The sequence below is a fragment of the Bidens hawaiensis genome, unplaced genomic scaffold (assembly GCF_021521415.1).
Source record: "Bidens hawaiensis isolate Kalapana, Puna unplaced genomic scaffold, B.hawaiensis_p1.1 tig00041905_1, whole genome shotgun sequence".
Lineage (NCBI taxonomy): Eukaryota > Viridiplantae > Streptophyta > Magnoliopsida > Asterales > Asteraceae > Bidens > Bidens hawaiensis.
Window position 1 is genome coordinate 27,044 of NW_027497434.1, and position 72,089 is coordinate 99,132.

Genomic DNA, 72,089 nt, shown 5'->3' on the forward strand with positions numbered 1-72,089 from the left:
TAAAAATCATATTAAATCATTTCCTTAGTTTTGCAATATATTATATTATTAATATCAATAAGGCTCTATAATATATCCATGTACTAAAACAATTTCTAGCACACATGTTTAAAAAAACATGTTATAACACGCACATTACAAAACTTAACATTTTCCAATAATAGAGTTAATAAAATAAACCATTTCTAATTGTTTCTAACGCACACGCTAGAAAATTCAATGTCAACAAAAACATTTCCAGTCAGTATAGTTTATAAAAGAGTTAAGTGCCATTTTAGTACCTATGGTTTGTCCAACTACGCAACTTTAGTACCGTTTTTAAATTTATTGCAAATGACTACCTCACTTTTCTAAAACTTGCAATTTTAGTATTTTTTTTATAACCACGTCTATTTTGTCCGTTAAGTCAGGGCCAAATTAATAATTTCGATTATTTTATTTATTTTCTCTTTTGAGTTAAATGTCATTTTCATACCTGTAGTTTGCTCAATTATGCAACTTTAGTTCCTTTTTTTTTAATTTATTGCAACTGGATACTTTGATTAGTTTCTGATAGATAGACAAACCAAAAGAGACATTACATATTACGTATTACAATTAAAAGGTAATTAAAATACATGATAGAATATGAAAAACAACCATGAAATGTATAACATATGTTTTAGCCTTTTGTTCTTGATTGTCAATTTACTTCTAGTAGCTCAAGATCCGAGTTTATCTTAGCCATTTTTCTTGCATATTTTTATGTGCATTGATTTTTTTTTTGAAAGTTCAGGCATGATAATAGTAGCTCTTTAACACATTGGATAATCAAGCCAAATAACAATAACACAACTTCGCACCTCTTTATATAACATCAATTGAACTTGTGGATGAACGACGGTTGACGAATCACATCGGCAAAAAACCATATCGTAATTCATTGAACTTGAAGATGAACAACGGTTAAGGTTTGAAGAATCAATGAGCGTGGCCACGGGGGGGGGGGGGGGGGGGGGGGGCTATTTTGTTCATTTAGGGTTAGAGATGATTTATTAATTGTAATATGTAATATCTCTTTTGGTTTGTCTATATATCCAAAACTAATCAAAGTATCCAGTTGCAAAATTTTCAAAAAAAAAGGTACCAAAGTTGCATAATTGAACAAACCACAAGTACGAAAATGGCACTTAGCTCATAAGAGAAAACAAATAAAATAATCGAAATTACTAATTTGCCCCTGACTTAACGGACAAAATAGATGGGGTTAGAAAAAAGTACTAAAATTGCAAGTTTTAGAAAAGTGAGATAATCATTTGCAATAAATTCAAAAATGATACTAAAGCTGCGTAATTGGACAAACCACGGGTACTAAAATGGCACTTAACTCCTTATAAAATAAACAATTTCTAACAAACTGTTATAACTTAAATGATTTTAACGCACATGGTAGACGAAAGACAATACATACACGAAACATTAAACGTTAAGGCAAAACCTTTTAAATTGTTGGTTTTTCTAGTGTGCATCCCAAAAGTCGCGCCATTAACACCGAGTTAATGCTTGAATTATTAGTAACTTAATGGGAGGAATATGAATATACACATGTGGAATCTTTTGTGCACTATTTCACCAAAATACACATGTACGTCTCACTACACGATTTTCTAACACGCCCCTTAGAAAATTAACGTTTACACAAAACGTTTTAAACACACATGTTTATATATATAATAAATCATATCTTACACATATGTATACCAATAGACCCGGTCTAACTCACAAGTTAGAAAAATAACCGATTACAAAATTGGTTTTAAACGGATGTTTTCTTTTTATTTTATTTTTTTATGCACTGTTTCTAACATGATATTTAGAAAACAAACGATTACAAAAATCATTTTAAAATGAATGGTTTACTAATAACCATTTCTAACACAGTTGCTAGACATAAAACCTCAACGGTTATCCAAAACTGTTTTTAACACTATTGTTAGAATACTAACGATTACAAAAATTGTTTCTAAACCGAACGGTCGAATCAAATATTTCGTTATGTAACACAATATTTTTTAGATATAATGTCACTCCCCGGCCTAGGGCCTAGGCGTATGACCAATAGTTGGTACTTGTTTTGCAAATATATCAGAGTTAAGTTCTTTTAGCGGAAGTCATAAAATATTATTATAATGAAATCTCGGGAATTTAATACCCATTTTGATATTTCAAATACCTGTCATTTTAAAATATGATTCTTCACAATATTTTAATTAAAACATATGAGCCATTAGATCACCTCTAATGACTATGTCCTCAATCTTCTAATCTGGCTTGCTTGTCTGTTCTACCTTTACTGTTTCCCTGAAATGTGGGGGGAAAAACGTCAGCTATGTGCTGGTGAATAACGCTGACTCAATAAAAAGATTTTCATAATTCATCATAATATAATCATATACAAAATCACCTTCGTTATGATACAACACCAATAGTGTTCAACGACTCAGTGGGCCTCATCCCATCTCATCGGAACTAAAAAATTCCAATAGACCACATAATCGGACTTCACTCGCCCTAGAGACAATCACTTGCCTCATGGTCAGTATGTTTGTAGTGGCCCACTACAAATCATATATGAATGGATCCAGACACATGTATTTTAGCCTGAGTGTTTAGTACTACCTTGTATCAAAACGTTTTTAGAGGATTTGAACCAACCCTCATGCAAATACTTTCATAACTCTTTACATATGGATAACAGTCCATAGTTTATAAGAGTAAACATTTCATAAACATAGAGGATTTGTACCAATCCTCATATAAAATCTTTTCTAACTCTTTATCTATGGATAACCCTCCATAGTAAATAAATATCTTTAAAACAGTACATAGACGTATTTACGTCATAAAACATTCACAAAAGGTTGGACGTATTCACCTTATAATCAATGTGTCTCACTGATAATTGCCTGATCTTTATCTCGGACCTATAGTACGAGAAAAATATTTCATAAATAACTAGATCTACAAATCTAGCTTTAGACCTTTAGTCTATTTACATAACATTTACCTTGATTTTCTTTTCTTTTAAAAAACACATATGTATACTACGTTTCTTCATCGTGAAGAAACGTATATATATATATATATATATATATATATATATATCTAATTTCTTCTTTCATAAGAAATATATTTACACAATAATAAAGAATAATATTTTATCCATAATCTTATCTTATGAAAGCTTATTACGATTACTTATCTGATCAAGGTATAGACTATATTCCTGACTAAGGTCTAAGCCATATAAAATAATAACTTAAGCAGAACCCCTATTTTATGCGGGTATTTTATTTGCCTAAGCTTTGCGCGGGCAGCACTTCTATTTCCTTATCACGTACTGAAGCTTAAACCGTCAGAACCTTGTTTCGAACTCGCTTAACACATCTACGGGTCGTTAAAACTTCAGTTCTTGCACGAATTACAAGAAATCGGAACCACGGAACCTCACACGAGTCGGGCACGTCTCCCAAGGCTGTGTGTATGAAAGTGAGTGTGAAATGGGATGAGAATGCTTCAAACCCGTAGCCCCCTTTTATAGGCAAAGGTTTGACCACCATCGCGTAGCGCGATGGGGTTTTCCCCCGGCCATCGTGTAGCGCGACGCCGCAATCTACCAGAGGTTGCCACGTGGTTGATCTGGTTACTTAACCGGGTTATCGCGTAGCGCGATACCCCCTTCCTTCTGGACCATCGCGTAGCGCGACGCCCCTTTTACTAAACTCATGGGAAACTGCATCGCGTAGCGCGATGATCTAATCTGTATACCCATCGCTATCATATCACTTCTTGGTCTATCTTCCAAAGTTCAAAAATACTAAAGCGGCCCTTATGCGAGCGTGCGAAGTGCGCCATCAAAGCGCCACATTGCGCCCATCGCCCGAGCCCGTGACGTCGGGTGCTTCGCACCCTCCACTAGGACTAGTGAGAGTGGTTAACCACATAAGAACATTACCATGGAAAACTCCTTCCTTATAAAGTGCTTTCATTTTTTTCCTACTTTCCACGTGGGATGGAGTTTTCATACTTATTATCCTTAACATAAACATGCATTCATTTCTTTACTTTATTTTTCCCATTACTTATCTTATGAATATTTTTGGTCCTTCACTTTTAAATTTTGTCAAATTTGGACAAAAATTTTGTGGGTTACATATAAGATTGTACTTCAATCTTTTAAAATATATCTAAAAACGATGTTGTACTATAAATGATACTTTCCAAATTATTTCTAAAAGTTTCATGAAAAAAAATCAAAAACCTTTTATATCAATATTTTCGTGAACCAAAATCCTTATAAATAAGGTTTTAAGATTGTAGCAACAATCTCACGAATTCTGTTTTAAGATTGTAGGACCTGGGTCACCATATTAGTAAAAATATAATAAAATAAAATAAATATAACGATACTCTCATTATACAAGAGAAATACCATAGTACAATATCGTTTACAAAACTGAATAAAATGTATATAAATACAAACTTTTATATTCAAAACTGATATGATCCAAAGGCTTTAACGGGTGGTTTAACAAGTCTTCTTGTCACAACTTGTCTTGTGTCGTCATCACATTTGGTGTTCGACTAAGCACCTTGACTACAAAAAAAAAGAATAAAAACACACAAAATATTGACGGTTGTAGCTGAGGATTCGTGTTAAACACGGGTCCCTTAAAACAGATTTCGGGTCTCTACCAAAGAGTCCGTCTGTCTCCCAGGGTACAACAGCCGAAGCAATATGTACCGCCAGAAAAGGCCACGCGCCCGAGGTTACATCGGGTAGATTAGTGTATTAGAACTTGGAAAGATGAATATGAAGTTTAAAGAGAACTCCACCCTAATTATTCATGGAAGAAAGAAACATGTTATGTGTCTTTGGTTGGTGGAATTAGTAGTAAAGCTTATTTTTTTCTACTTTATAAAATGAACCTTTATGTTCATTATATATGAACCTTTATGTTCATTATATAAGAACGCAAACCATAAATTCTATGTCCATTAATCATGCCATAAACAAGAGTTAATTTGCCATATTAAATTGTAATAAAAATGACTCTTGAGCTCTTATGAAACGTTTTTAATAGGTCATGTGAACCATCAATTTGAAGACAAGATAGTATTGGTCATGACATGATTAGTGACATAGCATTATTTACACCAACCACTCATTCGATATCTCATTCAATATTATATTAGTAAAAACACATTTTACTAAATTTTTCAACATTATGTGTGTTGACCGCAATGTTTCATTATGCCATATAGGTGGTCACCGAAGAAGAATCAGAATCTAGAATGGGCTATCTTGATTTGAAGCCTGCACCATCATCAGTATCTGCTTATATTGCTAAACTTAAAAGTGATCAAAAACAAGATTTAAAGTTGCTAGATATTGCTCGAAAGGTAGATGACTTTATTTGTCATTTTTATGAAAAATGTTCTTTCTTTTTCCAGTCTGCATGATATTTATTTGTTGACATGCTTATGCGGTTTCATTACAGCCTTCATTGGTGGTCACTGAAGTAGAAAAAGAATCTGGAATGGGAATACCGGTGCGTTTTCGTTATTCCATACAGCCTTCTTGGGTGGTCACTGAACAAGAAGAATCCGGATTGGGCTACCTTGATTTGAAGCCTGCATCTTCATCAATAGCTTCAGAATCCGCTTCTGTTACTCCACCAACCGAGGCTGCAAACGCTTCACTTCAAGATCATGATTCGAAGACATCAACAACGAAACCTTTAGATTCTTCCTTATTATATGGATCATCCCAAACTGAAAGGCAGATCGATTATTTTGAGAATCCCACAAAAGCTGTGAAAAGATCCGCCCATGTTACAACAAAACCAAAACAAGATCTTGTAAAACCCGAAGCTAAACCAAAAAAATATTTTGTAAGAATTCTCATTATTAATATTATTAATGTTAAAATTAGCATTATCCTTTTTGTTTGTTTAATCTCATGTTTCTTATGTTCTCTTTTAGGTTGCTAAACTTACAAGCGATAAAAGAGAAGATGTAAAGCTGGTGGCTACTGCTCGAAAGATGACAATGACTTTATTCATATTTTTTATAAATGTTTTTTCTTTCTCAAATTATATATCTGCATGATATATGTTAACATACTAATGTGGTTTCATTATGCCATACAGCCTTCATGGGTGGTCACTAGATCATCCCGAACTCAAAAGCAAATCGATGATTCTAAGAATCCCACAAAAGGTGTGAAAAGATTTGGTCCTACTGCATCTGTGACAAAGCAACCAAAACAAGGCTCTGAAAAAACTGAAAGTAAACCCAAAAAACATTGTGTAAGAATTCTCGTTAATAGTACTAATGCTCTGTTTTGTTTTGTAATGTCGTATAATAATTAGCACATCCTGTTGTTGTTTGTTTAATCTCTTATTTGTTATTTTCTATTCTCTGTTTTAGGTTGCTAAACTTAAAGTACTGTGGAAGTTTTGATGCTTCATATTTCTTGTCGCACCACCTGCTAATGTGTGTGGGGGGATTATGCTCAGGTATTCTTACACTTTTCAACATTTCTTTTTAGTACCCTTGTGTTTTATGAGTAGAGTGATTGAATCATTGCGTACCTTGTTTTTTGTTGCATACAAAATGTTGGTTCTTGTGATTATTGGAGAGCTGAGGTTGATTTCAATTTAAAAGATGGTGAGGGGATATCGGAGAAACTGCTGAGGCTTGCTGACACCAAAGGGTATGCTATAAGATTCCTAAAAAGTTAAGTAACGAGGCATGTTTTGTATGTTAGTTGTCGTAATAGCTTACTGCATAAAGAAGTTCATTTATGTATTTTATTTTGGATTTGTAGATGGGAAAAGTAAGAGAGTGAGGAAGAAGTGTCGCAGAGAAAAAGGTATGCTTCAGAACCAACAGACATTAAAAAATCAGGTAAATTTAAGATCATTTAACATTTTTCTTTTACATGTTCTTTTCTTAGGATTAGGTTTTTGCTCACGTTTGTGTGGGCTTCTCGATACACGAAATTTACATATACATATGACATTCATTGTGGCCTCAGCTGACTTGTGCATTTGAGTGTCTACGGGTTTCAAGCCCGTGGACCCTCTTAACGGGTTTCTGTGATTGTAGTTCTAACTTTGGTGTGGAAGAGATGAAACAAGGCTACACCACCACCATGACACACCCGAACCAGAGGAGTCTTCCTACATTGTAAGTCATCGGCTATAGCTGCTCTAAAATTTTTCTCAACAAATGCAAATTTGTTGATTTTGTATGAGAATCAGCAATTTTAAGTAATATGAACAAACTTCATAAGTACAAATATAAGTAATTTTAAAATCTGAAATTTATACTTTTTTTATAATTTAGATGCAACATTACTTTCCCCTGCGTGATAAAATTTTGCAGTAGTATACAATAGATGTTTTTTTTCCTTATATGTGTATTATGGTTCCAACAATATGTGTGAGGAAGATTGAAGAAGCAGCTCTCGGTCGTGGGAAAAGCCATTTCAATTAAGAAAACATATTGTCACGGAGTTATATTTTGAACTCTCGTGCGGTGCTCCACAACCTACTGAAGCATTAAATCAGGTAACTTTAGGTTAATGATTATTTATTTATATATTTGTTTTGGCATACGGATCTGTTTGTGCTCAAGTTAATCATAGAATCTTACTGCATTGTGCATCAGAATGGTATACCGGAGCTGGAGCCTGTGCGTGAGTTTAAAGCTGCAGTAAAACTCTAAAAATTAAGTTGTGAGTTTTGCATTTACTTAAAATCATCTGTCTTTTAAAATTTTAGCAATGCCTTTTTTTCTTTGTGATCATAATGTTTTGTCATAAACTTCAGAACAAAGTAATAAAGATGCAATATGTCATGATAAGGTGCTACCAAATAAATAAATTGACCAAAAAAGACGTTTTTGCATTGTATTCTTATAAATTGTACAGTAGGACTAATGAACTCAGGATAACACAACTATCTTGCATTGTCTTTATTATTTAATCGTATGAATAGCAAACTACAAGATGCTTGTTTTACAGGTGTAACAAGTACCCATCAATGGCTATTCCAGCATCTAGTAAATCAGCTAAAAAGGGAGTGGGATTTCTGATACCAGTTTTCTAAGTCTTCTTTCTTCATATCTTGGCCAAATAATAATTTTCTTTGTTATTTTTGCATGTGGTATAGTGACGGATTATGGTGATAAGGAAAGTTCGGGGCTTAAAGTCATTTCGATGATAAAAGCCGAGAAAATGTTAAGGCGAGGGTGCGGTGGCTACCTGGCGTATGTTGTCGACGCTTCGGCGGAGGCAAAGTTAAGTGAAAGATGTTCCTGTAGTGTGCGACTATCCCGAAGTGTTCCCTGAGGACCTTCCGGGGTTGCCACCGGAACGAGAGGTAGAGTTTTAGATTGAGTTAGTACCAGCAGCACAGCCCGTCACGAAAGCACCTTACCGACTGACGCCGTCAAAGATGAAAGAACTGATGTCCCAAATGCAAGAACTCAACAAAGGTTTCATACGGTCGAGTGTTTCCCCGTGAGGCGCGCTGGTGTTGTTCATGAAGAAGAAAGGCGGAAGCATGAGAATGTGTATCGATTATTGTGAGCTGAATAAGCTTACAGTGAAGAACAGATATCCGTTGCCACGGATTGACGACTTGTTCGATCAATTACCAAGTGCTGGCTGGTTCTCACGGATAGACCTTCGATCAGGCTATCATCAATTGAAAGCGAAAGAGGCAGACATTCCTAAGACAGCGTTTCGAACGCAGTATGGACACTACGAGTTTCTCGTAATGTCGTTCGGTCTAACAAATGCTCACGCGGCATTTATGGACATGATGAATAGGTTATGTTGGCCGATGTTAGACAAGTCGGTTATCGTTTTCATTGACGATATACTGATTTATTCGAAAAGCGAGTCTGACCACACTAAGCATTTGAGAGAAGTGTTGGAAGTTTTGAAAGACGAGAAACTGTACGCCAAGTTCTCGAAATGCGCGTTTTGGCTGCGAGAGGTACAGTTCTTAGGTCACATAATCAGTTCCGGGGGGGTTACTGTAGAACCAGCAAATATCGAGGCGATAAAGAATTGGAAGACGCCGCAAAACCCAACTGAGATACGCAGTTTCTTAGGGTTGTCTGGCTATTATAGGAGATTCATCCAAGGTTTCTCCAAGATAGCCGCATCGTTGACTGGTATGACCCGAAAGACTGTGGTGTTCAATTGGGGTAAGTTCCAGGAAGATGTGTTTGAAGAATTGAAGAAGAGGCTCACGCAGGCTCCATTCTTGTTTTACCTGACGATAACAAGGATTTAGTAGTCTGTGCTGACGCTTCGCATCAAGGGTTAGGTTGCGTGTTAATGCAACGAGGGAAGGTTATATCATACGCGTCTAGACAGTTGAAGACTCATGAAAGTACGTACCCGACGCATGATCTAGAGTTAGCAGCTGCAGTACATGCTCTTAAGATTTGGAGACATTACTTGTATTGTAACAACTCGGATTTTTCGATTATAAAATATACCCATATTTCCCAACCCATTTTCGTTTTCAGGAAATTTAATCAATAAAATTATTACATTAATAACATTATAGTTTTTCTTTTTCTTTATTTATTATTTTATATTTGGATTTTATATAAAGATAACCCTTAACCCAAACCCAATAATAAAATCCGTAACCCGTATCCATTTACCGTAACCGTGACCCGTTTAGCTTACTTGAGCCACAATTATCGATCTAAACTAGGAATCGAATCATGGTTGTGATTATTCTTACCATTTAAGGCCTAACTGTCCTTGTTAATTAGGAAACAATATCAAATATAACGCGTATTGATTCATTAGCTAAACCGTCTGAACTAGAACCAATTATATAAGTTAGGATTGATCATAATGCAATTGCTCGTGTTTGCACCCCCTTTATAACCCGACGATCAAAACGCCTAAACTTAATTTGATCGATTTTGGCCGTAACCCCTCTGTTCGATTCCTACTCTTGCCGTCGCAAAGGGGTAGTCGTTCTCTGTGGTTTCTTCATCATTTAAGGTAATTGAAACATGTATCATGCTCGTCTATCATCAATAAACGGAAACCCTAAATCAATTTAAACAAACATTAGACAGATTGAGGGATTGATGATTTAGGGTTCTTATTCCAAATTGGGTTTTAACAAGTATTGTATAATTAAGATGGTTTTCATTCTATAAACAACTGACACACCAGCGCGAATGGCTGTGTGTGTGTGTTAAACCTTTGAGCCGACCATCTGCCCGAGTTCGAGCCCTACAGAGCTAGTTTTGGTTTTTTTTTATATTATTGCTATTTAATTCTTTTAAATGATTTACAAAGTATTATAATTAATATTAAATATCTAACATCGTTTATTTAAACCGACATCATTGCATCATCGTTTCTAGTCAATTAACCTCATCACAAGTTTTCATATATATACATATATATATGTATTATTCTTTTTATACAAAACCATAATAAATGTATTAAACGTGTTAGACGTATTAATTATATATTGTTTTCTTTTCCATTAGGTTTCGTTAAAGATTCAAACATATAAATTTCATGATTGTTATATAGTTAAACGTTTAAACTAGTTGTTTTTCCGAATACTCGTTAAAAACCATATATGAATATATATTGAGTATAAAAAATTGGTTTTAATAAGGTTTTTAATCTAAAATATATATTGGTTATAATCTCTTTAATTATCATATTAAAAAATTGTTTTAAGTATTTTTTTTAAAAGATTTTATTGTATATGAATATTATTGTTTATTAATTATCCATTATTTATTTAAAAAGAAATTTCTTCTAAATGGTAAAGGTATATATAAATACATTAAATGTATTTTTGGTTTTAAAATAATTATTTAAAACAAACCTTTCTATCTAATCAATTAAAAATTATGAATACTTAGCTATTTTGTTTATAATTATAAATTTATTAAAGGTAAGCTATTTATTATAAAATTAATAAATAAAATTGATAATAAGTCCTAGTAATACTTAACTTTCTTAACTTTCGAAAGAATACACTCGATCATAAATTCTCGAGTCTTTATCTAGTTTTAAGCTCGTTGTTGAATTCACATTTATTTTCATAATTATTTGTAGTTAGGATTATTGTTGGAAATTCCCAAAGAGAGTGATTATTGCTTTTTTGTTGTATGCATTCCCATTTGGCTTATACGATCAGGTGAGTTTGATCATTCCCCTTTTTATATATTGTTTTCAAACGTTTTGGGGACATATACGTACTTTCATATTTTCTATCCTATATATATCTCAAACAATCGCAAATATGATCATTGTGTGTTGTATCAATTAAATGTTATTTGCTAATTGCTATTTGTTTAAGTGTGTTTGTATCTATCAAGTCTTGGATTCTCATTAGTATGATCATACGAACGTCTTAGTAACCGGAGCCCGATTCTCTTGGCGAAGATAAACCGACAATTTTAGTCATTGTAATAAATGCCCGATTCGCTTGGCAACGATTCATTGGCACACTAGCACGATTTGGTTATATACATGTTATGATATGATTGATTACTATCACATGGTTGGTTTACGCATTTATCACTTATCATTTATCAATTATCTAACATATATATATTTTATTATTTGTTGTGTCAAAATTGGTGATCATCTCACTCAACATTTGTTGTTGGCAAACTCCATTTTCTACGCATATGCAGGTTGCTTATATTGAAGTATGAATATTTAGTCAAGACTATAGGTTATAATGAAGACGATCGTTACATCATGTTTATAATCATTTATTTGAATTGTTTTGTAACGTTTGTAAACGTGTGTGTGTATGTTTGAATTAAAATAATTAATTAGATATTGTCATTTATATTATTATAGTATCTTCGAGCTGTGAGCAATCGGATCACGCCCCGGCATTTCCGCCTTAGGTTGGGGTATGACATGTATGGTACTAAGTGTACTATCTATACGGATCACAAGAGTTTGAAATACGTCTTCGAGCAGAAAGAGTTGAATATGAGGCAGAGAAGATGGATAGAGTTGATTAAAGACTATGACTGTGATCAAGTATTACCCGAGAAAGGCTAATGTGGTTGCTGACGCCTTAAGCCAGAAGAACGAAGAAGTGATAACGAAGAAGGCTAATGTGATCAAGTATTACCGCGAGCGATTGCGTTTGAGATTTGTGAATGCGACAAAGACCGGTGATTATTATTCGATCGTGAATCAAGAATTAGGAGGATTATGAATGAATGAATGATAAAACAAACCCTAATAACCCACCCTTATATACATTTCGTTTCAGGATGGATTCCCTTCCTTATTATTATTAGAGTTAATGTAATTTTAGTACTCGTGTTTTGTCCGGTTACGCAACTTTGGTACCGGTTTTCACTTTTCTAAAACTTGCAATTTTAGTACTTTTTTCTAACCCCGTCTATTTTGTCCGTTAAGTCAGGGGCAAATTAGTAATTTCGATTATTTTATTTATTTTCTCTTTTAGCTAAGTGTCATTTTCATACATGTGGTTTGTTCAATTACACAATTTTAGTATTTTTTTTGAATTTATTGCAACTGGATACTTTGATTAGTTTTGGATAGACAGGCAAACCAAAAGAGTCTTTACATATTATAATTAAAAGATCATCTTTAACCCTCAATAAACAGATCAACCCCCTTTCCCACGCTCATTGATCCTTCAAACCCTAACCATTGTTCATTTTCAAGTTCAATGAATTACGATATATTGTTTTGTCCATTTGATTCGTCAACCATCATTCATCTATAAGTTCAATTGATGTTATACTAAGAGATGCGAAGTTGTGTGATTGTTATTTGACTTGATCCTCCGATGTGTTAAAGAGCTACTGCTATCATACCCGAACTTTTGAAAAAAATCAATGCACAAAAAAATGCAAGAAAAATGGCTAAGATGAACTCATGTCTTGAGCTACTAGAAGCAAATTGGCAATCAAGAACAAAAGGCTACAAAATATCTTATAAATTACATGGTTGTTTTTCATCTCCTATCATGTATTTAGTTACCTTTTAATTGTAATATACTAATATGTAATATGTAATGTCTCTTTTGGTTTGTTTATTAATTCAAAACTAATCAAGTATCCAATTGCAATAAATTTTTTTAAAAAAAATTTACCAAAGTTGCATAATTGAACAAACTTACAGGTATGAAAATGACATTTAGCTCAAAAGATAAAATAATCGAAATTACTAACTTACCCCTGACTTAACTGAAAAATAGACGGGGTTAGAAAAAAAGTACTAAAATTGCAAGTATTAAAAAAGTGAGATAGCCATTTACAATAAATTCAAAAACAGTACTAAAGTTGCGTAATTGGATAATTCATAGGTACTAAAATATCAGTTAACTCCATAATTAAATAAACAATGCATAAAACATGTGAACATGGAGCACGGAAATGCAACTTGGGAATGGAGGTCTGATGTGGATATGGAGACCGGAATGTGGGCACGTATCAAAACCAAACCATTCATTAACGTATTGAAACCGACTTGCTGAAAATTCAGAAAAGCCAGCTGCAAAACCGAACTGATTATGGGATTTGAAAGTTTCATGCTTCTACACAAACACTCATATCTCAAAATACTTTTTACAAAAATAATAATAATAATTAACTACAATGACGACGGTGGTAGCTCCGGTGACAAAAACGGTGTTGGCGGTGGCGATGGTGGTGGTCAAGCTACAGGGGTGGCGGTGGTAGCATTGCCGCATTGGTAGTGATGGCAATGGTGGTGGTCAAGAAAAGACAGTTGTGGTGGCGGTGATGGTCAGGCAGCGACAGTGACAATGGTTACGGTGGTTACGGCGACGTTGTTGGCAACGACGGTGGCGGTGGTAACGCTGGTGGTAAGGCGGTGGCAGCGGAGTAGGTGGTGGTGCCGATGGTGTTGTTGAGAATGTATGGTGAAGGAGGAATGGAATGGAAAAAAAAAAGAAGGGGGGGGGGGTGTGAAGGAATGGTTTTGATGAAATATGTTCATTCTCACGTAATGAATCATTCCATTCCCCCAGTCATTACTGCATACCAAACGCTACCCCCAAGTGTTGTAAAAATGCAATATCCGAACAAGTAATGGTAACATAGTTGAACACATTCAAATATTGGTTCTGTAATTCAGTTGTGAACATGAATTGTTTTTACTGTCTTTAGAGTTTAGATTTGCATCACACAAATAATAAACAAACATCAAAATAAATAATGCTACATCATAACTACAATACTGCTAAAGCATCATCAAGACAGTTACAACAAGTTCTTACATAAAACTTTGAAGGACTAGATATCTGGAAGTTGGAGGTCACTTTTGGTTTGACCTGAGAAGAGAAGAATAATAATGTGATTCCATTTCCTTGAGACTAGCAGCAGCATCTTCACCAATCCTAGCCAGCATCTTATCAGTCTTCTCAGCCTGCTGGTTTAGCTCAGTAGTTCTCTTATCTACATGGTCGTTCAATGACGCGAATCCAGAAAATATAGCCGTTTGCTTTAGCTCTGATACTAGTTTTAACAAAGAATCCGCTGCTTGTACCTGTTGTTTATCAACTTGTATATTATTTTCCACCAATTGGCGCTTTTCATACCATAAAAGTTCAATTCTGGTTATGGGCCATGAGTGTAAACAAACCGAGCCGTCAGCTCGTTTAACTTACTAGATCTAGAGCTCAGCTCATGGATAGTTTTACAAGATTGCCCTTATAATATTTATTAACATATATACAGTTATAATTAAATTTATATTTTTATTAGTTATAACTCTTGTATATAAAACAAATAAATTATTTACTTATTTCTAACCTAGTTTAATTCAGTTATCGCATAATACTTACCTAAATATATCAAATAAATTTTATATGAATAATAGGTTCATTTAGGCTCGCGAGCCAACTCAAGCTTGATAAGTAAAGCTCGGGCAAGGGATCGTGCAATAAACAGACTTATTTTCAAGATCGGGCTCCTATTCGAGCCGAACTCAAGTAGCTCACAAGCGGTTAGGCTCGTTTACAACCCTATATTGGGCTAATCATGTAATATGGGAAGAAAAGGATTACAAGTAAAAAAAGTCTCTTAAAGCGTATTATGATGCCTACAAGTTATAACATGTTACATCGTTTCATTTTTTAGAATTAAAAGTGTGTATATAATTATATCTCAACCCAACCCAAACCATTTTAACTAGTATTTAGAGCTTACATGCTTCGAGTCAAACGATCAAACCCATTTTGACCGATAACCACAGCACCAAAGAGTTTTTAAAATCAGTATTCAGGATACCAGATAAAGTGTGCCAAAAAAGGGGGATGATGCTTACCATTTTTGCGGCCCGCACCTCCATCATGAAGGCTTCTTGTGAGTTTCTGACAGGAGGGTCATTAACCTATGTCATATGTATGCGGTCAGGTGGTTTTAAACATGACATCAAGCATGTGAAATTTGATATTACACATTTTATCCATAATTTGAACTTTAAATGCAAAAGTACAGTGTAAATACTTAAATATAATTACTAAAATTATTTGAAATAATATTTTATTTTGCCTAAGTAAAAGGTTTTAAAACCCGTTATTTATTTGACATGTTCTTTTTAGCTTTTTTTAGTAATTTACCCGTTTAACCAGTTAGAGATAAAAACATAACACTAATGAACCCATTCATAAGTAAATGGGTCAACAGTGCCCCGTAGCTGAACTATAAACTACCTCTTAAGCCTGACTAAAGTCATATATATCCTTCCATTAGCCATCAAACTTATATTTTTAGTATGAATAAGCTCAGACAGTTGAAAAAATACAAACAATACCGAATATGGCCAGTTAGCCGTAAACCAGGCCTAATAATAAAAAACCCTATATTGGTTTGTATTTTCTTTCCTCACAACAATTAAACTGATTTTTGTTTCTTATTGTCTCTGTTGGGACTTATATTTTAGACCGACGCATCGAATTATTATTGTTATGGGTGAAAATTATATTATTGGTCTTATCCAAGAGGCGGATGGAGTGAAGACCAAGGCACAAGACCACTATAAATAGACGATTAGCTCATGTGCTTCATTGTGTGTGATTTTTTATGTATTGAGAGTTTGCCCCCGGGGAAGAGCTCTCCCAGGGTGGCCGAGCATTTGTGATTATGTATGTATGTATGTATGAGTGTTCTTTGTGACAATCTTTTGATTAACAAAATCATACTACTACATCTATCTATTTGTGTTTCGATTACAATTGTTCATCCTTTTATTGATTTTTAATCGAATCGAACTCTCCACACCCGTCCATAGATCTTTCAAGAGTGAATACATGTTGATTAGATCCTAGCTCAGATCCTCCGTTTATACCGACTATTCACGCTTCCGCACCGAGGCTCGGTTCTCACAGTTGGTATCAGAGCGGGTTACCGAATCATTCAGACTAACCGCTGAATTTGATTAAATTTGCTCTTGAATCCGCCATGGACGTTAAAGATTGAAGTTTGTTGAAGTTTTTGTGGGTTTTTGCATGGATTTGAATGAAGTTTGATGATTCGAAGATGATTCATGTGAGTTGATGTTTGAGTTGATGATTAGTTCGGAGATTCAACATCGATTTCACGTTTATTTGTTCAGTTTCGTCCAGATCTACAGTTTTCGGTTCGCTTTAGGTCAAACTTGTTTATATTTGATGTCCTAGATTTGATCGTGTGATGAAATTGTTGATAGATTGGTGATATAATGATGATTTTAAGACGGTTTGATGAACTTTAAACGGTCCATTTGTGTATCAAAGGTTTAATTTCGGATATAAGATTTTAGGGTTCATATGTTCAAATTGGGGAAAACGAGTTACATGTGTTCAAGATGATTGTTGTATTCACGATTACTTGGTGCTTACCCACGAACATTTTGCCTTAATTCATATTCATGACTAGAAGGGGCTGTAGCCGCGAGTGTCATGGCAGTTTATTGGGGTTCGAGTTGATATTAGCTGCTGATATGATTGTTATATGTTCGAGCATACTACTGATATTTAAACTGTTGCTAAGCTGAACTGTAGTGATATTTCTGTCAATTCATATCCAGTACAAAGTGATATGCAGCTGGTAAAGTTTGCAGATTCATGTCTCAAACGATTGATGCTGTTTTGGTTCTCTGATTCACGAACATTAGCTGCAGATTGCTGATGCGATGATTATAAATGAGCAGTTAATTTAGTTTCTGGTGCAGGGGCAGAATGGCAATTAACATGGGCTGCATGTGTACTATAGCAATTTTGCTGCTAAAGCTGTTAGTTGCATAATGTTGTGTTCAAGTACTCATTTACCGGCTGAATTTATATGTCACAGACAGTTAAGAGCAGAATAGATAATCAGCTGCTGACATGAATTTAAGTGATCAAGTTGTTGCTGCTGCAAAAGTGCAGCAGGGGCAATTAAGTAGTTAAGTTGCTGATATGAACTTCGAAAAGGTACAAGCATTGTTGCTGATATGATAATGCTTTAAACAGTTGCTGTAGCTGAATTATTTGCACGAGTTGGTTTTGATATGATAATGCTTTAAACAGTTGCTGTAGCTGAATTATTTGCACGAGTTGGTTTTGTGTGGCTGCAACTTAAATTCTGATGAATTATTCCCGAACAATTATGTTAGTTTACTGTTGTTGCTGCACTATTTAGACAAGGGCTGTTTGGTAAATTTGCAACTAATTTCAAGGGTATTTTGGTACATTTCGCTGTAGATTCATACTGAGTTTAAACAGGTGCAGCTGCTGATATGAATGTGGCAGGGGTAAAATGGTCAGGTTGTAGCTGCTGCACTATTTAACGAACAATTAAAATGAGTTTTATACTGGGGTATTTTGGGCTGTTGCTGATATAATCTGATTTAAATGAACAATTGTTGCTGAAATTTGCTGTTAACGGGCCATTATTGCTGATTAAAACGTGTCGTTAATGAGCAGATTATTTGCTGGAAAAACGTGCTGAATTTGCTGTTAAAACATGCCAAAATTGCTGTTAAAAGTGCTGTTAACAGGCCAAAATTGCTGATTAAAATATGCTGTTAACGAGCTGATTGTTTGCTGATTTTAGTGCTGAAATGCTGATTTTAGTGTTGATGTTGCTGATTTTGGTGCTGAAAATGCTTACCTTAGTGCTGAAATTGATGATTTTGAAGCTGAAACGAGTAGTATGCGTGCAGAAAAAGTTAAGTTTTTACCCCAAGCATATAATCCTTTCTCGGGTACATCTTGTTTTTATTCGAGCATATGCCTTCTCGAGCACACTTTTGTTTTGTCATGAACAATTAGAATTTAATATTCTAAGCATACATGCTCGAAAGGAGTAATCTTAAGTTTGTGTCTCGAGCACACCTTGCTCAAGAGAGAAAACATTAATGATCACTCACTAAGCATATCTTTTTACCCTCGGCACACCTTTACTCAAGAGCATATCTTTATTTGGGCATGCTCGAGAAGGGAGGAAATATGTGTGCTCGTGAACAAAAGTTTGTGTATGTGAAATATTTCAAGTGTTGGAAGATTTTTGGGACATGACTGATGCAGTTGACTTTCTAAAGTCAAACGGACCAAGATGGAGAAAAGACTAATATTGGTTTACCCGTTGACTTTTTGACCATGTGCTCTTAACGAAAAATGTTTGCCCAAGTATGAGTGACCATTTGGAAGTAATTTTCTGGTCAACTCGGCAGTTGACCGTGTCGGGTCAACGAAGGGCATTTTGATCATTTTTAAAGACTTTTTGAGCAAAAATTGGGCAAAATTCACCAAAACTTCACGACTACAACAAGATGCTTACAAGATCAACATGGTTGATTTTTCCGAATCATTTCATGAGTTGACCAAGTCAAATGTCAACTATCAACCACAAAGGTATCATTTTATTTCATTTATTTTGAATTTCATCAACAATTCTTGATAGGGATGGTCAAGATTGTTGGAATTGAAGAGTTTTATGTTTTCACCCGCACTTGATTTGAAGACACGTTCATTAAAGACAATTGCAACGAAATTGGGGGAGTAAAAATTCTTGAATTTCATTGCAAATTGCTTGCTTCAAATCAAGTGAAAAGACTCAAGTTAAGGAAAAGTTGATCAAGATCAATAACCCAAGATTCTTTAAAGATGTTTGTTGTTTGAGCATCGATATGTTTACCCGAAAGGTATCCTATCTGTTGCACGAGCACAATGGACAAGTCTTTCATGAAGTATTACGAGCACAAGGAAATGTTTATGTTGTTTGAGCATCGATATGTTTACCCGAAAGGTATCTTATCTATTGCACGAGCACAATAGAAAAGTCCTAAACTTTAATGAAGTCCTTCGAGCACAACGGAAGGACTGCTGTTCGAGCATCGATATGTTTACCCGAAAGGTATCCTATCTATTGCTCGAGCATGAGTCTTCAGATTTCCTAGTACAGTTTGAAGATGATTTAAATGGGAAGAAACAGATTTGAAGAATGGAAGATTATTTGATGATCACATTGACTTTATTTCTTTTTGTGATGACCTTGTTACTTGAAGTTGATCTTTGAAGCTCAAAGCCTCGTTCATATGCCCATACAACTATATCCAAAAGTGATATAAGAGTGATAATTCGAAATGAACAATGGGAGAAGCTTAACGTGAGGGGGAGAATTTCAACAAAAGACAATGGTTTTTAAGGTGATCATGAAAGAAATTCGATGGCATCGGTCTAAGGGGGAGATTGTTGAGACTTATATTTTAGACCGACGCGTCGAATTATTATTGTTATGGGTGAAAAATATATTTATATTATTGGTCTTATCCAAGAGGCGGATGGAGCGAAGACCAAGGCACAAGACCACTATAAATAGACGATTAGGTCATGTGTTTCATTGTGTGTGTGTTTGTATTGAGAGTTTCCACCCGGGGAAGAGCTCTCCCCGGGTGGCGAGCGTTTATGATTATGTATGTATGTATGTATGAGTGTTCTTTGTAACAATCTTTTGGTTAATGAAATCATACTACATCTATCTATTTGTGTTTCGATTACAATTGTTCATCCTATTATTGATTGTTAATCAAATCGAACTCTCCACACCCGTCCAATATTATCGTTCAAGAGTGAATACATGTTGTTGATTCGATCCTAGCTCAGATCCGAGCTCCTCCGTTAATACCGACTATTCACGCTTCCGCACCGGGGCTCGGTTCTCACAGTCTCGCTTTCTCATTCTTTGCACAAAACTACAAAAGATTGGTCTCAACTCTCAAGCATGATATTTTCTTCGAATTGAAGTGCTGCAAGTTAATTACATATTTTTTTCAACCTATTCTAGATAACAAGATAATATTGATGTTCTCCAACACTTAAAATTAACTTTGATGATATTTGCATCTGATTTATGATTGAATGCAACTTCTCTTAATGCATTATGTTAGTTTAGGATGAACAAGACTGTGCAACTAAACAAATCAGGAATTCTATGAGTGGTATTTAAAATTTATGATCTTCGGTTCGTTTCGGTTAATTCGGTTATGACACCCACCACCATAACCATAACCGACCAACATAACTTAGTTAATCGGTTATGGCTTAGCCAAACCATTTGTTAATTGTCCACCTCTACTGTCAAGTGAGGCAAGTATGATAATAGTCGTGCCCTTTTGTAATCTGCCCATATATATGTTAAGGGATACATTTATACACCACTAAAGTTACTGTAGACACCACCGTTCATGTTATGCAATACTGGTGCACTGTGAAGTTTTCGTAAATGGTGATGTAAATAGTAATATTAGCAGTGCATAAATCATTTCCCATTAGTAAATCTCTACATGTTTCTAGAAATATGAGATGTCTAAAATCATATGGAAAGAACATGTAGTTTATTATGCTAAAAATAATAAACTTTTACAGCAAGTAACATAAACTACTAACACATAAAAGTGCATACCCGGGCAACATTGACAACAATGCCGAAAGTGTCAACGATGCTTCCAATGTCATCATCGACTCTCTTCTGCAATGATTTCTGCTTTTGCGCAGCCGCAGCGGCTGCCGCCGCTGTGGGACCAACTGCCCCACTTGTGCCTCCACCTGCCCCACCCTTATTCATTGCAAAATTCAGTTTGCTGCTTTTCACAAAAAAGACGGGTCAGATAAACAAAATTCCCAAAAGGCACCAACTATATCTAACTAGTTGTGATACAGAAATGCAAAAAAATAAAAAAAAATAAAAAAAACTTTTTCGAAGCTGCAAAACATGCACACATACAAAATGACAATTCACAATTGAAATCAGAACCAAATCCTACTGGGTCAACAGTTTCTTCTCAGTATATTGGTTTCGCAATTCAAGTAATGTACAGTTGCAAAACAATAACCTGACTTTGTAGATAAAAACACAAATAATCACAAGTGCCCATATCTTGTAACACAAAAAAAAAAAAAAAAAAAAAAACTAACAAGAAAGTAAACACACAATGGTAAGACACGAGTATATCACTATCGCCATTCATTTCTGTTGTTAACTTTTAAATGAAATCTTATTTAACAGGGGTATTTTGGTCAATTTATGTATAATTTAACAGCAGAATTGGACGACGTTAGTGAACTATAATGAAATGACAAGTTTTTGGGAACCACATTGTCTTTAGAAAATTTTCCAAAAACTGATCAAAACAGCAAATCTGACCAACCCCCGTGGACCAAAACAACAGTTTACTCTTATTATTAAGAACAAAGACCACCCATGATACATAAACCTTAACCATCTATTTATACTAAAACAATAACTTGTACTCTAAGCTAATTCAACTCGTATATGAAAGAAAGCAAATCTCATAAATTATCTCTATATATCCAGCCGATCTTTCTTTTCTTTTGTGCTTATCTTAACACCAACTTTCTCATGTGGCCATTTTCACGCCTTGACTTTTTGGTTCACCCGTGATTAACCCTTTCATGTGTAAACATTAAGATTGCATCCTACAAAGAATTCGATATGCATTATCTCAGTTAAATTGCAGATTTTTTTTTTTGCCCTAAGAGCCCCCTGTAGACGACTAGATGTTACTGACTACAGGTAAACTAAGCATCCTGTTGTGACTCAAAATCCCAACATCATTAATAGTTAGGTATTCTAAATGCAAGTTTTTTTTCCCTTTTAGCTAGCAATTTGGAACTATGAAGATGAGAGAAGGTGCGCACTGTGTTAGATACTACCGTCTACAGAAAATTATTGTGATTCATGTATGAATCTAAAAGCATCCGCGCATACAAAATCATTTTTTTAAAGTGGATTACACAAAATGTTCGATAAACTGTTGAAAACATGGCAAACAGAAAAATAACTAACAACAAATCTCTCAATTTTGCAGAGACGTAATTGACCTTTTTCTGATTAGCTTTTGACAGAAAAATATGAGAACATTAATCAAATACTAGCTGGGGGTGTAAACAAGCCGATCCCCTCGTGAGATACTCAAGATTGGCTCGGTGAAAAATGAAATCGAGCCAATCAGAAAAAGCATATGATATAAAAGCTACGCAATTTTATATTAATATAAAATTTATATAATAACTATTATTATATAAAAGCATATGATAAATAGAAACAAATAATATATTATACACTATGTATAAAAGCGAGCCTGAGGTTGGAAAACTACTCAGGAGGCGAGCTTGAGCTTTAGAAACAAGCCGAGCTCGAGCCTAAACAAACTCAGCTGGTTTATACCTCCCCTAATTTTAGAAAATAAGTGAAAAAATATTAGTTTCAGTTATGATAGCAGTCACTAAGACACAATTGCAGATACACGAAAAGAATAATTAAGAGTTGGTCCAAAATAAGGTGATACTAGGAGCAGAGATTGAAACAATTCCTATCAGATAGCATGTTTGGTTCTAGGTTTTCAATAATTAGTGTCCTAATCGAAACGTAAAGCTCAAGAAGAAATATACTTTTCAATATGATTAATAATAGGATCAAGTGTAAGAGTTACCTGCCTATTCACGACGAAGCGATATACGAGACACGGAGACGGCGACTCGGCCAACGATAATCCACAGATTGTCTGACGCTTAATTGGGGGAAGAGGAATACCAGGTAAAAATAAAAACAAAAGCAATTGGAAAGGAAAAATTACATTTTATTTAGTGTTCCTAGTTTAATGGAATGTTACTGAGTTTAATGAAAAGAAAAGGAATTTAACCATTATTATATAATATATTGTTTCCCTTATTTGTAACTGTAATTTTAGATGATCATAGCCCTTTAAAGTCACTATCTCTTAATCTACACTGTTGAAACCCATGTAATTTCTTCTAGAAGCAGCTGTTAAGGGGAGGTTTACACTCTCTCCTATCGCCTCTTCCACCCATGTCTATCTCACAACTCCTACGCTCTGTTTTCGAGTTTCATTTAATGAGAGAAAATAAATGAAAGGGAATTGGGAGAGAAAAGAAACTAAATGAAAGGATAGATGTGAAATTTTTTGTGTTCCCAAGTTTAATGAAAATCAAAAGAAAAGAATGAAATTAAGCATTCTTATATGTTCCCAAGTCAGGAGGAAAAAAAAAGAAAGCTATAATTTTACTATCATGTCCTTTAAATTAAATTAAAAGAAAAAATATGCATGTGATAACATTCCAACATCAAAATCACTGTAGCCACATACTAAATTACTTTTGATCGACTGACAGAGCATGAACACACAAGAACAATGTTGACCCAGAAAAAGTCAAACATAATAAGAGAGTCAATTTTGAGCAGCAGCTTGAGCTCATATTTTATTTTAAAATCCATGTTCTTTAAGATGAACACAAAGAAAACATTTATCTCCAGGTTGGTGAGACGGGTCAAGGGTGTCTTGTGTTTACTCATTACTCACGTACCCCGATCCGATGAACAGCCGACACCGGGAAACTCGAGGTTTCATGATCACTCGCGTCAAAATCGTGTTCGACAAATTGTTGGAATGAAGCAATCTTACTAATATCTTTCTTTGAATCTTGTTGTTAATGTTAAAAACTGAATGTGTGATCTTCACCAATGCAGTTGGAGGTACATTAGCAAAATGATCATAATCAAGAAGGTAAGCCGCTACCTCGCGGTAACCCGTCTCACCAACCCGGACTGATCGTTTCAGCCCGGGTTGACCGAGAGCTTTACCGAACAACCCTTTCGGGTTATTCGGTGCAAACAGTTCTTTATCGGTTGGCTTCACTATCACCACATGATGCTGCATAAATTTCCTAAGATTATAAATCAAAACCAAAATTATTGCTATAATCAACCATTAAAGTTAAAACATTGGTCAAAATCAAACCAACACCCAAAAAATGTTCATCCATATACTAGTTTCATAACTCAAAAATCAAAATTTCATGCCTGATATATGTGTGCAGGTGAAGGGAATTTGTTGACTGCCCTTTTAAATAAAATGGCATTTAGTTACTGAATGAATATAACTAAGTAGTAAAACTATTGCATCTGGTCTAGAAAAGTTCATCTTTGAGTTCGTCTTCAAAAAAAATCAGTGCGTTCTTGAACAAACATACCAGGAATAATTAAAATAACATGAAAATATATTGACCATGAGAAAGTCAACTGTTTTTGTATTTCTTTTTACAAACCTTAATCTTCAAATGTGCAATTGACCCATAATGAAACAAAACAGTTAAAAGAGCTTCAAGTATGACCAAACTACCCTTGAACCAAAAACCATTACAAATTTTGGGTAATTCTAATGTCAGGGGCCTTATAATTTTTTTTTAAAATATACATCAATTGTTTAATATAGGACAATTATCACTATCAATCTCAAAACAATTTAATCTCACAGCACATTCAAAAGTCAAACAATTTAATCTCACATCGCTCAAAATATGCGTTAGAATATTAGTTAAATGATGTATATTTTAACTATCAATCTCACATTTAATCTCAAAACCACATCGCTTCAAAAGCAAATCAAATTGTTTTGGGTAATTCTACGGCAGAGACCTCATAAGAAACAAAGTTAATCACATGTAAAAAAACCACATGACAAAAAGATGCCGGTTAAACACACATAAAAAGGTCATAAACGATGCAATCGTGATGGATGTTTTATATAAAAGTAAACAAATATGTTACCTGTGGAAGCAGTGAATGGCAGGTTCAAACAATGGGTGAATGGTAGGGAAGGAGTTGAGAGAACTGAGATATATGATATATAGGAGAGATCATGGAAAAAAAAAAGGCGGGTTGTGGGAGTCAATCCCCGTCACTTTGTTGAAAGGGATAAAAATGGAATTCAAATATTAACCTAATCTTAATACGTTTCTTTCTCTTTAAATCTTTCCAATTTGAAAAGAAAGAGTTATACACTAAAAACCCCTCCCCTCCTCTTCCTTTCTCTTGATAAAAAAAAAACTCAGTAACACAAAATTATTCCAAATCATTTCTTTTCTATCATTTAATAAAACTCTGAACATAGCGCTAATTTCCATTGAAAACCAATCCAACCCATTATAAATAATATAATATAAACTCCCCACCACCCTGAGGCTCTCCCTAAATCAATTGTTTTTCTAATCCATGGATTTCTTCAGAAGCTAGCAATAAGTCGCTCTCATCTGCGATTGAAAGAAAACGAAAGGAAGGGAAGAATTGGGTGAAACTGATTACACTCGCAGAGACAGCAAATTGAAGTTGAGGTAACTCTAAACCTGCTAATTTCATAAGAATTCAATCCATTTGCTGGTGCACTTCTATTGCTCTATTGTGCATAACAGAATCATCCACCATGAAGGCGAATTTCTGACCTTGCTCAAAGTATAATTATTAGGGGCATGCATAGGGTTTAATTTACTTTATGATTCTCTGCTAATATTGGACTTACTCACTTAACCAAACATTTGTCAAAGAATGTATGTTTATTTTCTCTCAGTTTACTTGTGCAATTCATTTCATTTGGTCCAATATTCATATTTAAACTAAAAAAATCCTATAAAAGTTACATGACATTAAGGCATGTTTTTTTTCTTGATAAACTATTAAAGGTTTTCTGTTTTCCAGATTTTATGATACTGAGGTTTATCAACGTATTCATTTTGATGAAAATGGGAGATCTATTGAGTTCATGAAGATTTTAAGAGGTAACATGTGAATCTTTTCTTTGAATCATAATGATTATTATTATTATTATTATTATTAGCATCATCATCATTATTATTATTATTATATATGTGGGTTATTCGTTATATCTAACTGTTGTGTAATTTCATTAACTTGGTGAGTTTTGAATATTTATTATCTAAGCTTGGATTTTAGGAAATGTATTGCTTCCTGGTCTAACTTAGATATAGGGTAGACCGGTTATACTTGAAAGTGTGATTCTTATTCTTTTTCCAATTTTTTTATATTGGTTTGATATAGGTACAAGAAGCAATAATTGTCATAGATGAACCAAGGTGAGTGTTTGCAACATAGCTTAAATTAAAAAAAAAAAAAATCATAAAGGCACCATTTTATCTCCTGCCTTGCTTCTGAAAACTTGAATTATGGTCATTTTCACCCAATGGCCCGAACATTTTAAAGTGATCACTGTGTTTTAAGTTTAAACACAAATTGAACACTCCTATAACAAAAACGTTTTCATCGAACCCTTTTTGTTTGTTCTAATTATATGAAATGCAAATGAATGCAGATTGAATGGAATTTGTGAGGAGGCTTTTTAAGAAACATTGAATCTGCTAGAATATCAATTCCTGGTAACGTGAAGTATGATGATTCATAGCAACGGTAAGTTTAAGAATATATATATTTCTGTAAAAATTTTATCTTATTTTATAAATTTGTTGTAGTTTGATATTTATTTAATAATTCGATTTAAGTTTCGTCAACTGTTAAGCATACTGAGTCTGCACATTAGGTATCTTAAACCACGAGTATAAATCCATGATTGTCATGCATCATACACTGATATCATATGAATACATAGGGAGCTTGACAAAGGTTGGTGTGGTAGAACAGGAGCCTGTTGCCCTCAATATCATGGCTGGTAATCTTAGTACAAAACTTAAATTAACACTCTCAATGTAGCATCCCTCTTGGTGAACAATGCCAAAAAAATCCATCATATGGGCAATGTCCTTCCAAGTCACGAATTTATGCATAGATAGTTCCAAACCTAAGGATAACACCTCTCTGTTTGATTTTTGTAACGTTCTTTTCCTTTTTGTTGTTTATTCTTGCACTTTATGACTTTAGTTAGTAACTTCTTTTATAAACTTACTGATATCCTAACATGTTATAATTTTGATGAGTTCTATAATTGGCAGGGTGATTTTGGTTTGTTTCAACCACAAATACCTACTCAAGTCCCAATATGGTTGGTTGTGACTTTGGAATAGAGAGGGAAATGCACATGCACTATTCTTCTTCCAGATTGGATGTATGTTGTTAAGTTTTGACTCTGTATGAAATATTGGATTTGTATACACTGTTTTTGATAATGATATGAAATTGAAAAAACGATGTAGATAAAGCTCGGATCTTTTTGTTTTATTAATGTTTAGGCAGTGTATACCCTGTAAATATAGTATTTTTCTAATGATTTGTCATATTCTTTTGATTACGAGCTTTAATTATCGCCCAAGTTACTCATATGATGTTTGTGTTTTTTAACTATATATATACTGGCTAGCATTCTATTAATATTTACCATGGAGTTCAGGTTGGCACTTATGCAGCCACTGTGAGATCCATTGCAAGTGCAAAGTTAAGATTTTGAAGGCTCCCAAGTTTGACATTGGGAAATCGATGGAGGTAAATTGCTCAATTTATGTTTATCGCATTTAGTTTTTGACATTGATACTTGTGTTATCTGATTGTGCCAAAGATGATTTTGTTGAACTGGCATGATCATTGTTTCTTAGTTTTAAGGGAATTACCTTGAAGATGGTAGGGCATGCTAATGAGTCGGCTCAAGCAATACTATTGTGAATGTTATAATCATTTACATACAACTTAGTAAATCAAGAAATAAAACTTAAAAGTATATATAATCAATTGGGCTGGGCTTACCTGGTGAGAAGAATGGAGTTGCAGATTGCCCTGCCGTGTTGGTGATGGACGGCAATTTGGTGGGTTGGTTTACAGTTCTAAATTTTACACAACCCTAACGAGGAGGAGGACGACTCTTCTCCTTTCTTTTCAATGTTTGGGATCGAGTCACTCAATTCTCAACCCAAGGTTAAAAAAACAAGTAACAAGCCGGGCTTGAGCTTTAGGTCGAAACCAGCCTAACTCAAGACCAGTTGAACTCGGCTCGCCTACACCCCTAGTTTTGATGGGTTAAATGAAAGATTTACTCTTAATTAATAGGTTATTTATTTAATTAAAATGAGTTAAAAGAAATAAATAAAAAAGATTTTTTTTGGTTTTAAGATATGCTAGGATGATCGTCAAATTAAAAGTATAATAACGAGACCATAAAATTTCCATTTAATTGGTGTTTTTTGCTTGGCATTGTGTCTTTTTGACGTTTTTTTAACGAGAATGACTGGGGGAAACATTTTAGGATTTTAAATTTTTTCGTTTTTTATTTATATTTTGGGTTATGATTTTTTTATTATTTTATTTGAATATATTTTTAAAACAAATTCTTATTACGCTTCTCCCATTTTTACTTTTCCCTTGCTTAATAGGTAAGACTTCTAAAACAATACTTGGCTTGGCTAGTTTCCTTAACAATCTTAACAACGCCAAATTGACTCTTTTAACCTTATATCATACGGTAAGGAATAAGGATAGAATTGTAATTACACAAGTGGGAACATAGTTGGGAACAAATTGTCAAACTGTAACTACTAGTACAGTCCAAAGCAGCGCACAACTCTTCCAACACAATGTACAAGTCAGTATCCTGTTATTCCCCTATGTAAACTAACCAGTAACCACCACAGTTTGCGTGTTTAACACATTTTTAAAATGGACCCACACAACCACCATCACTACCACCACCACCACCGTCACGGCGAACCACTCTACTCACCACCACCACACGGCGAACCACCGTACCCACCACCACCGCACGGCGAACCACTCTACCCTCCTCCTGTCATCATCCACCACCATCAACCACCATACCCACCTCCACCACACGTTGAGCTCTATCCTCCACCACCACCGCACCACTACACCCCACATATCCCTCCGGTTATCATTCACCACCATACTGATCACCAAAAAGAACCCGAAAAATATACAGATAATAAACCAACAGTTAGGGTTTACTGCAAGGCGAAACCCGATTACGCTCTGACGATTCGTGACGGGAAAGTGATTCTTGCGCCGTCTAATCCGTCCGATCCTCATCAGGTAATTAAATAATATTATAATTTCATATGTTGGGTTGGTTTTAATTAATTTGTTGAAATTATTATTAATGTTTGGTTTTGAAACAAGCAGCATTGGATTAGAGATGAGAAGTTTAGCACACGTGTGAAGGATGAACAGGGTTATCCCTCTTTTGCTTTGGTCAACAAGGCCACTGGTCAAGCCATCAAACACTCCATTGGTGCAACTTATCCTGTATGTCACTCATTCTATCAAGGTGTTCATCGGTCGGTTTGCGCTTTATTTATTGGTTTCGGCTGAATAACCAAACAACTTATTTATTTATTTATTTCATTTCCTTTGTACTTTTATAATGATATTGGGTTGGGCTAAAGATGTAATTCGATAAATGATAAAAGCTTAATAACGATATTCGGCTTATATGGTTAATTCAGACTTCTAATCGAAAACCAAATTCAGTTTGCGGTTTGGTAATAAAATATGATCAGGTATTGGTAATTGAATATGATCAGGGTGTTCTTCGCCTCATTGGTTCGGTTTGCTGTTTATTCAGTTTAGTTATTGGTTTCGACGGAATAAGCCAAAAAATATAATTAAAAAAATTATGGCGTTATAATGATATTGGTTTCGGCAATTGGATAAATGACAAAACTTGAATAACGATATTGTGTTCTGTTTTTGGTTAGCTCGGTTCGAACCGAATTCAGATTTCTGAAACCAAAATCGGAATCCCAATTCTGTTTTGACCGAAAACTATCTATGTAATTTGATTCTGTTTTAAACTCTTTGGTTTGCTGTGGTTTGGTTCGGTTCGGTTAAGAGTTTAATCGGTTTAAAACCGAAAAACGAACACCCCTTCTTAGCCATAAATTTAAGGGATTTGAAGTTTAATTATAATCAAATGTAGTAATTTGACTTTTAAGGGTCAACACAACTACTGTTTGACAAATTGATAAAACTTTTATTTCACTTTCAATGGAAAAGTGTTGTATTAAGCACCTTGCAACATCATATAACCTTCAGTTGCTTATTTTTTGTGTTAGTGAAGTTGTAATTTCTTTCTTCAGGTTCAGTTGACCGAATACAACCCTGATAAGCTTGATGAATCAGTTCTTTGGACCGAGAGCAAGGACTTAGGGGACGGTTATCGGGCGGTAAGAATGGTCAATAATATCCGACTCAATGTTGATGCGTTTAATGGTGACAAAAACCATGGTGGCGTGCGTGATGGTACAAAAATTGTTTTGTGGGAATGGAAGAAAGATGGTAATCAAAGGTGGAGCATGGTTCCTTACTGTATGTACTCAACTCAAGCTTTACTTGACAATATTCTATAATAATAATTTGCATTTGAGGTTTGACCTTCTGTTAAATAACATTCTTCATTTTGTTCTCATCAATCTGTCAAATGATATGTGCAGGATATCATGTATTGTGGGATTTTAATGTCCGAGTATAGCATTCTCGTCATGCGGTGGTTATCTGTATCCGTGAACGATCATGTGTTTGAATAAGTTGACTGTTGAGAAACTACGGGCTTAGCTATGTGTTATGTGGTCACCGGTCAGTGTATTTATGTATAGCATTGCTTCTTATACATGATGATATATTGATGTATGGTGATTGAATAAAAGTTAAATATTCGTTAAAAGCATGTGAAATTTAGGGTTGGCAGGTTGTTGGATTGAAGTTGATGAACCCAAACATGATATCAAGATTCAAGAGTGGCACATTTAAACTATGTATGTAACTTGGACATGACCAATGTCTCAAAATTATAGATTCTTGTTTACTTAGATTAAAACCAACATGATCTAAAGACCCAAAATTTTTGAAAGATTTTTGAACTCCAAAGTTCCAAACCATCCCCTTAACCTTAAGTTTTTACTAATCACAACTCAGACCTGGAACTCAAACTAACACAACACAATGGGTATGTTTGGCAAAACTAGCTGAAGGCTGTTAGTTGGAAGCTGGAAGCTGTAGCTTTTTAGATATATTTAGGTTTTTGACAGAGCAGCTGGAGCTTTTAATAAAATTAACTGGGTGCCAGCGCAGTGTGGCGGAGTGCGCGCAACCTGACATCAACCGCATAATTAGTGTCGGTAGGTGATTCACTTGATAATAGTGCACACATAACTCGAATGCAGACGTGCAATTCGTGCAAAGGCAATAAACGTGTAACCGGTGGCGAAAATCAAGAAACAAAGCTCAAATATACAGTAATTTCAAATAGATAATTTTTAAACCAACCTTTTTTGATCTGAACCCCTTTTCTGACCCGACACCGTTTTAATCTGAAACATGTTCTGATCTGGCACCCTTTCGACTCAAAATTATGCCGACACGAACCGAACTAAATTAACCCTTTTTGGATCGACTCGTTCAGACACTAATTTGGTCTTACACATGACCCGAGCTCGTCTGACTCCACTTGTTGCCAATCATAACCGGTAATCACGTAGTATACTAATTTTTTAAAGTTAAAGAAGTATAACAATATCATACACAAATTAAAGAGAATAAAATGCTCTTTATTATGATGTAATTTGTTTAAAAAAAATATTAACATGTGAAAAAGTTATGGTCTTTTAAAGAGTCATGGGGTAGTTAGTTTTGAATAAGGGTAAAATATGTAATTGTTATTATATAAATTTACAAAACTTGATGAAAGTTCAAGTACTAAACTTGTAAATTCAAATGTAAAAGCTTCTGGCTTTTCCTCAAAAATGGAGCTTTTCCGAACTTTAAAAGCTTGAAGTTTGTTCAACCAAACAAAGATTTTTATTAAGGGTATATTTGACAAAACTAGCAGGTGGTTGGTAGCTGGAAGCTGGTGACTGGTGGCTGGAAGCTGGTAGCTGGAAGCTGCAGCTTTTAGATATATTTAGGTATTTGGCAGAGTAGCGGGAGCTTTTAATAAAATGTATAAAATGACCAAAATATGCATAACTAAAAAACAATAATATTAAATATACTTATTTTGAAAGGTTATTTAAGTAATTAAAATATTAAAAGCTTGTAGCTCTTTCTAAACGTTACTAGTGTGGCTGGAAGCTGCAGCTTTTAGATATATTTAGGTATTTGACAGAGTAGCTGGAACTTTTAATAAAATGTATAAAATGACCAAAATATGCATAACTAAAAAACAATAATATTAAATATACTTATTTTGGAAGGTTATTTAAGTAATTAAAATACTAAAAGCTTGTAGCTCTTTCTAAACGTTACTAGTTGGAGCTTTAAGCTTTAAACTTTTTCTCATGACCTAAAAGCTTCAAGCTCCATCAACCAAACAAGGCTTTTAATTGAGTATGAGTTTTTTCTTAAAAGCTTGAAGCTTGAAGCCCCTAAAAGCTTCTAAAAACTCATTGCCAAACATACCCTAAGAATGAGTTTTTTCTTAAAAGCTTGAAGCTCTTAAAAGCTCATAAAAGCTTTTTGCCAAACATACCCAATATTTGCTTAAGATGCTTAAGAATTGCTTGTTGTTAACATTTTGCATCTCTAAATGGTTAAATGAGTCAAAACAAATATTTCTTTTCTAAAATAAGGTATGCTAGACAAAAACAGACTCAGTTTTGATTAAACAATGTCTCCTTACAAAGCTGATTGCCAATTTTGATAAAAACTACAACATTAAAGGGCGGTTCGATTGATCTCAAAAAGATGGTTTGAAGGAGATCTAAAAGCTCAAGAGTTAAAATGAAACATAATAACTTGAGGGTTAAGTTTGGTTAATTAGTTTTATTTTATTGTTGGCAGAAATACAAATTTTGTCCTTTAAACATACATGATTTACAGATCAATTCCTTAAAAAAGTTTCATTACAGGCGGTGTCTATTTATTTGATTTTCGTCCTTTAAGTTAACTGCATCCAATTCCTCCGTTAAGTTTATGCACGTGAGTAACACGTGAGGGTTTTTTTGTCTTTTAACAAGTCTCTCATCCCTCCTCACTCTCTCTCTTAAACCACGATAAACACCAGAAACCCTTTCATCCTATTTCTTTCACCTTTCATATCATACATCCAAAATTTGCCAATCTGAACCCTAAAGTCCTAACCAAGCACCTTTAGATGAACGATTGAAAGAATCATAGAGCCTCGATTCTACATCCGTGAAGCACTCCATCTACCAGAAGTTGAAGGATTCTATGGTAATTTCAACTTTCTAGGGTTTACAATATCAATGTTCCAGTCCTATTTAGCTTAAATTATGGTAGTTACTGACTTATTATTGTTAATGTTGTGGAGATGATAACACTGGATATGATAATAATGGAGATGATAGCATGAATTTGATAACTGTTATGGGGGAGATGAGTCGGGTGGGGATGATGAGGAAGATTCTCATGATGAGGGGGGTGATGGTACTGATGAGGAAGATAGTGATTTCAGGTTAGAAGATGGTGACATAACAAATGATGTGGAAGTAGATATGTGGGATTTTAGATTGCATACTGATATTGATGTTGATCACCAAGGTACCATTGGTGGTTTAGACAGTTTGGAAATGGAAATGGGAGAAGTAATGCTGGATAATGATAAATTTTATGGAGAAGAAGCGAATGAGAGAGACATAGATTCCCTTTTCTATAAGGGTTAAGTGTTTGGTACAAAAGAAGAGGTGAAGAAAATTATTAGATCACATGCTGTTGAAACAAGAAGACAAATTAGGATTCGAAAAGATGATCTTATAAGGGTTCGGGCAGTGTGTGAAGGTGATATGGAAGATGGGTCCCATTTGAAAAAAAATTGGGGGTTGGATCTAGTCTTTGTGAGAAAGATAAAGGATCAACAGAGAAACATGTTGGGGGTAGGGGAAAAAGGAAAGACCCACTTGTGAATAAATGCCCTTGGGTTCTGTTGCTTTCTTACCATAACAAAACAAGATCTTGGAAAATAACCAAGTTGGTGACGGACCATAAATGCCTTCAAATAAGGCAGATTTATGCTTGCACAGCTAGCTTCCTATCTCATCACTTAATTGAGGAACTACAAAATAACCCCAAGATGCCAATTAAAGCTATCAAAGAAAAGTTCCAGAAGAAGTATGAGGTTGATGTTTCTGACATGAAAGCATATAGCGCAAAGACTATGGCCAAGGAATAGATCAACGAAAATTTTAGATCTCAATATGGGCTGCTTAGGGATTACATTGAAGAGTTGAAGAATACTAAACCGAGTACAACAGTTGACCTTGAAGTAGAAACGTGCATCGACCCCACATCTGAGACAAGAACTTTTAAAAGAATCTATGTATGCTTGAGGTCTTTGAAAAAAGGTTTTAAAGCTATTGGGAGAGATCTTTTGGGTCTGGATGGGGCCTTCCTCAAAACTGGATGGCTTGGTCAATTGCTCACTATAGTTGGTCTAGATCCAAACAATGGATATTACCCCTTAGCATATGCGGTTGTAGAAGCTGAAACAATGCTCTCTTGACAATGGTTTTTGCAATGCCTTGGTGATGACTTGGACATGGATAGCAGATCTAAATTTACCTTTATGAGTGATAGGCAAAAGGTTAGTGTGCATTCCTTTTCATTCAACAATTTGATATTTATCTTATCATGTCATATCAAAGATGTAATTGTTCCATGAATGTACAAGGCCTTATCCAAGCAGTGGAAAGGGTGTTTCCTTGTGCAGAGCATAGATATTGTGTTAGACACAGTACTGAAAATGTGAAACAAATATTCAAAGGCAAGATTTATAGGGATGCCATCTGGAAACTAGCCACATGTACAACTGCTGCTCATTATGAAAGAGAAATGCATGTATTAAAAAGGTTAAACAAAAGGGCACATCTTTGGGTGTCTAAAATCCCACCCGAGCATTGGTCAAGATCACACTTTACTGGTAATATTTTTTTACCTTTCTTAGATGTTAGCTTGAGTGTTCGTTTAAAGTTTATAATACTATTAGTTATTTTGTTATAATAGGAAGAGCACTCTTAGATGTCTTGATCAATAACATGTGTGAAGTCTTCCATTCAAAGCTAGTAGATGGAAGGGACAAACCAATAATCACGTTGTTGGAATACATAAGGGAGTATCTTATGAGGAAAATAGTGAATGTTTTGAAGGTAATTGATAAGTCATCATGCTTGCTAACACCATATGCTACTAGCATTATGGAGTCAGTGAAGAAGGAAGCTAATAGGTTAGTTCTAGTCCTTTCACGTGTCTTTTAAACAAAATTGGAATATACATTGTTTTAACACATTCAAATGATAGGTACACTGTGCATTGGAATGGTAAGGAGCATTATCAGGTGACTGGACCAAATGGTGATCAATGTGTAGTGAACATGAGAACAAATACTTGTGCATGTAGGAGATGGGAAGTCACTGGGATACCATGCAGACATGTTGTGGCAAGTATTTGGGTGAAGGCTGCTCATGACCCTAATGTTGGCAAACCAGAATCATTTGTCAATCCAATATACACAATGGAGAGGTGGAAGGATGTATACAGTTACAAAGTTTATCCTATTAATGGAATGTCTATGTGGCCCAAGTCACATGTGCCAACACCAATCACAGCACCAAAGTATCATAAGCCTATTGGGAGGCCAAAGAAATCTAGGAAAAAGTCACATGTGGAAAAGGAAGAAGCTACTACAGGTAAGAAGGGGAAGAAGGCAACGGGAAAATCTGTGGAAGTTGAAGTACAAGGTCCTTCTACAAAAGCAAAAACAGTTAGGAAGGCCAGGCCACCAGGATCCAATGCTTGTGGGGGATGCCGCCAAAAATGTCACAACATATGATCATGCCCTTCTGCAGTGTAAAATTAATGTTTTGGGATGTAATGTTTTTCGGGTTTTGACTGTTCATTCCATGGAACAATATTTTGGGTTGTCTTTTGGTTTGTAATATGTATTGACTGTTTTTAGGTTGTCCATGGAACAATTATAATTTGTTTAATATTAATGAATGGCTGATGTTTATTTTGTCAATATTTGGTTCTTGAAATTGTTGGTTGTTAATATATTTGAATACATTTAGTAAATTATTGGTTGTTGATATGTTGGGCTACCAAGGGTATTTTTGTCATTTGGACAACCATTTAATTTATGATGCAGCTGGTCAATCGGAGCATTTGGATTATAGCTGACTTTTTATCAGCTTTGACTTTTTTGGTCAGCGTTGACTTTTTTGGTCCGGTGGTGGTACTGCTTGGTTAGAACTGAAGTTAGCTGCACTGTTAATCAGAGCATTTGGAATGAAGTTAGTTGCACTGTTATTATTTCTTTATGTTTGTTTGGATTGATAGCTGCACTCTCTTTTCGTACACCTTTTGTCACTGTTTTGTACCCCTTTGGGTCGATTTTGGGCCAAAACTGAAACTTCGGTTTTCGATTTTTAAAAACCGTTCGGTTTTGGTTTTTTCGGGTTCTTGTCTTTGGTTTTCCCATCTGAGCCAAAAAACTATAGCACTGGACCGAAAAAAAATTGGCCCAAAATAATTATTAAAATAAAATTTGAACCAATAAATTTGGTTCAGATTGGCTTTTCCAGTAATTATTACATGCAAAACCAAGACCGAATCGTAAGTTTGTTTTCACATAAACGTAAACCAAACTGCCAGGTTTTTATTTCGGTTCTATTTTTTTTAACCTTTCTAGGTTTCAGGTCGGCATTTACTAAGGCCTGGCATTAAACAGATAAGATTGATAATATGCATACCTGAGCAGATGCTAGTGCATTATTTTGCTGTGGTCTCATCTAACCCACCTGATTCAACCTCTGTTGGTTAAAAGCAAGGGACCCATTTGCCATGATTCAACCTATGTTGGTTAAAAGTTGTGGCTGCATGTTAATGTCATTTTAAGATGAAACAAAATTAATTGTCATATAAATGTAGTTCAATTATGTGGCTGTAGTTCCACAAGGTTCATAAATAATTATATTTGAAATTAACAAATCACAAAAATACAACAAATATACAAAAGTTCCTTTGAATCACTAAATGTTAAAAAGAGTGAAATTATTCACTCTCTTTGTAAACCCCTCTCGAATTATCTTTTATCGAGCCATGAGAATTTATCATCCGGTGCAGCCCTTTGTTTAAAAGCACTTGTGGAATCAGATAACTAGCGGTTTTGTTCGGGTCAAATGGTCAACTAGGTTTGTCAAAGGGTGGCTGCAGCTTTGGAAAAGCCTATGCAGGGTAACTCGCATATCGGTTAGTTATGGCTTTAGCTAAACATAACGGGCCGGACGTTGAAGGCTATGCACGGCTGCTGATTCGGGCTGGTGTCGGGATTTTAAACATGGGTGTAACCGAGAAGAACTCGCAGAAACGGTTGTCGGCTATTCAAATGGTTAACTATTTAATGAGGTGTTTGGATTACAAGTGTGTAGTGGCAGAATTACCCTTTGTGATTGAAGAGTTTCAAAAGTGTCAAACTGATCAAGTGTGTAGTGACATGTCGTTCTCATGTGGGACCATCTCCGGGATCCAATGTTCGTTCTCGAGAAACGAAGATCCCGAAAACTGTGGGTATCCCGGGTTCCAACTCGGCCGCAACAACAATAACTCGCCTACTATTAACATGAACAACGTGACTTAAAATGTTTTAAGCGTTGATCATTCGCCTCGAATATTGAAGATCATTAGAGAAGATGTAACCGAGTCGATATGTTCACGCGACTTCACCAACACGACTATTAGTCATAACATGTTTGCATACTTTCCAGAATAATCAACCACGAACCCAAACCGACGACGGGTGAGTTGGGTCGGGATGGCAGCGTATTGAGTCAATATGGGTTCGGGTCAAAACGGGTTGTTTTGAAACCGGTTTGCAAAATAACCAGATTATTTTTTAACATCAAATGAATATGGTGTTTCACCATTCAAAAGTCAAAGCTAACATTTAAAAAACTTCCAAACTAACAACCAAAAATACATTCCATTGTGATGATTATAGTCAACAGTACAACATTACATGAACATTCAATATTAAAACCTAAGAAGATCAGCCAAACTACATTCTAAACATTCAATATTACAACCTAACAAGATCATCCAAACTACATTCTAAACAGCATGACCCTATATCATTTTCATTGCAATTACATTTGCACTGAAAAGGACCTAACTCATGACCAAACATTTCTTCATTTTTCTTGCTTCTGCTTTACTTTTCTATACACTTTCTTCAGCTTTGTTTTTAGACTTCAACAAACTAGGGATAATCTCCACTGCCCTTTCACACATTGGAGGATCACGCCATCCAAGAAACGGACAATCTGATGACTGGAAAATAGGAGGAAGATGAAAATTACATTAATCAAAGAAATCTGAAAAAATTTAAGGTGTTACCATGTCCGGACAAGAAAAGAATCTCCGACTAGGATTTCTATCGGTCCATGACGTTCGAACAACAGCTTGCTTACCACAAGCACAATACATCATCCTTGATTGAGCCCTAATTTTTGATCTTTACATTGAGCCCAGATTTTGGATGTATGAATTGAGCCCTAATTTTGGATGTATGATATGAAAGGTGAAAGGGTTTCTGGTGTTTATCGTGGTTTAAGAGAGAGAGATGAGGGAAAAGAAACTTGTTAAAAGACCAAAAAACCCTCACGTGTTACTCACGTGCATAAACTTAACGGAGGAATTGGATGCAGTTAACTTAAAGGACGAAAATCAAATAAACATAGCATAGCATGTAAAGGACACCGCCTGTAATGAAACTTTTTGAAGGACTTGATCCGTAAATCATGTATGTTTAAAGGACAAAGTTTGTATTTCTGTCTTTATTGTTTTAAAAATAAAGATAAGTTTGAAGTTTAAATTGAGTCGGTCGCTATGTTGCAATAGAATTAGGACTAGGGTATTATATAAGCCCATTTATGTGTTTTTGTTTGGCGTGTCATTGGTTCTTGATATTCACTCGCTAATTTTACAAGTGGTATCAGAGCCTTGTCGATCAAAACTTTATTCGCGTAGTATACCCATCTCGTTCGCAGGTTCATACCGATCGAAGGCATAAGTTTAACGATCGCAAAAGATAACCGAACAAGATGGTAGAATTGAAGTTGAGTGGCGGAATGAAGAAATTGAACGATCAAAACTATAATGTTTGGTCAAATTGTATGATGTCCTATTTGCAAGAACAAGATTTGTTGGAGGTAACGAACGAGGCTGAAGTTAACGAGCCGAGGATTGACACGAACAGTTCAATCCACAAGTGGCGGACTGGCGGGTTAAGGTCGGTCGAGCCATGTACCTTCTTAAGACAACGATTGAAGAGAATCTGGTCGATCATATCTGTTACCTAGCAACCCCGAAACAAGCTTGGGATACCCTCGCGTCATTGTTCTCCAAAAGAAACAACACAAAGCTCCAGTTGCTAGAAAACGAGCTTTTATCGGTAAGCTAGAAAGAACTTGGTATACCACAATCTTTTCATAAGGTGAAAACTTTGTGCAAAGAAATAGGAGAGTTAGATCAGCAGGCCTGAATCGGTGATGCGAGAATGAAATGAATAAGCGTTCATGGGTTGAGATAGGAATTTCAAAGTTTTGTAGCAGCTATTAAAGGATGGCCAACCCCGCCATGGTTAACCGAACTCGATAATCTTCTTGCAGGTCAAGAAGCTTTGTCCACACAGTTTTGTAAAGTTAGATCAAAGCCAAAGAAGAAAAAGCGTTGTATGCCGGAAAATCCAAGAAGTGGCGGTATATTAAAGGAGTGTTCAAGAATCAAGAAAAGCCATGGAAACAAGATTACAAGAAGAATCAAGATAACCGAGATAATTGAGATAATCGAGATAACCGCGATAACCGAGATAATCGAAATAACCCAAAAGATGAGGCGTCGAGTAGCAAGAAGGGAAAATTTAACAACCGGCTCCCATACCCCTATTATAATTGTGGTCAAAAGGGTCAGATAACCAAGTATTGCCGCCAACCGACAGAAGATAGAAACCCGGCTGAGGCAAGGGAAGAAGAGCCTTGGGATGTTGAGGCTCATGTCGTGTTGGTCTAAGAAGTACGCCTTAGCAGCCACCACTGAAACTAAAGCAAATTCGCTCGGTGAATGGGTCGTTGACTCCGGGTGCTCGAACCATATGACCGGAGACAAGAATCGAATCATAAACTCGGAAAAATACAAGGGTAGTCAAGTGGTGGTAATCGTCGATGATTTGAGGCATTATATAGCACACGTGGGAGATGTAAAACTTCTACGGGCACCGAATGAGAGGGAGTTTGTTATGGAAGACGTTTTTCATGTTCCCGGAATGAGAAAGAACCTTTTCTCAGTTTCGCAAATTATGGTCTCGGGAAGTACATTCTGTTTGGTCCGAATGACCTCCGAATTTTTGATGAATATGAAACCAAGTCAGCCCAGTTTTACAAGGTAAAAGAAACGACACCGTGTATGTTTTTTCTGCGGAAACTGCTCATGTGGAGCGAACCAAACAAACCCAGAATGTTGATCTTTGGCACAACCGGCTAGGCCATGTTGGGTACGACAAGCTCGAGCTAATGATGAAAAGGAAGCTAGCTGTTGGGCTACCACAATTAGAAGTGAACAAAGAAGTCATTCATGCAGGATGCCAATATGTAAAGGCAAAATAGCAACCGTTTGAGGACTCAAATTTTCAAGCCTCATACCCATTGGAACTAGTCCACTCTGATGTCTCTGGCCCGTTAAGCATCGATCAAACTCAGGTACGCAGTTTATGATAACATTTATCGATGATTATCCATGTTATGTTTGGATTGATGTCATGAAAGAGAAATCTCAAGCTTTTGAGAAGTTAAAAATGTTCAAAAGTGAAGCAGAGACGGTAGCGGGCCAAACCATTAGGTGCCTTCGGTCAGACAATGGAGGCAAATACCTAGTTGCTGATTTTTGTCAGTATCTGAGGGATCACAAGATCAAGAGACAGCTCACCTGCTCCAATACACCCGAACAGAACGGTGTATCGGGAAAGAAGGAAGCGACACCTAGCCGAGACGTGCAGAAGTATCATGCATGATAAAAACGTGCCTGAGCGTTTTTGGGCTGAATCCATGAAGACGGCGGCCTATGTGAGTAATAAGTTACCACTGCAAAATCAAGAGTATGTTTCACCCTATGAGAAGTTGTTTAAAATTAAACCGAACATAAGTTAGTTAAAGGTGTTCGGGTGTGTTTGTTACGTGTTCATACCGAACCAACTTAGAACGAAGATGGGGAAGAAAGATACAAGATTTATTTTTGTAGGGTATGATCAAGAGAAAAAGAGGTGGCACTGTTGTTATTCGAACACCGAAAAATGCTACGTGTCGAGACACATCGTGTTTGATGAAAATTCATCATGGTGGTCGAGTGAAAAAGAATCCCTACCAAAGTCTTAAAACATAACCGACAAACTAGAAACGTCTAATGTATTCCTCAATTTTAATGAAGAGGAATCCCGAACCGAGGAAGCCGAAGTACATCCGGAACAGAACCAAAGCCCATAGCGAACCGGGGTTCATCATCACCAAAGAGAGAACCAAACCGGTGACCCGGAACAAGAACCGATCAGTGGCGGAGCCACATTGATTCAACCGGGTTCGACCAAACTCCCTTTTTTTCGGTTTTATATATAACCTATGGTATCGAATTAACAACCAATGTGCTAACCCAGTATCATTTTAAAAAAACATTCGAACCCACTGATTATGAAAATTTTTGTTAAAACTTTTTTTTGGAATAAATATTCTTTTATAGAATATAAAAAGCTTAAAAAAACTATAAAAATTACTAAAAACATTATAAATGGGCCAATAATAATCCATATATATAATTTAAAAAACCCAAAATAATTAATGGATTTGTTCAATAAACCCAACCCAATTAATATTTTTTAAACTACCAATTAACATTTTTAAACATAACACCTAAATAAAAATTAAATAAAAAACGAAAATAGTGATCGGTCATTTTCTGTTTCTATCGACCCAATGAGTACGTCCTTCATCTCATCGCCTTCGCTAGTTCGCCTCAAGGCTTCAGCCATTGCCTCACGACCTCAGCAATCACCTGTTAGACTTCAACCTGACAACAGCGGTCGACCAACTCTTTCTTTTTTACTTAATATGACTTTGTGGTTTTTTGAATGTTAACGATGTACTTTTGTCATGATATTGATATTGCGTTTTATTTATCTGACCGAATTACCGACCCGACCCATCTACGCTCGAAAACTTGGACGCCGAAAAGAATCGAGCACCAAAATCCTGAATCCATAGGAAAAATTTTCTGGCTCCGCCACTAGAACCGATCATCATCACCAAGCCCATAACAAGTTCATAGGTTTAATATTTATCATGAAATCTATTACTTATATGAAGAACTGATCAACATGTACCAGAAGATAATTGGTATTTTAATTTATATTACACTAACAAGACTGGATTTAGCATTTGCCGTAGGCGTCTTAAGCCGATATATGCAGAAGCTGCAAAAACCGTATTTGGAAGCTGCAAGACAAGTTCTGAGGTATATTAAGTCCACTCTAAATTATGGTATTAAAATCAAGAAGCACTCGAAACTCAAGCTTGTTGGTTATAGCGATGCGGACTATGTCGGGGATTTAGATACGCGTAGGTCCATGATTGGCTACCTGTTTATGTTGGGCGGTAGTGCTATTGTTTGGTGTAGCAAAAGACAACCGATCGTGTCATTGTCTACTACCGAGGCGGAACGGTGGCTATGGCTACTCAAGAATTGGTGTGGCTAAGATCTAACCAAAAGTTGGAAAATGATGGGGTAACTTTGTTTTGTGACAATATGTCATCAATTAAGCTTGCTGAGAATCCAACCTTTCACGCAAGAATGAGAGGTTCATTACCATTTTATGAGAGAGAAAGTGTTGCAAAAAGAAGTGAGCCTAGAGTATGTTAATACTCAAGATCAAGTTGGGGACATGTTTACTAAAAGTTTGCCAGAACCCAAGTTAATCAAGTTATGCAGGAAAGTGAAGATGAAAGTTGATGTTGAGAGGGAGTGAAAAAATTACAACATCAAAGGGCGGTTCGGTTTATCTCGAAGGGGTGGTTTGGAGAAGATCTAAAAGCTCAAGGGTTAAAATGAAACATAATAACTTAAGGGTTAAGTTTGGTTAATTATAGTTTTATTTTATTGTTTTAAAAATAAAGATAAGTTTGAAGTTTAAATAGAATTAGGATTAGGACTAGGGTATTATACAAACCCATTTATGTGTTTTTGTTTTGTATCTTCTTTAAACAAAGAGTCGAACGGTTCGTTCAAGATTGGCGTGTCTTTGGTTCTTGATATTCACTTGCTAATTTAACAAATTTTACCCTTTGTAGTTTTAGACGTGTGTAGTTAATGCTATTAGATACAATTAAAGGTACAATGAGAGATACATTGTTTAATCAAGTTTTTTGTTTTATGAAAGTTACCAAAACTTTTTGTCTTTTAAAATGTACAATAGAACGTTGGTTTCTTCAAGGCCATGAAGCTCGGGCTTGATCACATGTCTAGACGTGTAGGTAGTAAACATAAAAGTCAAGAATCACGAATCATGAATAGGGTGAAGAAATGCTTTTTAATGTTAGTAAAAATGTAAATTACTTACGATTTTTGAGTTAAATACGTACATATGCTTGTGAAATGTTACAAGCCGGGTTACATACTTACGCAAACAGCCATACATAAATGCAAATAGAATGTGCACTATAAAAAAACAATATCCAGGATCAACAAAATCAATTGAGATACATATATATAATTTGTAAAATAACTAGTCAAAGATGCAATGCAAATATGCATTATACATTCAACCCAAAAAATCCGACTCCTCGTGTGCTTTATAATTTGCAAAGACAAATGAAAAATCTAGAGATTTGCTAAATCCGGAACACCATTCATAATTTTAATATAAAAACTACACATGTAAACTAGGGTTCTGTTTGATTTACGAAATTAGAATTAATCACCCTAAACTCCTAATTGATTGGTAGTTGGATGATATTAGAATGGGAAAGAAAATACGTGTGATGGAATCGTAAACATTCCATTAGAATGTTCAATTATTGCCAAAAGACCCTCACATATCACCATCAAAATATTACAAAAGCAAAAGATTATCACCTAAAGACCCTCACATATCACCATCAAAATATTACAAAAGCAAAAGATTATTACCCAACGAACATGTATCATGGAAACAGAAACATAAATCCAAATTCAAACATTAATTAATATCCAAACCAGAAATCAACACTTTCGTCATTACCTAATCACAAAACCGAAACAATTGTATCTTGAATGATGGATTGGAGTATGATTTTGTGGTGCTAAAGAGGGCATGGGGACGATTAAAGAAAAGGCGCGCAAGGACACCTTTATTCCTTTTAACATTCACAAATTTACCAACCAAACGCATTCATTTTTACAAGATTCCATTTAAATTTCAATTTCATTTCTAGGAACTATGGATTTGACAAGGGTGCCCAACGCTAAGGACTAGGTTGGAACAAGGGGAGGTGGTGGCGATGAGGACCTGGTATGAAACATAGTTTTAGAATCAGGTATGAGACTCAGACTCCCAATATCCAACCCTATGGTATGGTTCTCCATTAATACTAGATAAATGTTACATAATATATGACTAATTATGACATATCTTCTTTAAGATAACTATAAATTTGTTATGGAAACCGATAGTTAACTAAAGACAAAGTTGAACAAGTCTTGATCCACTTAAAATGCAGTTGGAGAATTAGAAAATAGCAAATCCAAGTGACCACGTGATTTGTCCACTTGTTTGCTTCTAGTTGAGAGTGAACGAAGGAAGTCAATCTCAATTCTCAGGTTGCAATTAAAAGGCCCACATGCCACAAATGGGATTTTCATGTGCAATATTTTAGTTGCTTCATTTGTGTGTTTATTTTAATCACTCAATCATTAATGCCATTTCTATTTGCTAATCTCTAGAAACTAAACTGTACCTCTAAAGTACTTCAATACCTTCTCAAATACTCAATGATAAAAAGTCAACTTAAGGAAAATTCTCAAAATAGCCCCTTTTAAAGAGAAATCTCATTTTAGTCCTTTTTCCCTCAAAATCTTTTATAATTTGCACTTACAAGATGCTTTGGGAAAAGATAAAAATAAAGAGGAAGCAGGCCAAATTTCGAAAGAAAGTCAGGTAAAAGACGAGATTTAGGGAAGTAATGCCGCGCAAGTCCAAATTATTTTGTAATCTTTGAGCAAAAGTCCATATTTTTCCAAATCTTTTTTATTCAAAAACCGTCTTGAGAGACTGTATTTTTATGTTTCCTACCTTTCCCGTCCATATTTTCAAATTCTTAGAAAAATATACTTTTTACAATTATACCCCTTAACCACCACCACCATCTTGAACCACCACCATCACGTCGGCCCCACCACCGAACCACCACCACCCCATCACCTCCTCTCCACCGCCTCCCGTCATTATTCGTGGGTCGCCACTTAATTACTTAGTGAGCATGATTAATTTGACTGCCACAGCTGTTATGTGATAATTTATTTGAATGAGAAATAAAAGTTTGACTGCTAAATGCTGATATTAATAGTAGTTTATGCAATACTGTTGAGTATGATTAATTTGACTGTTAAATACTCTTGACCCATTTTCTGATCCTTTGGGTATGTTCTTGAGTAGATAATGATGACTAATTGAAGGAATAATGCATTCATTGTCTGTGGTAAATCATTAGATTTGGAGTGTATGTGAAATGCCCATAATCAGGGGTTTTGTTGGGTTTTAACCTTGAAATTGTTTAATGTAAACATAAAGATTTGAGGCTGTTTAGACACCTTAACTGATGTTATATTGACGGGAGGCGGTGGAGAGGAGGTGATGGGGTGGGGGTGGTGGTGGTTCGGTGGTGGGGCCGACGTGATGGTGGTGGTTCAAGGTGGTGGTGGTGGTTAAGGGGTATAATTGTAAAAAATATATTTTTCTAAGAATTTGAAAATATGGACGGGAAAGGTAGGAAACATAAAAATACATTCTCTCAAGACGGTTTTTTGAATAAAAAAGATTTGGAAAAATATGAACTTTTGCTCCAAGATTACAAAATAATTTGGACTTGCACGACATTATTTCCCCAAATCTCGTCTTTTACCTGACTTTCTTTTGAAATTTGGCATGTTCCCTCTTTATTTTTATCTTTTCCCAAAGCGTCTTGCAAGTCCAAATTATAAAAGATTTTGAGAAAAAAATGGCTAAAATGAGACTTCTCTCTCTAAAAGAGGTTATTTTAGGAATTTTCCCTTGTTTTAGTCCCTATTTGTTTTTGTGCTATACCCGGATTTGACCATAAAGTAATTGTCGTTTTCTTACCCCTCGCGATCATGTTCAAATCCCGGGGTTAACTTGGATAATGTTCCATCTCAAATAAGTCAACTGAACATGTTGATTGCCGATAAAAAGTGTTTAGACCCATGATTTGCTTTATTGGGTTCACTCTTAAAAATGTTTTAGTCAGTGTCATTTGGCTGAGATACATAAATAGATCATAAAAAAGTATCAGGTACTATTTAGGTCATTTGAACATAAATAGCATATAAAAACAAGTATCATCTATAATATATATAAACGAAAACCCTAAAATTTTATGTGTCGCGATGTGGTCGCTCCCCCTTTTTATGGAAGCCACCAGATTTCTTGATTTTTAAATGGAAGTCTCTCATTGATTTAACCCGCATTCATGGGTATGGGTCTTACCAAAACCAGATAGCTCTTAAACGGGTTATAATATCTCATTAAATTAAAAATTAATCTTACCAATTATTTGATATGAAAATCCTATAAAATAGGGATATACTAAAATTTAATATTTAATTTAAAAAAAATATTATTTATAATTAATAAACAATTTATGATAAAAAAACATAAGCGGGTCATAGGTCACAAAATCCAGATAGCTTTTAAACGAATTCACAGGTAAATGTCTCACCAAACCCAGATAGCTCTTAAACGGGTTATAACATTTCATTATATTAAAAAAAATAATCTCATCAAATATTGGATTATAACATATCATTTATTTGTGAAACCATTTCATCATCAAACCTTATGTATATTAATTATTAACTATTCTTACAATAAATAAAATTAAAATCCAAATATACATATATAAATATTAAAAACAAATAATGTAAAACAACCCTCGTAATACGGGAGATAAAATCTAGTATACTACTATATAACAGACTAAAAAACAATTAATGTGATACGTACTATTTAGGCCCGCCCCGTCTATAGCATGCTTACCAAATACCAACTTCAACCTTAAAAAGTGCCTTGAGGCTGCAGCAAATATAAATATTTATCACCAACAAAAGGCAAAACAAAGTAGAATAAAGTAAAGCAGTTACCATATCTTCTGGTATATCTATTTACCATTATTATTATTATTATTATTATTATTATATGGAAGTCGGCTTCAAGCTTAATAGCATTCTAAGGGTTACTTATGAATGCATATTTAATTAATATAATAAAACTTAAAACTAAAGGACTGACCAAATCTTGATAATATTATTCAAAGTCTATGCTTGCAAGGGGTAATGAGTTAACTTTTATAGTTGCCTTTTCCATTACTCTTCCCATAGAATATGATTCCTTATTAACATGAAGCATGTGAAAAAAGAAGGGAAACATATTTTATTTTACATTGGGAAGTTGGCATATGGTTAAGGCTTTAACTGCCAATACAGTGTTCTCTCCCTAGTCTTATATAAAGGCCTATCATTCCACACTTTCTTCTTCACACCTTCTCAACATTCTATACTCACATCTCTTCTTCAAACTATAACTTTTGCAGGTCCAAAATGGAGTTTCTTAAAATTTTGACAGAATTACAAATTTTGTCCTTTAAAAAAAGCCAAATTACGGTTCGTGTCCTTTTTTTAGTTTCCTTGCAGGCGGTGTCCTTTAAACATTTTTTCCTACACGTTACGTCCTTTGCGCTAACTGGGTTAGAAAAACTCAGTTAAATACCCTCACGTGAGACGCATGTGAGGGTATATTGGTCTTTTCAACGAAGTGGTTCAAATATATTATTGTAAAAAATAAATAGTAATTATTAGATATATACTCTCTCTCTCTTCTCGTCTTCTTTCTCTCTCTACTCTTCTCCCTTGTAGCACAGACTATCCTAAACCAACATCACCGACCAGATCGCACTCGTTAACGTCAACGCAGACAAGCTCCAAGGTGAGATGCTTGACCTCCAACACGTCGCCGCTTTCCTTCCTCGTACCAACATCACCGCCTTCGTTGACTACTCCAACATCGTCAGATCTGATCTTGTCATTGTCACTGCTGAGGCCCGACAGATCACAGGGGAGTCCAGGCTTAACTTGCTATAGAGGAACCTGTCTCTGTATAAGAAGATGGTGCGGCGGGTTTACGGTGGGTTTACGGCGGCGGATCTGCTCATGGATATCCAACAGGGTATCCGGTGGGTTTACGGTGGCGGCGGAGGTGGTGGTGGGAACTGGGGGTGTGGGTTTCGTGGGTCAGTGTTGGATTGTCGTCGGAGTTAGAGAAATTGGGTGATTTGGTGGGTTTGAGATCTAGGGTTTCTAGGGTTAATGATTTGGTGGTAGTGGAGGTAGAGGCGAAATGGGTAGGTGGTGGTGGAGGTAGAGGCGAAATGGGTTGGAGTTGGCCAGATCAGGTGGTGGTGGATGGGTTGGAGGTGGCCGAATCCGGTGGTTGTGGATGGGTTGGAGGTGGCCGGATCCGGTGGTGGTGGTGGCCGGGTTTCGACCAGGAGGTTTAATGGAGAGTTGACCAGGTGGTGGTGGTGGTGGTGGTGGTTGTAGATGGGTGGTTGACGGCGGCGGTGGGAATGGAATGGAATCTGCAACGGGGTGGGTGGGGGTATGGTGGCCGGAGTGGTTGTGATATGGTGATGGTGGTGGCATAGAGAGAGAAAGAAGAGAGAAAGGAGGGGGAAGGTGTTATACATTTGCAGGTACATACGAAAAGACAAAAATGCCCTCACATGCGTCTCACGTGAGGGTATTTAACTGAGTTTTTCTAACCCAGTTAGCGTAAAGGACGTAACGTGTAGGAAAAAAATGTTTAAAGGACACCGCCTGCAAGGAAAGGACACGAACCGTAATTTGGCTTTTTTTAAAGGACAAAATTTGTAATTGGGTCTAAAATTTTTGTGGTTCTAACATTCATATCCATGTTAGCATTCCCTAGTGTCAATGCCGGCCCTCGAGGCGGTTGGATTAATGCACATGCCACCTTCTATGGCGGTGGTGATGCGTCTGGTACAATGGGTAAGAAACTCACTCAACCTAATCTAGTAACATTTGTCAATTTCTAACATGACACAAAAATAACCGGCTTTTGGGGTTAGCATATCTAACCGATTTTGGAAAATGGGCCGTGTTCGAGTTGACATATTTAAACCATTTAGGTAAACAGGCTGACCTACCAACCTCTTTAGTTAAATAAGTCAACCCATTTTTTACAATCTACTAATCGGATAAACACATTTACAATCTCACTATTACTCTCCAACCTATCTGGCACATTTAGATTAATGTGCTAAAAGGGTCGTGTTCGGCTTACAAGATTAAGTGTGTGCGGGTTAGTGTTGAAGTTTCAACACGAATAACACCCCTAAATCTGGTTATACTATCTTTGTTTAAAAATATATATATATATATATATATATATATATATATATATAAAACAGAATAAATGATGTTTTTGTTCATGTGAAGGAGGAGCATGTGGGTATGGAAACTTGTACAGTCAAGGATACGGTACAAACACAGCTGCACTGAGTACCGCTCTGTTCAACAACGGGCTTGCGTGTGGAGCGTGTTTCGAGATTAAATGTGTAAATGATAAACGATGATGTCTTCCGGGTTCCATAACTGTCACGGCTACAAACTTTTGTCCTCCAAATCCCGCTCAATCAAACACCGATGGCGGCTGGTGTAATCCCCCCCTTCAACACTTCGATCTCGCCCAACCGGTTTTTCTCAAAATCGGTCAATACAAAGCTGGAATTATACCAGTTCAATATAGAAGGTATTGATTATATGCTTCTTGTTACACATTTTATAAAAACTAGAGCTAACCTGGCAATACTATGATTTTGTTGCAGGGTTGCTTGCAAGAAGAGAGGTGGAGTGAGGTTCACTATCAATGGTCATTCATACTTCAACCTGGTGCTTTTGACCAATGTCGGTGGTGCAGGTGATGTCATCGCGGTCTCTATCAAGGGCTCTAAAAGCAACAAATGGCAAGCAATGTCCCGAAACTGGGGTCAAAACTGGCAAAGCGGTGCCTTCCTTGATGGTCAAGCTCTATCTTTCAAGGTCACAACAAGTGATGGCAGAACGATAGTTTCTAAAAATGTGGCTCCGCCTAACTGGAGTTTTGGCCAGACATATACCGGAAGACAGTTCTAGAATATATGTTTGTTCAACTCCAACTTCCTAACTTTAAGGTTTTCGTTTATGTTTTTCATATCACCCGTAGTGAACTTTAATGTAAAATAGTTATAGTTATATCAGGCGTACCAACTTCATGAGCGCATTTTGGACGGGTCGTGAAACTGGATGCCTAAACTAAACCCCAGGAATCTAGAAAAAGTTTGTTAAGATTCCTGAAGCGTTTTTAGACTGCGCCCCTGAAAAACACCAACATGGGTTGGTGGTTTAGTGTGGCAGGGTCTTTTTTTTAACCTATGTAATGCTAGAGTCCAAAGATATAGTTCTTTTGGTGAGAGCAGGGATATAGAGTCCAAAGATACCTAAGATATTGTCGGTCAGTTGTGGTGCCAAAGATTCCTCAATGTATGTTGTTTTTTGTTTCACTTTATAATGAGAACAACATTTAAAGGTTTGCTATTTATATTCCTATGACTGAATTGGAAATATAGTAACAAGCACTTTAATTTAAACCTGAACATTTACATGTTACAACCTTAATTCATATAACACATTACAAGATATATATATATATATATATAGCATACCGCATAAATCACGAAGCTTCAATATTCATTAAACGCCAAGCATTGCTAACAGTTGTCACAGATTGTTACCAATTAACATACAGTTATATGTTTATGAAACACTTGCACAACGAATTTGTCCCCAATTTTAAATGGAGCACATTTAAACAAAGAAAATTGAACAACATTATTCGTAATAAGCCAAAAAAAAAACCTAATCCACCAATAAGCATACGAGACACAATTCAATTTATCCGCAATTATAGATTACATACATACATACAAATCAAATTCGTAAGAAAAGATGCGTGGCGGTTACCGTCGTGCTTCCCTTGCACTACCAACGCCGGCTCGGTCTCCGGCATCATCCGGTTCCTGTACCGCTGATATAAGATCAAGTAGTGTTACAGGTGGTGACAAATTAGCCCTTCAAAACATGTTATGGATAAAGAAATACTTTTGAGGGGTTTGGCCTGACTTTTATTTTTTAGCTTATGTTTATATTTAAAAAATGCTTATAGCTTAATTTCAATCATTTGATAAGTTTTTTTTATTTGTTTGGATTAGCTTATATTCTACAAGTTGATAAGCTTTTATTAAGTGTTTGTGTTAGCTTTTTTTATTTAGCTTATACTAGGAAAATGCCTAAAAGGGGTATGGTATATTATCACATAACTTATATTTTATATGTATCTACTTTATTTTTATGAGTTATACCATCATTTTTGAATAATTTATATTGAGAATGACGTAAAATTTCTACAAAAATACATTAATATTCAACAAACATTCATTTTTGTTTGGCTAGATCTCCTGCAATCATATCTCTAACTGCACTCATGTATAAATCATCCATTCTACGTTGTGTACTCGTGTCTTCATCTATTTCATTAATGTCACTAGACCGTCGACTGTCAATACCATTATTTGGAGTGTAAGATTCTTGTTGCGCCTTGTTAAATCCTTCATTACATGTATCTTTTTTTCTAATATAATTATGAATTGCCATAGATGCTAGCACGATATTCACTTATGTCTCGTAGGTGTAATTGATGCATAATTCCTTGAACCTTCTTCAAAACTAGGATAGGTTAACACAATATCTATGCACTCTTTTGTGGAAGGTGAGGGGTTTTGCGGTGGATACGATTGTGAGCTTCTCGATGGTAGTGCCTGCATAACATTAGCAAGTTTGTCCTTAAATGCAGAAGTTATTGAAGTCTTTCTCTTAGTTGAACAAGAAGAAGCAACATTCTTAGACTTCTTCCTTTTGGTTGAACTATTTTCGGAGAAAATAGGTTTTTGGTCATCGCTGGATACATTTATCTCATCACTACCACCTTTCCCTTCAATCAACTCTTCATCTTTATCGATCATCTTCTCAAACTCACAAGGAGTCTTAGTGTTATCTCCAACTGCAACACAATCTCGAAATAAAGACTCGTAATACATCTTATACATCTCTAAATTTTGCCCTCTTAGCTTGGCAAGGTCCTTATCTCCCTCTACAAATAAAATTATATAATTTGTAAGCTAAAAAATATTTTATATACTACATTTTACCAAAACTGATTTTAACGAGCTATGGAAAAAAACTAAAAAAACAAAATATTAACTTTATTTTTTCATCCCACCATTCATCTGATGCATCAATCGTCTTTCTCACGAGATCCAACCTAATTCCAGATTCAAGTCTCATTAAACGATCATACAACTTCCATTCTTTCTTCATACTTTCTCAATGATTTTTAATGTGCTTGTGGTCGAAAGTTTTTCCGGTACGCAATTTCATGTACTTTCCAAATTCTTATACCCAAATTTATTGAAGTAACCAGCTGGCTTGTTCCCAACTCTAACCTCATTCAAGCATAACTCAAGAAATATCATATGAGTATCATCAGTCCATAGTGATCTTAGTTTCTTTTTCTTAGTTTTCATGACAACAACGTCATTATCATGGTTCAAGCCCATGACTTGAAAATTAAAACAAAGAGAAAACAATTCAATAAGTAAAAACGAAGAGAACAAATTACCTCAATATATGAAAACAGGTTGGTGTTACTCAACTTCAAGCAATTTTTTTGAATGCTTGATAAATAATAGATAGGTGTTTGATAAATAGGATTTTTTTAAGGTAAGAGTTAATGGTTTGAGAAATGGTAGATGGATGGTAAGAGTTGATATTTTCTCAATATGGTTTGAGAATAACTCTCCAGATGGATGCAGAAAATGAATACATATTGACTTCTTTGCTTCAATAATTATGACCATCAACAACTAATACCTGCACAAGTAGGCTTCAATTTAATCCGCCAACAACGTATGCCTCGTCCACCAACTTATTAAATAGGGACCAAAAAGTGTAGATGTATATTTAAATCCACCAACTTGCCTCTTCTCCGAATATCCACTATTTACCTCTTATTAATTATGCGTCAATAAGTTGTTAAATTGTTACAGTAATAAGTTGTCTCTTATTAATTATCCACCATTTGCCTCTAAGGCCATGGGGTATACTCTAACGCCCAACATAGGTTAGGATGAAATGACACTTTAAATATGTTTTTCATGGGTTAAAATAAACAATATGCATTAATTATGTATTAATTACTAATTGATTTGTTAAAAATTAATAGGAGTGGAATGGAGTTAATGGATTAAACCATTTTCTTTGAGGGCAAATGGGTAACTTACACCCTTATACAAACAAGCTTCTTCAAATTAGCTTATATAAGCTTGAAAATATTTAATATTTACAATCCATTTTGACCACGATATTCGTCTTGCTCTGCATATTGCACATTCACCAACCTAAAACCTCCCATGATTCCGCATATGTTAACACAGATCCAACAAGTACTACACAAATCTGACGAGTTCAGGGGCCGCTTGTAAATTTTTACCCGGGGGGGGGGGGGGGGGGGCTCGGGACTTCACGGCCATATAACACTGAAAAAAATTTGGGGAGGGGGTGGCCGCCCCTAGTTACACATAGTATGATGAGGTCTATACGAGCCAAATAGCCCTATGCGAACCGTATAAGCAGACTTTTTAGATTTCTAACCTTAAAGCATATAAAATTTGTGTGATGTTTATAAGATTATGCATAATGTAGTTTGACTGAATGTAATATCAGGATTTAAGCTTAAAACATGAAACATTTGTTTAATGGTTTATAAGATTCTACCGAATGTTGTTTGACTTGATGTAATACTAGGATTTAAGATTTACTTATATAAGTAGGTGTATAAGTTCATTAAATTTTATCATTCTTGTTCTCTCTTGTTTTTGGTTTTCTCATTATCTAGATGTAACATCTCGGATTTTTTGTATTTGTTTAAATCGATTCGAAAATGTAATTCAGATCTTTCGAATTATTTTAAACTTGTATTTAACTTGGTTTAACTTATTTTATAATTTCATAACTTTCAATCATGCCAAATAGTGCTTAGAAACTCTTAAAATCGCTTAAAATGGTTTAAAAATGCATTTTTTGAACTTCAGGGACCAAAACTGCTAAAAATGGAAAGCTAGTGAAAACTCCCCCTTTGCGCGGCACGAAGGAGGACGGCTTGATCCTCCGCACGATGCGAAGCGCGCTTAGTTTAGTTATTTTGGTTTTCGATCTTCGCTTAATGCTAAATCTTTCCCTAAACAACCCTAAATCACGAAATTTGAGCAACAAGTTATTTAATCTAATATGAAATAGTGTCTAGGTTCAATCTCTGCAGTCTCATCGATATATTAAAGATTACGAGACCCGATTTCGTCATCAATACGTTATTCGTTTACCAAAACGAGTCGTTTTCTTGTCCTACAAGTTGATATTCTAACTATATAAACGAGCCCTCATTCCAAACCCTAGAAACTACTGATACATTGCATTCCCAGCCGTCACCTACCTCAAACCGACAATTTCTCTCTCGTTTTTGTTTATTTACTCGAAGACTTGAAGCTGCAGTTTGACATTACCGATTTTCTGACCTTTGACCTCAATTTTCCGTCAACTCAAGCATTATCCGGGTAAGTTGTTACTGATTAATTGTTCAATAACACTCACTTGTTGATAAACCTCAAGCAATTTATGAGATTGAGGGGTATTGACGAGTCAATTTAACTCAAACCCGTTTAAGGGTATTTTAGTCAATAACTTTGACCAATCGATTTCTCATACTTCTGGTCGGAACCAACTTTCGATCCAGAAGACCTTTATTTTTATCTCGATATTTTAAGGCTACTAACCAAAACATGACTTCCGACTCGCTGTTCGGATTCTGGTTAGTACCAGCTCGCTTATTTACAGAAAATCTCATAACCGGAGTTCTAGATATACGTTTGAATTGATTCCAGCGACTATGTTCTCGGTTTTTACTCTATTTTATTTTGTATAAGTCTCAGGTCTGTTTAGATCAGAAAACTTGGCATGTTAACTTTGCTCGTTTATTCTACCTCTCGGCTTATTCGCTTAATCATCAAGGTGAGATATAATTCCCCTTTTATTTTACTTTTTTCAAACGTTTTGGAGATATATGCGTATCTAATTCATATTTTATATCATATATATATACAAACTCGCAAACACAATTATTGTGTGTATCTCAATTAAATGCTAATTTCTATTTGTTTAAGTGTTTATATTCTATCACATTCGGAGAGGTCCATCAGAAGTCTAGCATGTCAGTATGATCATACGCCGTCTTAGTAGCCATAGCTCGTGTTTGTGAGGCATGGTCAAACGACAATCACATTATTTGTTCATGGTTTGATTGATTATTACTCGCATTATTTTGTTTGCGCATTTATCATTTATTATATATATATGTGTGTGTGTGTGTGTGTATTATTGTACATGAAAACTGGTGATCATCTCACTCAACATGTGTTGACAAATCTCTTTATTTCTATGTCTATGCAGGTTAACAGTTGATTCGAAGCTAAGGTGAGGAACGCATAGGATGACCTTAGGAAATAAAATAAAGAATATTTGCTCTATAATTTAGTTTGAGATTATTATTGTTATATATAAAACTTGTGCACTTTATTTGAAATTTGAAATAAATAAATTAAATAGAGTTTGTCATATTTTATAATGTAGATAGTACCTTGTGAGCTGTGAACAGTCAGTTCATGCTCCGGCATTTCCGCCTTAGGTTGATGTGTGACACTAGATTAATGCAGTAGTATTATATGCTTTAATCAAATGAAGTATTTTACGTCGATCTTTGACAATTGTTATCAAGAAAGTAGCTCGGGTGAAAATCGTGGAGTTACTGATGGTGAAATTGTGGAGTTAATAATGCTTGTAACATTGTATTCTCGAATGTTGCGAGGTTGCTATGCAAATGGCACATATCCCAGAACATTAAAAAGCATTGCAAACAAAGTTTCGCATGGGATAATAATGGGGAGTATTTTGAATAACTATGAACTTAGTAATTTTTTCTCCCACACCCGCTGCATACAAGTATAATTACAAGCGACTTTGTGACGGCATAATCGGCAACCATAAAAGTAACGTGGCTCTTAAATTTAATGTTATATGTATGTTAGATGGTATATTTGTGCATTTACTCATGTTTATTATTATTTTTTACATACTTAGGAATACTTGAATATGTGAACACAACCTGGCTTGTAAAGCAAAAGAGATTTTATGTCTTCATGGTCCAATCAAGCTATCCATTTTGGGAATAGTACAACCAACATGATTGAGATGTTTGTGCATTTACTCATGTTTATTGTTTTTTTACATATTTAGGAGTATTTGAATATGTGAATACAAACTGGCTTGTTAAGTATAAAGAGACGCTTGTGTTGCATGGTTCAACCAATTTCTCCACTTTGGGAATAGTACAATCAATAGAGTTGAGAGCGCACATGCATAGGGGCCACCGCCACAAGGGTGCCGGATATGCCTGGTTCATCACCGGCGCAAGGGCCACCATCTCAGTTGTTTATTTTGTTTTTTATTTTCACTGTGTTTTGATATGCATTATTAAGAACTTTATGTATGTGGATCGCATGTTTAGAACTTAATGAATTTTGGGGTGCACCATTTACTTTTATGCATATGGATCACGTGTTTAGAACTTGATGTATTTTCAAGTGCACTGTGTATTTTTATCTGTTTAGAACAACTATATCTTTTAAGAACTATTTTTTTGTTCAAACATCCTGGATAAGCCAATAATAAACTATTTAAAGATTAATAATAACATTTCATTAACTAACTGAATTTAACAAGCATAAAAGACATTAAATATTTTGTCACCTAATAACTTGTTTTTTTAGCCAACCTCTACATCGTCAAACTAAACTATATTTATATACTCCTATATTTCAAAAGCTAAATTAACATGAGAAGAACATAGGCTACCTGACTCGCATGTCGACTTTTAGAAGGTCAGTATCCTGAAATACTCCTATAATTTTAAGTTATTTGTTTTTAGTTTATAACCATTTAGGACGTTATCTATTAGTAAATAGTTTGTGTTTTTTATTTACAACTTTGAATTAATAAAAAATTGTATCTACATACACCGTATAAGCCAGTATAGAGTTATACAAGGCATCACACATAAAAACTTACACAAAGTGACACGAATAAGAACATGTACAAATCATATAAGCCTATACAATCCGTGTGTGGGAATACAATTTTGAATTTTTTTAGCCTTTGATTACTTTAATAGAAACACGAGATTCAAAGTGGTGAACGAGATTTGAAAGAGTTGACCAAGCATTTCCCCCCTTTGTTTTTGCCCTAATTTCAACCCTAACTTGAGGTAACTGCCGATTTGCATCTCTTAACTCGTTTACTTCCATTAGATTTGTCTCATTTCCAAGTTTTAGGACAAAATGAACTGAATGTGCATTGAACCTATTTTTAATTTCATCTTATGCTGCTGCTAATTTGCATATCTGATCTAGGTGCTACACATATATTTCTTAAGCTAAATATAACAATGCTGACACATATAGTGCGCCTGTGCTTCACAGCTACTAGCTCAGCAATTTTTGGAAATTCGAAACGCCTACAACACATGGTTTAACCGTTCCTTCCTTCGTTAGTTTATAACCAGTATTTTCTCCCAATCTGTAACTACTTTTTTAGCTCTTTCATTTTTAGTATTTGTTTTCAGTGCTGTAGAACGACTCGACCGAGTAGCAATTAATCCATAATTTTCAAAAATCACATGACTGTTAACATAAATACTTCAAACATAAACACTTAAACGTAAACATAACAAATCAACGAGAAAGCCAATGCCTTATTGCCTTTAAAAATATAAAAAGGTCTGATTTTTGACGATTTGGGCCGATTTTTGACTGAGTTTGACCGACTACCATCTAATGTTACTGGATTGCATTTTGTGCTCATGCTCTTTGTTTTGCTAAAAGCAGGTAGTGAGTATGAATGTATGATCTGATTTGCATCTGGCATGTTGACAGTAGCAGCATAACTTGGTCATTAAAATCATGCCATGTGATTATGTCTACATACATTGATGACACATATGTGGCTATTTTATTATGATCTGATAGTGATAAAGATTTATTCTTTTGACTTTTCAGGATGGCACAGCCAGCTTCTGGATCAGAAACTTGTAATAATAAGAATATGAATCGTTCACAAAACGAGCTCATCCTCTTTCCTGGTTTTATCATCAATAACAAAAATGATGCTGAAGATCATACTCCTATTACCAAGGTTCCATGTGGGACTGTTTTAAACTGTACCAATTCTGCCAAATCTAATGAACAAAGTTCAAACACAACTACCACAAAAACCCCTCCAGCCGAGCCATCTGTGTCTCCAGAAATCCAATCTAATTTGTGTCATTCTGTGCTAGTTTCAGGAGCTGCACCTTCTACTTGTTATGGTGCTGGACACATGATTTCTGGTGTCACTGATAAAAGAAAATGCAAAGCTAGGGGACTTCTTTCGGTTGGTAAAACCGGGCAAGAAAGTATTACAAAATCTAGACCATCTTTGGTCCCTTTTCCTCCTGTTGAAGCTTCCGTTAGTTGGCGTTTATCACCATCTAATGTAGATGAGGATGTGAACCATGAACCTTTTGTTTCACTAGAAGAGAGACTATTGTCATTTGATTTCAATGAATGCTCTCCATTTTCCACAGACTCGCTAAGTAGTAAGAAGATTATGCAAACTCCAAACTCAGATTCAAGTTTAGAATGGCGGCCGAAATATCAGTTTAAATCTGAACTTGATGAGGTGGCAGATGTTTGTCAACATGAAAGCTTGTCTCCTTATGACAACTCACCACCATGGGACCCACCGAGGTTAAGTTTTGAGCTGACAGATTCACCCTCACCTTCTGAGCTTTCAAAGTTAAACCATGTTAAAGAAAGTTCTAATATTCATGAGTCATGGATCTCCAACTCAACTTCTGACAACGTGTCAGTGTCGGATATGCGAGTATCTTGGAGAGACGGGCTTATAAATAGTATTTGCGATAAGGAAGATTTGGATTGCTGTAGATTGTTGTCAGATGAAGAAAATGATGCTGATGAAGTGTTGAAGTTTTATAAGTTACTTGATAATGAAGTAAGAGTTGATGAAAGAGTCGAAGAATCGTCAGCTGTTCAAGTCAACCATTGTGCTGAGTCTATATGCACGGACGGTGATGGACTAATTGCATCCCAGGACTCTGATTGGACTCTCGACTACAAAAACCGATCTTTTGAATTTTGAAGTTTGCTTTCCATAATTATTCAAGTAAGTATACTCATCTTTTATATTTGTATTTCATATTGTCATCTTTTAAGCTAGAATGATAGCGTGTTATTTATAGTTTTATTTCACTAACATCAATGTAAAAGAATTAATTTCCGGAAACAAATCAAAGACTCATGCCACTTTTCAGTTATTACTCGAATACATGAAACAACACAATGCCCACCTTGATACTATCATACTAAGTCAAAGAGGTGGAAAAGTCAAATAGAAACTAAAAATTAAGAAACTTAAAACAATATACACACAATTCACAGTTTACAAAATTATAGGAAACAATTTTATTAATATTAAAGCTTGACTTTGATCATGATGATAAAGAAGAAAATCCATTTAAAGTTGATCTCCAATCTTGATTATCTTCTGCATAATCCTTTTGTAATTCTTCTGGAGGAATAAAACAATCCATAGATAGTCCAGGGACATTGAATGCCAGGTCATCAATGGTCCACTTTTCTTCCATCCTTGTAATAACGGGCCCCGCCCTCAAGTTATCTCCAAATCTTGTGATTAACACGTCTGATTGGCCTGAATGTGCAATCATCACACCCTCAATGGTTCGATAGTCTTCAATCTTTGTAGCCATATATGTTTCCCAGTACATAGGGAATGAACCTGGTGCTTGAACCCTGGTTAAATAAGAGTCCTCTAAATGCACTAACAACCCGTTTTTTTGGCTAAAGTATCCAAACATTACATGTTTAATCATCTCTGCTGTACTGTCACTTCGTTCCGCCAGGTCAGCATCGTCTGCTGATATTTTTAACACGAAGCAATCGACTTCCCCGATTCTTTTTTCTCCCATGTATTGTGCTTCAGAAAACACACTTGCTACAGCCATAGGATCTAAGCCCTACAATACAGGGCATTAACAAAAGTTAACCAACTATAAATGATTAGTTAAATATCTTTGATGCAAATGTAGACCTTATTGGCAATGGATTAAAAGTGTTGTCATACCAAAGTAGAGAGGGCTAAAATGAAATATGTACTTAAAAATTGTCTGTATGTTACATTGCACCAACCATTGTCATCATTATCAGGTTAATACTTTGCATCTACTCATGAAGGATACATTTCCAACCGTACCCGAATAGACAGTTAACTAACCATCGTTTTCACAAGCTAATTAATTATCCTTATGCCATTCTGTAATATGTTACATGCAATTATGCATATTAATCTATTCATAATTACATGTCCAATGCTTCAGATTTGAATATCCATTTGTCTGTGTGTGAGTGTGTGTGCTAGGTTTGAGTGGTCTTGACTCTTGAGGGGAGTAAAAGGTGACCAATAGAGCCAAGCTGTGACTAAATTTAAATGATTGGGAATTCATAGGGACTAAATCTGTTAACTTTATAAGCCTGTGGACCATCCTTAGACATGTGATTTTGATTCTTGACAGTAAGAAGGCATTGGAAAAGAAAAGTTAGTTGAAGAATATTGAGATACCTTACAAATTTGGAAAATGACATACCACACCCACCAAACTGGGCCACTTGCTAAAGCTGTTTGCCACTTTCTACTTTCACATTTTAAATATCTAGTTCTAGAAAGGAGAATTACTTGGGAATAATGTCATAAAATCAATGAAAAAGTTGATTGGTCAATTATAAGATTTCATTGCTACTAGAATTTTAATTTTTTAAACCCTGAGAACCCGTTACCAGAAAACTTACAGAATTCCACCAATGTCAGTTAGGTTTTTTAAATGTGTATTATGAGTGTTTATAGATTTTATTCATTATATTTTGAATAGATTAATTGCGAATGTTAATAAACATGCTCAATATGTTCTTGCCTGTAGAGCACGGCGGAGAGGGCGAACACCACCTTTGGCAGCATGAGAGCCGAGCCACGGTGTATGCCGCCAAGCAACGTTACCGTCACTGCCAGCAACCACCTTATGGCCGCCGACCACAAGCTCAATTAACCATTTGTTTGGTACCATTTGCCACATAACAAAACAACCCTTCTGTGACACTCGAATATTACTAATGGTCGTTGATCCGTTTGAGCTGAGTTCATCCACCATGGCCATGGTAACTTTTCCAGTGACATACATGTTTCTTACTGTTCCTTCTAGTTTTCTGCAACCCGTGGCCGCAGTGAAATGTTGTATTATGTATTGAGACGATGATGAAACCTAGCAAAAACAATTCAGTTTGATGATTAAATTTTTACATTTTTTTTAATTATTCTCAAGTTTGTTGTAGTAGATAAAATGACACATTTTCATGCATGCAAAGTAATGGACTACATCGAATGTGAAGTTCATGTCTTGCGCAAAACATCTCAGGCATCATGCTTTTCAAAACCATTCTGGCCCGAAAGTGGCAGTCGGTTTTGGAAACAATAGTTATGTAACACCCTTGTTGGACAACAATGGCGGGTTTAGTTAATACAAAATTAATGAATTAAAATATGATTAGATGGTTAGGTTTGGTTCTCAAACACAAAACCAGATAAATTTGTTTTGAGTTGGATAAAGCCCTGAGGATTTGAATGTTGTTGGAAAGTTAGGTAGAAAAATTTATATAAATGTTGGTTCGTTTAAGAAGGCACACAGATTGATATAGACTGATGACCAAAAACAAAGAACTGTAGGGGCCATAATGGCATTTATTGATACTTGCAGTTTTACTTATATGTGTGATAAAGTCACAATTTCACATATTTTTACCCTTTATATGTGTAAACACTAGACTTTCAGCCCATACCAAAAACTTACTCTTAAATAAAATAATATTTTTTTATAATTAAATTCTTTTAGGTTATCCTCTTATAAAATGTAATGTCTTTATTTTCTCTCTTTTTTATTTTTGGATAATTTTATTAAATGTCCTAATCTCATAGTTAAAGATTATGAAGTTCAATTTTAAAAGAATATAATGTTACAATAAAGCTACCTTTCTTGTTTTCCCTTACATTCCACTTTTATTCTCAATATTCATTTCTTAATGTTTATATCTGCTTTAATTTCTATCTTGCAAGTATAAATCATCTTTTAACACATCATGTTACTTTGCTACCCATGAGAAAAAAAAAGTTTGAAGATTTTAATTCTCTAGTTAAAACTGATTATGTGCTAAACATTAATATTATGTGTGTGTGTGTGACTATAGAAGGTGAAACAAACCAATCTCCATAAAAAGAGGATCAAGATTCTTTGTCCATGATAATTCATATAGATGTGAAATTATGACTTTATCACACAATTGTGATATGAACAATTATTAACACAAGTTCTATTTACATGTATATGCACATCAATCAATCAATCATACCCAGTAAAATCCCACCGACAGCAGAGCTATAGGTAAGGGTATATGCACATGATTTTCATAATTTTTATGTAAATTATGATGTTCATTTTACATTAAATATCACCAATAATAAAGTGGTGATATTTAATGCAAAATCCAATACAATGATTGAAACAAGTTACCAATTTTGGTTAAAACAAAATAAAGTGTGCAAGATTGTTACATTACCTGAGGAAATGATGATTGTGGGGGAAGTTGGGAGACTGGAAAGAGAGGGCAACCCAAGACACTAAGAAGAACATTGAGATAATTGTTGGGTTTGTGTTTGTTGGGGAAAGAGAAGTAGGTTTTGAGCCATGCTTGTGCTTTCTTTGATGATGTGTACCATATGCTTTGATGCTTGTACTCTCCATCTTCATCAATTGGCTCTTCTGATAGTGTGGCCAACCTCACCTTCCCAATGCTACTACTACTCATGATCTCTATCTCTCTCTTGGTTTCAAAGGAGACTCAATGTATAAACTACTTAAATGCACCTCACAACTTCTTTTTCATTCCCTTGCACGTGCATTTCATGCTCCTCTCTCTCTCTAAAAATAAAAATAGAAATTATAAAAAGGTTTATCAAATTTTGTAGTACTTTTGATGAATACTTTCATAATAATTTTTTTTTATTGATTATTTAAAGTAATAAATACTTTCATAAATGAAACTTGTAATAATAGATTAGCAATTAATTAGGGCTATTATAAGTTTTCAACTTTTGGTAAAGACATAATTTAACTTTTGATGTCTTGTGAAATCATGAATCATGAATACACTTAGGGTATGTTTGGCAATAAGCTTTTAGGGACTTCAAGTATTAAGCTTTTAAGAAAAAACTCATACTCAATTAAAAGCCTTGTTTGGTTGAAGGAGCTTGAAGCTTTTAAGTCATGAGAAAAAGCTTAAAGCTTGAAGTTCCTACTAGTAGCGTTTAGAAAAGTCTACAAGCTTTTAGTATTTTAATTACTTAAATAACCTTATAAAATAAGTACATTTAATATTATTTTTTTAGTTATGTGTATTTTGGTCATTTTCTATATTTTGTTAAAAGCTCCAGCTACTCTGTCAAACATCTAAATATATTTAAAAAGCTGAAGCTACCAGCTACCAGCTATAGTTACCAACTTCAAGCCACCAACCACTAGCTATAGCTACCAGCATGGGGATGATGGTTAAGGCTTGGGATCCTAGAGATCTCATGTTTGAAACCTGACTTAAGGGGGTTTTCTCACAATGATGTGAGTTTCTTACTTGATGGTGTTCTTGAATAGGTTAGCCCTCGAGCGTCAAAATCAATATGCACTTTTTGAAAGTTGGGACTTTTTGAAATAAATAAGATTTATGAGTGTGCAAGAGAAAGTACAAAACCCCATATGCCCACCTTTCTTTCCTTTTTTATTATTTTTCTTTCTTTTTTGTTAGATATTAAACTTTCAGGGTTTATTAGAATAAATTCATGTTGGTGTTGTACCACAAGATTTTAGAAGTCCTTACAAAATATATTTAAAATCCTTAACTTTTACAAATAAGGGGCATTTATATATTTCTTCTTCCTAAACTTTGAAATTATTTATTTCCTCAAACCATGCTTAAAGAGCATTTTAAGCATTGTACATTGTTTACGTGTGTGAATATATATATATAAATTTGAATAAAAGTTCCACACAAATCGGGTTTTAGAAAATGGTTTTCACTAACAACCAAACCACACACGAAAGGCAAGTGTACCTATCGTTTGTAGCAAAGTATCGGTAAGAACCGAGTGTCAATCCATGGACACGGCTAACTTTTGATACTAAATCTTTGTAATTAATTTAACCAAACAAAAAATCCAAGTAATTTTTCAAGTAACTAAACTAGCATTTAACAATAACAAAACAAGTAAAATACAACTAACAATCAATCCAAACAAGGCTACTCAGACTATGCATCCACTCAAACTTAATGACAAAATAGCAATGATAATGACAAACATCATGTATTAAGCACCAACATCAAATTCCAATCAAGGCAACCTAATACTAGCAACAAAACAACATGATGGGTTTTCAACAAGTTAATAACCATAGATTAGTAAGTTTGTCAAAACTACTTAATCTCATAATCAAAGGAAAGCTAGAATGAAAACAACAAACTAACCACCTAAAATCATGTAAAATAGACAAGTTCAAGAATACTAGTTAAACACATGAAACTTTTAATTAGCAAAATATGAACCAAGAATTATGGCCTTAATCCCTAGCAAATATTAACCAACTCAAAGAATCATATTATCACCATACAATTTTCCAATATCAAGTGATAGGTTTCATGCTTGTTAAAATTCATAACCAAGTTAATTTCCACTAGTCATTCCTAACTTAATGATATAAATAAAGTATGCATACACAAACTAAGTTCATAAACAAATGCTCAACACATAGTTTTCCAACATATTATGGTTAAACATCTATCAAACTAACAAGACTAGGAATTAAAACAAGCATTCAACCATCAAACTCTATTCAAGAACATGTCATAAACTTGAAGAACACCAACTTGCCAAAATCATGCATAGATAAAATAAGTAAAAGTTTCAACATAATCTAAGTAGTAAAAGTATTAGCCCATAAGGCTTGATACAACAAACAAAATCAAAGTAGTCTTACAAAACATTGTTAGGAACAAGAAATTGCAAACTAAGATAAATGATGAATGCTACTTGCAAGGATGATCATACAAGATGGAAGCCTTGAATTCTCTCTAGCAAACACACAATAATTTTCGAGCAATTTAGAGAATTCCCCTAAGGCTCCACACTTGAAATAGGAGTAGTGGAGGTGTATTTAAGCCTTTTGGACGTCTGGCACGGGCTTATGCACGGTCGTGCATATAAGTGGAAAGTCAACACCCTGCTTTAGTCTGACCAAAAGGTCAGACTTCTTTGTTCTGGCACGGTCACCGGCACGGGCCCGCACGGTCGTGCAGGTCATGCACGGGCATCCGCACGACCATGCACGGTCGTGCACTTTTGAATTTTTGCGGCATTGGCTTGCATCTCCGGGAAGCACGGTCGTGCAAGATCTTGCACGGTCGTGCGGGGTCGGCAGATTGCTGATTTTGTCCACGAAACACCCTCTTTTCTTGTTTTCTTTGTCGGGCGGGTGCCCGGACCTGCAAATTCACAAATAACTCGAATAAGTACCAAAAACAATGAATTTGCATGGAGTTCGGCTAATATATGAGGAAAATTTGGTGTAATAAGATGTACACTTTGTGTTACATCAATTGTGTATTAAAAACTTGTATTTTGGGAAAATATATAATTTCACTTGTTTAGGAAGGGAAAATATGTAAAAATCCTTATAAATAATGCACGAGTAATAATTTATATAGTTAATTAGGTATCCAATATTTAGTTAAAAAATTATAATGAATTTATGATTTCAATATTTTTACTTAAATAAATATATATGATGAAATTAGTTGATAATATAACAAATATAAATAAAAATACTTAGAAATTTAAATTGAAAAGCGCGCGTGTGTGACTTTAATAATGTGTTGGTTTTTTTGTTTGTAAGATTATGAAAATTAAACAATGCTCTTAAGTTCACTTTTAAGATATTACATGTTTTAAATAATGTAAAATGACAAAAGAATATATTATTGTTTGTGTATATTACAAATTTACAGTATTACAATGTTGGATGAAAACAAGTTAGATGGCAACTAGTAATTTTTTTGTTAAAAACTTTACTTCATAAAAGTGGCTTGTATAATAAATCAATTAACACATTAAAATTATTTTATACTTTACAATTCTTTCAGAAATTTTAATTTTGTCTCCACTTCTGAACAAACCTTAACTAATTTTGTACTTTCCAATAGCAAACATTAAAATTCTTTAAAATGCTTATCAAACTACAAATTTTTGCCTTAGCTTTCACAATGGTTTCTCAAACTCTATAATTTAATTAAATAAATATCTTTATCATCTATGAAATGCTCCATATATCTCATTCTCTATATCTATTTAATTAAATAATATTTATTGTATTTTTATATTATCATTTTTCTTTCTTATACTCAAAACATTTATAAAGATGTATACAATAATATAAATAATCACTAGTGATTCTTGTATTACTTTTTTTTTCTCTTTCTACATTTACAAACATTTATAAAAGATATATATTGGTAATGAATAGTGAGTCTTTATATTTAGAAACCCACTATAACTATTGTATCTCTAAGAATTTATTTTGTCTCTTTTAGAAAGAAAATGTCGAATGATTTTGATGGTTTTTCTCTAAAAGATGGGATATGAAACATAGATTTAAATCTGAGTGCTTTTTACATGTTAAAAACAAACCAGGATGACTAATAGGGGTTTCCTCTGCTGTGAGCTTAGGCCAGCGCTTTCATGGTTTTCCAAGACTATTCTAAAAGTTGCTTAATGCAAGGTGATAAAACACGAGAATGATGTCTTGATAACCGGCCAACACGTGTTTATATCATTTGCATTTTATTCTTTGCGCCTAAAGTTGTGGAGCTACTTAGCCGAGTTTAACGAGTATGTATAGAAATGTTATGACTTTAAGATTTATAAATGTAGTTATTAAAATATTTGGTTTTACAATTCAAACGGGGTTGACAACGTAGTTTGTTGTCCGTTTTGCCTTCCACGTATAACGGCGATGTTTAAGTTTAATAAAAGAGTCACCAACCTCCATGTAGATACAATAGCCACAAAACCTATAACATATGTGAAGGTGTTACGGTTTGGCACATTGAATAGATAAAGGTGGCAAAACATACATGATACATCCGAAAATGAACCATTCATCTAGTTTGCTTTAAAATAATGATATCATCAATATAAATAAATATCAATAATAAAGGCAATCAACCGATATGACTTATGGAGCTTTATTAGATAAGATATTACGAATAAGCTTTACGATGGATATGAGTGTTAACTATAAATAAAGTAGGCATAGCATGTGGTCAAAACTCATGTGCAGCATTCCTTTGTTAAAAGAGGTTATATGAATAATGGCAACCGGTTACCTTTTCTCAATTACAATGCGATCACTAAATTTTAAAAGTAGTTACAATTTTGAACTTTACAAAAAGATGATTTAAAGAAATATATGTTATGGTCATAGCATTTTTTTAACCTTGCATGCCTGATCAAAAGTTATGTTATATTGTATTGATTTTGAAGCTACGAGGAATCAATACATGCACTTAACTGATCAAAAGGTTGGCAACTACTTTTTACCTTTATTATCAATTTATCTTGCTTCTCTTATGATTTTACATTGCTTTTATATATTTTATGAAATTGATAATAAACAAAACGAGTTACTAATTAGTTATTCGAGATCAACTTGTTAAAATCTTGAATTATATCGAGCTAAAAATCGCTAACATTATATTGTTATGAAAAATAGGTCTACCACGAATTATATTGCATTTCTCACTAAATTTAATATCGAATTCACTATCAGAAACATTATTAAACATTGTAACAAAAATAATAATAAAAAAAAAACTATAGTATTTATATCGAATTCACATGATAGGGTAGGACGGAAAATGGTGCTTTTAAGGGAGGCAAGGAAGGCAAAGAGTCTTAATCCAAGTACCATTTGTGCCACTATACCCATTCTTGCTGTTGGTTGTTACTTGTTACCTTCAATCCTTTCTTTTTAACTACGCTTTTTTGTTTTTCTTTTGGTAATTTGAACTAGTTTTAGATGTTTAATGATTACATCCCTTGATACCGACATTATAAAGACTATACCATGTTTAGCGGTTTGACTAAAAGACGAAGAAGTAATTGTCATGTCACTGTTACGTAAATATGAGCTTTTATTTATTTTTCTTTCCACTCTTGTTTTAAATGGTTTAACTTATAATTAAATAAAAAATTAAAAAGAAATGTTTGCATGGCTTGGTGAAATGTTGATGGACCCAATCTCTAAAGCATCTTCGCCCGCTAACATAGCAACACCCATAGGGCTCAAACCCTTGGCAAAGCCTATAATTAACTTTATTGAATTACGGTTCTAATGACTATTTATTTGTATTTTTATTATTTTGTATGACTTCACAATCATTATCTTAAAATTAGTGCGCAGATTTGTACCTCTATGAAGATCGACTATTTTAGCCTATCTCGGGTCCGAATCTAGGCAAACTTTATAAAGCAAAATTGTTCCTTACATATTAATTTAGTTGACTGGAGATTTTTATAATTTTTGAGAAATGGTGACAGAAATCTGTTCAAATCTGATTTCGTTTTTCTTGTTTTTTTTTCAACTTCTAGTTGTGTTATTTTAATACATATATGTTTCTTTGAACTTTATTTATCCAACACATTTTAAAGAAGCCTTAATTACTTGGATTTAGAGATTACTCATTAGGACTCGCCCAAGCTTAACCAAAGACCCAATCTTTTCATTCACCAATCAAGGTGAGTAATCACACTCCTCTTTTTCTATTTTTGTTTTGGGGACTTTATGCATACGTAACTTTATTATTTATTTATTATACAACTATATACTCAAACATAATTCCACTATTTGCATATTGTGATATTGTTCGATTAGTTGCTAAATGTTATACGGCTATGTGTTTAAAGTTTTTATGGTTTGTCGGTATCTCATCCTCATCCTCATAGTATGATCATACGCCGTCCGAGTAAACATGTCCGAATCTAGTGGCATATTGAAAAGACACCTTAATTTTATGTTTGCTAGTTGATGTAATACACATTATCGCAAGGAATTGTCATTTTTACCATTATATATATATATATCTCAAAACTTGTGATTACTTGCTCAACATTATTGTTGACAAAATATGTTTATTTTTACGCTTATCGTAGGTAACTACATGGAATGATTGAAGATGCAAGACATTAGTTATATCTTAGGTTTAATAAATAAAAAACAATTTATATGTATTAGTTAATGTAATAGTTTTGGGATGATTTTGATTGTGAAACTCTTGTGTATGATGATTGTAATAAATAAATTAGATATTGACATTTTATATTTATTTTAGTGTCTTCGAGCTATGATACAAACTATGTAGCGCCCCGACATGTTCCGCCGTTAGGTTGGGGTGTGACATTTCCCATGATGTCTTCTGCCACAGTCCTGGCAGATTAGTCTTGTGAATTTAAATGATCCTTTTTCTTTTTCTTTGTTTTTATTTGTTTTCTTTTCCTCTGTTTTTTCTTTCTTTCATGTAACATCCTAAAATTTTTATAATGTTAAATAAAAGAAAGTTATGTTTAGTGATTTCACGTTTTAGTTATTTAATGTCGAGTAAGGAACGGGTCATGGGCTTAGATTACGTAAGATGGGTTAAATGAGAATGGGCCTTGGGTCCGTGGGCTTGAGAGATATAAATACCCATCCCAAGCCCAAGATATCATTTTATTTCCATCTTTCTCTTTTACACACTCAAAAACACACACATAACCGACCGAGATCCGAAGTCGAGACCCGAGATTTTGCTGGTAGATCTGAGTTGGAAAGGTAAGAACTAATCCCGCAAAGCTAATATTACTGAAAATGGTTAGGATTTGACGGGTTAATCGGACCCGAAACACAACTGCCCAAATCGGACCCCTAAAACGTCGATTTTAGGCCGATTTGATGGTTGGGATTTGTAGGCGCCGATCATACGATTCCGTGGGTACCAAAATCGAGTTATTTGGCTAAGAAACGAAGGAGTTATGGGCAAACAGATCTGCAGCGCGACAACTTCGCCTTCATCTGGGCAACTTCGCCTTCAAGCGATGAACTTCGCCTGCAAGCTAAGTTCGCCTGATGAACTTCGCCTGCAAGCCAAGTTCGCCTGATGATAAGTTCGCCTGAAGCCAAGTTCGCCTGATGGCAACTTCGCTGAAATGGTAACTTCGCCTAAGGTTTAACTTCGCCTAAAAGCCAAGTTCGCCTGAGGTTTAACTTCGCCTAAAAGCCAAGTTCGCCTGAGGTTTAACTTCGCCTAAAAGCCAAGTTCGCCTAAGGTTTAACTTCGCCTGAAGCCAAGTTCGCCTAAGGTTTAACTTCGCCTGAAGCCAAGTTCGCCTAAGGTTTAACTTCGCCTAAAGTGAAGTTCGCTCAGAAAATAAATTAAAAACCTAATGGAAAATGTGTTAAGGCAGTCATCGAAAATAAAATTTTTCCAAGCTGACCTGGCAGCTTAACCCCAGCCAGGGGCTCTGCCCCTTGGACCCCGCTAGGGGCTGCCGCCCCTAGAACCCCGCTGCCAGGGGCGCTGCCCCCGGACCCCCGTTCGTTGTGGGTCATATATAGATAGAAATACAAAACGAGTAGTAGTAGTTAATTGATATGTGTAAATATTATACAGTTAGCCGAGCCCAGTTAAAGAAAGGAATTACGATCAACGGCGAGCGTAACAGGATCCAGGTGAGTTTCTAGCCCCATTCCTTGTTATGTTTTCGGGGCTGTGTGCATACTTGATGTGTTGTTAATACATTTATCCTAAGTGATAAGTGTATGCCATATGTGATATATGTGATATGTATGAATGATTGCTTGATGGTACGTGAACGATCTTCGGATATTGCACGTACTGTCAGGTTGTAACGTTATA

The 72,089-nt window shown here is 35.0% G+C and overlaps 4 protein-coding genes and 2 pseudogenes across 6 annotated transcripts; 4 read left to right on the forward strand and 2 right to left on the reverse strand.

The window, feature by feature from the left end:
- Positions 1 to 14,389: 14,389 nt before the first annotated feature.
- LOC143593306 (mediator of RNA polymerase II transcription subunit 22a pseudogene) lies at positions 14,390 to 21,212 on the reverse strand (annotated as a pseudogene). The gene is made up of 3 exons (XR_013146082.1): positions 21,001 to 21,212; positions 15,401 to 15,466; positions 14,390 to 14,620 (listed from the first exon to the last, which is right to left on the reverse strand). The product of XR_013146082.1 is annotated as a mediator of RNA polymerase II transcription subunit 22a pseudogene (transcript).
- Positions 21,213 to 29,025: 7,813 nt separating this feature from the next.
- LOC143593309 (ricin B-like lectin R40G3) lies at positions 29,026 to 30,844 on the forward strand. Its single transcript, XM_077072976.1, has 4 exons — positions 29,026 to 29,415; positions 29,506 to 29,628; positions 30,462 to 30,690; positions 30,816 to 30,844. Coding segments are annotated over exons 1-4 (744 nt in total). The 3' UTR covers positions 30,818 to 30,844.
- Positions 30,845 to 34,992: 4,148 nt separating this feature from the next.
- LOC143593307 (uncharacterized) lies at positions 34,993 to 36,163 on the forward strand. Its single transcript, XM_077072975.1, has 3 exons — positions 34,993 to 35,254; positions 35,338 to 35,557; positions 35,632 to 36,163. Exons 1-3 carry the CDS (start codon positions 34,993 to 34,995, stop codon positions 36,161 to 36,163), a joined length of 1,014 nt encoding a protein of 337 aa, XP_076929090.1.
- A 13,444-nt stretch (positions 36,164 to 49,607) lies between these two features.
- Positions 49,608 to 50,850, forward strand: LOC143593310 (expansin-A10-like; annotated as a pseudogene). The gene is made up of 3 exons (XR_013146083.1): positions 49,608 to 49,704; positions 50,155 to 50,467; positions 50,544 to 50,850. The product of XR_013146083.1 is annotated as an expansin-A10-like (transcript).
- Positions 50,851 to 58,967: 8,117 nt separating this feature from the next.
- On the forward strand, positions 58,968 to 62,138 carry LOC143593315 (uncharacterized). Its single transcript, XM_077072981.1, has 2 exons — positions 58,968 to 60,138; positions 61,967 to 62,138. The coding sequence occupies exon 1, from the start codon at positions 58,975 to 58,977 to the stop codon at positions 60,112 to 60,114; it is 1,140 nt and encodes a 379-aa protein (XP_076929096.1). The 5' UTR covers positions 58,968 to 58,974; the 3' UTR covers positions 60,115 to 60,138; positions 61,967 to 62,138.
- Positions 60,433 to 63,999, reverse strand: LOC143593314 (uncharacterized). Its single transcript, XM_077072979.1, has 3 exons — positions 63,654 to 63,999; positions 61,961 to 62,305; positions 60,433 to 61,009 (listed from the first exon to the last, which is right to left on the reverse strand). The coding sequence occupies exons 1-3, from the start codon at positions 63,900 to 63,902 to the stop codon at positions 60,464 to 60,466; spliced, it is 1,140 nt and encodes a 379-aa protein (XP_076929094.1). The 5' UTR covers positions 63,903 to 63,999; the 3' UTR covers positions 60,433 to 60,463.
- Between the last annotated feature and the right edge of the window lie 8,090 nt (positions 64,000 to 72,089).

Bases quoted from the DNA above. Each gene is read 5' to 3' on its own strand.
- LOC143593314 (XM_077072979.1), bottom strand. From the start codon at position 63,902: ATGAGTAGTAGTAGCATTGGGAAGGTGAGGTTGGCCACACTATCAGAA. The intron at 62,306-63,653 runs GTAATGTAACAA...TGTTTTTGCTAG, and splicing joins CACAATCATCATTTCCTCAG to GTTTCATCATCGTCTCAATA. The intron at 61,010-61,960 runs GCAAGAACATAT...CCTGTATTGTAG, and splicing joins CTCTCCGCCGTGCTCTACAG to GGCTTAGATCCTATGGCTGT.
- LOC143593307 (XM_077072975.1), top strand. From the start codon at position 34,993: ATGAATGTACAAGGCCTTATCCAAGCAGTGGAAAGGGTGTTTCCTTGT. The intron at 35,255-35,337 runs GTAATATTTTTT...TTGTTATAATAG, and splicing joins GTCAAGATCACACTTTACTG to GAAGAGCACTCTTAGATGTC. The intron at 35,558-35,631 runs GTTAGTTCTAGT...TTCAAATGATAG, and splicing joins GTGAAGAAGGAAGCTAATAG to GTACACTGTGCATTGGAATG.
- LOC143593315 (XM_077072981.1), top strand. From the start codon at position 58,975: ATGGCACAGCCAGCTTCTGGATCAGAAACTTGTAATAATAAGAATATG.
- LOC143593309 (XM_077072976.1), top strand. From the start codon at position 29,026: ATGGACCCACACAACCACCATCACTACCACCACCACCACCGTCACGGC. The intron at 29,416-29,505 runs GTAATTAAATAA...TGAAACAAGCAG, and splicing joins ATCCGTCCGATCCTCATCAG to CATTGGATTAGAGATGAGAA. The intron at 29,629-30,461 runs GTATGTCACTCA...TTCTTTCTTCAG, and splicing joins CCATTGGTGCAACTTATCCT to GTTCAGTTGACCGAATACAA.